Genomic DNA, 72089 nt, shown 5'->3' with positions numbered 1-72089 from the left:
GATTTTGGAGTGGAAAGACGAAGGTACAACCACTAAACCAAGACGGGGCAGACATCTTGTACTGACAGAAAGGACCGTCGAGCAGTGCGGAGCATGGTTGTACAAAATCGCACGAAATCAGCAGGAGGAGTCGCTCGTGCATTCGAAAGTGCTACCAACAGTCCAGCTAGCATAATGCGTGTTTGTAGGATGTTAAAAGGAATGTTGTTCAGTGGTCGAGCAGCTCCTCGTAAGCCACAGATTTCTGTTGTCATTGCCAGGCGAAGATTGAGGTGGCGTAAAGAGCGACGACACTGGATAGTGGGTGACTGGTAACGAGTGATTTTGGGTGATGAATCACGTTATACCCTGTGGCAATCCGATGGAAAGGCTTGTGTTTGGTGAATAGCTGGAGGATGTCACCTCTCATCATGCGTCGTGCCAACAGCGAAGTTTTGAGGAGGTGGTGTTACGATGTGGGGGAGTTTACATGGTTAGGTGTGGTCCCTTTACTGAACGCTGAATATGGAAGAGTATGAACACATATTCCAGCATTGTGTACTGTGTACAGAAGAGAAGCAGTTCAGAGACCAACATAACAATGCATCCTGTCATAAAGCAGCATCTGTAAGGGAATGGTTTGTTGACAATCACATTCCCGAAAAGGACTGGCCTGCCCAGAGTCTTCAACCCAATGGAACACGTTTGGGATGAATTAGAACGTCGACTTCGCTTTAGTCCACTGCATCCAGTACCACTGTTTTCTCTGGTTTAGTCTCTTGAGGAAGACTAGGTTGCCATTCTTCCACAGATATTCAAATACATCACTGAAAGTACCTCCAGCAGGGTTCAGATCGTCACAAAGACGAGGGGTGGAACGCCCCATATTTATGTCCCCTAACAGGTGTCCGCTCGCAGCTCGTGGTCTCGAGGTAGCGTTCTCGCTTTCCGAGCATGGGGTCCCGGGGCTCCCCATGATTGCAACCCATTTCCACGAGCCATGCGACTGGCGACTCTCTGGATCCTCGCCATGACGACACACGCCATCGTAGCAAGGAGGCAGACCGACCAGCCTTCCTGATGGACCTCTGGGAGGAGAACAAGACGGCGCAGCAACACAGGCGCTACCACACGAAACTTCAGAAACTTCCTGCAGATTCCACTGCAGACAGCGATCGCCAGAGTCCTCCCCAGCCTGTGACCCTCAGCACCACCACCAGCCACCTCACCACACTCACCACAAGAAGAAAGTGTGCAGTGATAGTGAATAAGTGCAACAAAAAAGATAAAGTGTATTCTTCTCCCTAGTGAAGTATAGTATTTTAAAGTGTTTCTTCTTAGTGAAATCACTGATACAAAGTGCTTCTCACCAAACCTCTGTCATTCTCGCAGCCAAATCAGTGTCAAAAGTATGCCCAGTAGTACTAACAGTGTTTTCTTTTTCATTATTTGTGCTATATTGCCTAGAATACAAGCATCACTTAGTGAAAAATGCCAACTTCTCATAAATTTGTTTTTTTTTTCTGAATGATTTCTATAAAATTTATATTGTTTACTCACACTTTCCTCTCTGCTTCTCTCATTATATGAGAGAAGCAGAGATTTTTTCTTTCTTCTTCAACTTATGTATAAACCGTAGTATATATAAAAAAAGTTTTCTTCCGCTTCTGCTCCATCTATTATGCTGATATTTTTCCTCATACTGTCCCACCTAACAGTGCAAACTAGAGGAAGAGGTCAAACCAGAATGCACAACGTGCCTGTGGCATCACAAGTGCTTGACATACACAAGTTTGAACTCAAAATCAACGTGTCGATGCTACAGATAAATTATTATGCCCGTCCTGCAATGTTTTACCCAATAAAATGGACGAGAAATCGCCATGTAAAAGGGTTCAAGGAACAACAATAAGAGAAAAATGAAAAACAAAAGAATATACAAACGAAATACTATAAACCGACAGTATTGTTAACCAACTCTAGGAATATAATCGGTTAATAGAATGAAAAGATTTTCAAACAAATGTATCTTTGTTAATATATTTAAATAAATACAGGGTGTTTCAAAAATGACCAGTATATTTGAAACGGCAATAAAAACTAAACGAGCAGCGATAGAAATACACCGTTTGTTGCAATATGCTTGGGACAACAGTACATTTTCAGGCGGACAAACTTTCGAAATTACAGTACTTACAATTTTCAACAACAGATGGCGCTGCAAGTGATGTGAAAGATATAGAAGACAACGCAGTCTGTGGGTGCGCCATTCTGTACGTCGTCTTTCTGCTGTAAGCGTGTGCTGTTCACAACATGCAAGTGTGCTGTAGACAACATGGTTTATTCCTTAGAACAGAGGATTTTTCTGGTGTTGGAATTCCACCGCCTAGAACACAGTGTTGTTGCAACAAGACGAAGTTTTCAACAGAGGTTTAATGTAACCAAAGGACCGAAAAGCGATACAATAAAGGATCTGTTTGAAAAATTTCAACGGACTGGGAACGTGACGGATGAACGTGCTGGAAAGGTAGGGCGACCGCGTACGGCAACCACAGAGGGCAACGCGCAGCTAGTGCAGCAGGTGATCCAACAGCGGCCTCGGGTTTCCGTTCGCCGTGTTGCAGTTGCGGTCCAAATGACGCCAACGTCCACGTATCGTCTCATGCGCCAGAGTTTACACCTCTATCCATACAAAATTCAAACGCGGCAACCCCTCAGCGCCGCTACCATTGCTGCACGAGAGACATTCGCTAACGATATAGTGCACAGGATTGATGATGGCGATATGCATGTGGGCAGCATTTGGTTTACTGACGAAGCTTATTTTTACCTGGACGGCTTCGTCAATAAACAGAACTGGCGCATATGGGGAACCGAAAAGCCCCATGTTGCAGTCCCATCGTCCCTGCATCCTCAAAAAGTACTGGTCTGGGCCGCCATTTCTTCCAAAGGAATCATTGGCCCATTTTTCAGATCCGAAACGATTACTGCATCACGCTATCTGGACATTCTTCGTGAATTTGTGGCGGTACAAACTGCCTTAGACGACACTGCGAACACCTCGTGGTTTATTCAAGATGGTGCCCGGCCACATCGCACGGCCGACGTCTTTAATTTCCTGAATGAATATTTCGATGATCGTGTGATTGCTTTGGGCTATCCGAAACATACAGGAGGCGGCGTGGATTGGCCTTCCTATTCGCCAGACATGAACCCCTGTGACGTCTTTCTGTGGGGACACTTGAAAGACCAGGTGTACCGCCAGAATCCAGAAACAATTGAACAGCTGAAGCAGTACATCTCATCTGCATGTGAAGCCATTCCGCCAGACACATTGTCAAAGGTTTCGGATAATTTCATTCAGAGACTACGCCATATTATTGCTACGCATGGTGGATATGTGGAACATATCGTACTATAGAGTTTCCCAGACCGCAGCGCCATCTGTTGTTGAAAATTGTAACTACTGTAATTTCGAAAGTTTGTCTGCTTGAAAATGTACTGTTGTCCCAAGCATATTGCAACAAACGGTGTATTTCTATCGCTGCTCGTTTAGTTTTTATTGCCGTTTCAAATATACCGGTCATTTTTGAAACACCCTGTACATGTGGTTACAAAAAAAAAAAAAAAAAAGGTTCGATTCCCGGCGGGATCAGGAATTTTCACCTGCCTCCAGATGACTGGGTTTTGCTGTGTCGTCTTCTTCACCGTCATCATTCATCCCCATTACGGTCGGAGGAAGGCAATGGCAAACCACCTCCACTTGGACCTTGCCTAATACGGCGGTGCGGGTCTCCCGCATCGTTCCCCTACGCTCTGTCAAGGAGTACGGGACTTCATCATCATCAGTAGGTGTCCGGATAATTTTAATCACACAGTGCTCATTACGAAAATTGGTTTAACATACTATTAAGTAGTGGTCGTAATACTCTAATATTTATTCCCAAAAATATTGATGTACAAAAACAATATCACAAATTTTTCGAAAACTTTGTTCTTTAGCAAATATTTCTTTATCTGCGGATGGCATGCGGAAGTTTTTTACTAGAGTGGAATGTTCCACTCCTGAAACAAAAGAGTATCGCAAGTGCATTCGTTTTAAACTGCGCAACGCGTCGAGAAACATCGAAGAACCTGTTTCCCGAGAAGTACTTGCATTGTTTTTATCAGCTCCGCTAAATCAAGTCAGAGAGTTTCCGTGACCGCGTTAAGAACCGCAAGCATTACGGGGGTGTCGTGTTGAGATTCGTGAGATTGTAGAGTTGCTAGTAGTTCCTGCTGTGGCGCACAGATGGCGCGCGCTACCACGACTGCGGCCGCTCGCTGCCACGACACTGGCCGCCCACGACCTCTGCACGTGACGCTCTGAACACACAGCGCGTACAGAAATCTAGTCTGACACATTCAGGGCCGTACCGAGGGCGTGGCGACGTAGGTCCCTGCCAAGGGCACAGCCAAAGAGGGCTCGCAGAAGTGACCGAAAATATCCAAGCCAGAAAGGTGGCTTACGAATTAACCCAAAGGGATATACGAGTTCAATTGTCTCTCGTGTTCCTGTCTTCTGTCTATGAGAAAAAGCGTTAGCCTAGACTCGTAACTGTAAATGCAGGCCTCTGTTGCATTTTATTCCCATTGTGTCATTTCGTCTGTGTACCGAACAGGCATCTGTACTAACATGTCTTAAGTGGAAACAGTACACATGTTTCATACAACTGCCAACTACACAATTTGCTCATGTTGCTACTATTTCTCTGCAGTGTTTTAGATTTTCGATAGAGTGTAGATGTCGAAGCATATAGACTACTTGTCCGAATACTTCCGATTTTTCTCGATTCCTGTCGAGTGATGTCAGGAGCGAGATGCGAAATGCAGTAAACTAACACAAAAGACGGAGGGTATATATAGTTTTACTAATCCCTCCAGCCAGTACTGCAGCTCTGAAATTTGAGCTTCTTCTGAGTGTAATGTCCAAGGAACTTAAGGGAATGCAGCCAGCTAACGAATTCGACAACTGCCAAAACGTTACCAGGTGAACACGCTGACTTTTCCAAGGCACAACTGAAATATGATATCGTTGTGCTTGACAACTACGGCATTTACAAAAATTGTTCAACTGTGTTGGAAAAGCCATAGACATACGCTAAGTGACCATTTTAAATCTGCTTAATTTAAGTAAGACTTTTGGTGTTGCCGACTTTAATGTCTTATTTTTGACATTAAGACAATCAACTTCTGGTAAGGTTCGACATCTACGAGATAAACAGATTTCACTGAGATGTTTGTAAGACGGAAAATCTGCCACGAAATATGTACTCGGAGAAGTTCTTCAGGATTCAATTCTCGACCCATTCTTTTTCTTCTTGTGTACCAGTGACAGCTCATCTATGTTACATTCTTCTAGCTGTCACTTACTTCAGAGACAACTTGTAGAATATGACAGGTTTCCTGATAACGCTATTGTAAGAAGAAGATTGACAGAGTCATGCAAGTAAAAATGATGCCAGAGAAATGGATTCGTGCGCACTTGTTCTGAGCGTCTAGTCTGAAAATCACTTCCAGCGAGTAGTTACAGAACCGACGCGTTTGAACAGTTGTTTAGGCGTCCTAGTACCTAAGACCCCCGAAATTTTCGAATCAGTCAGCATCGAGGAGGGAATCAGTGATAACAAGGCTGTGATAGCGTCAATCACTACAGTCATTACAACGAATGTTAGAAAAGTTAAATATTTTTAGCTAGCAAAAGTGACAGAACAAATTGAGAACATTTAATAAGTCAGCATCAAATATTCGGCTCTGAGAATGCAGAAGTAGAGCACAAATAATTGACAATCAGAAGCATTGCACAATATAACTTAGACATGTATGTGCTGAGCAAGATTGTGGGAGATGGTTCAACAGCCGTGTTAGGAAGTTGCTACGAAAGCAAAGAAAGCTTCATATGCGATTTAAGCGAAGTCAAAACCTGATAAACAACAACTGATTGAAGCCAAAAAGAGCACGAGGAGAGCGGTGCGAGAAGCATTTAATGAATTTCAAAGTAAAAATTTGGCAACCGATCTGACTAAAAATCCTAAGAACTTTTGATCTTATATGATCTTACATAAAGTCAATAAGGGGATCCAAATGCTTTGTTCTGTCGCTCAGTGACAATACTGGCACCGAAAAAAACAGATGACAAAGAGAAGGCTGAAATAACGAATTCGTTCTTCTGTAATTGTTTCATCGTGGAAGATCATACGTTACCTCATTTCAGTTATCTGACGAATATCAAAATGGCAGATATTGAAATAAGTGATCGCGAAATAGAAGATCATCTAAAACTGCTCAAAAGTGAAAAGGCAGCTGGACCGGATGAGATACCTGTGAGGTTCTACAGAGATAATGCAAAAGAACTTGCTCTCCTTCTAGCAGTATTTTATCGTAGGCTCCTGGGGCAACGAAGGGTACCTGGCGACTGAAAAAAAGCGCAGGTTATTCCCCCTTCGACGAAAGGCAGTCGGACAGACCCGTATAGTTATAAGCCTATATCCCCGACGTCACTCCCTTGTAGAATTATGGTGCACGTTCTACGCTCATGTACACTGAAGAGCCAAAGGAACTGGTACACCTGCCTAATATCGTGTAGGGCTCTCGCAAGCACGCAGAAGTGCCGCAACACGACGGGGCATGGACTTGACTAATGTCTGAAGTAGTGCTGGAGGGACTTGACACCATGAATCCTGCAGAGCTGTCCATATCTCCTTAAGAGTACGAGGGGGTGGAGATCTCTTCTGAACACAAGGTTGCAAGGTATCCCAGGTATGCTCAATGATGTTCATGTCTGGGGAGTTTAGTGTCCAGCGGAAGTGTTGAAATTCAGAAGAATGTTCCTGGAGCTACTCTGTAGCAATTCTGGACGTTTGGGGTGTCGTATTGTCATGCTGGAACTGCCCAAGTTCGTCGGAATGCACAATAGACATGAATGGATGCAGGTAATCAGATTGGATGCTTACGTACGTGTCACCTGTCAGAGTCGTATCTAGAAGTATCAGTGGTCCCGTATTACTCAACTGCGCACGCCCCACACCATTACAGAGCGCAAGGCGCAAGGCTTTGTGTGGTGCGATCATCAAGGGTATACGAGGGGGCCTTCGGCTCCGAAAGCTCATATCAATTATATTTCGTTGAATGATTCGCACGCTGATACTTGTCGATGGCCCAACATTGAAATATGCAGCAATTTGCGGAAGGGTTGCACTTCTGTCACACTGAACGATTCCCTTCAGTCGTCGTTGGTCTCGTTCTTGCAAGATCTCTTACCGACCGCAGCGATGTCGGAAAGTTGGTATTTTACCGGATTCCTGATATTCACGGCGCACTCATGAAATAGTCTTATGGGAAGATCCCCACTTCATCGTTACTTCGAAGATGCCGTTTCCCATCGCTTTTTCGCCGACTATAACACCAAGTTCAAACTCACTTAAATCTTGATAACCTCTTCGTTGTAGCAGCAGGAACCGATCTAACAACTGCGGCGACCGCAGCGCCGTATTCTGCCTATTTAGATATCTCTGTGTTTGAATACGCATGCCTATACCATTTTCTTTGGTGCTTCAATATAGTATGACGTTTATGAAGATCCAATATGTCCTAAATAAAAATGATCATGGATTCCGTAAGCAGAGATCTTGCGAAACTTAGTTCGCTGTGCTCATCGATGAGAACCAGAGTACCGTAGGTAGAAGCGCTGAGGTTGATGCTGTGTTCCTTGGATTTCGGAAAGGCATTAGTTGTAGTTTCGCACTGTTGTTTAGTAAACAAAATACGAACGTATCAATAATCGGACCAGATTTGTGTGAGTCGATACAGGACATCTTTGCAGATAAAACTCAACATGTCATTCTTAACGAAACAAAATCTGGGCTGCTGTTATTTACACTATTTATTAATCCTGGAACACTAATGGCGGATGGAGGGGGGTGGGGGGTAGTGAAATGGTACAGTTCTACTAAACCATGGCAAATTTTATTCAGAGAAAGTCATAATTTATAGACTATGCATTAGTTAAAGTATTAGATCTCCAATGGCGTGTTACATACCAAATTAAGTACAAAATGTCCTGTTTTATACTCTACTGCGATAGAAAATTTTACGACGGCTCAAAATGGTTCAAATGCCTCTGAGCACTATGGGACTTTATTTATTTATTTATTGTTCCTTGGGACCAAATTAAGGAGAAGTCTCCATGGTCATTGAACGAGTCAATACATGAAATTATAACACGATAGTAGAAACAGACAAAATGAAATATAAGAAACATATTCAGGCGACAATTCGTAAGTTTAAATACAGAAAATCAACAATGTAACACTGGAATTTACTTAATTTTTCAGCTCTTCCAGGAGCTCCTCGACAGAATAGAAGGAGTGAGCCATGAGGAAACTCTTCAGATTAGACTTAAAAGTGTATGGGTTTCTGCTAAGATTTTTGAGTTCTAGTGGTAGCTTATTGAAAATGGATGTAGCAGAATACTGCACTCCTTTCTGCACAAGAGTCAAGGAAATGCATTCCACATGCAGATTTGATTTCTGCCTAGGATTAACTGAGTGAAAGCTGCTAACTCTTGGGAATAATCTAATATTGCTAACAACAAACGACATTAAAGAAAATATATACTGTGAGGGCAATGTCAGAATTCCCAGACTATTGAATAGGGGTCAACAAGAGGTTCTCGAACTTTCACCACACATAGCTCGAACAGCCCGTTTTTGAGCCTAAAATACCCTTTTTGAATAAGAAGAAATACCCCAAAAAATAATACCATATGACATAAGCGTATGAAAATATGCGAAATAGACTACTCTTCGTGTTGAACTGTCACTTATTTCAGATACTGTTCTAATGGTAAATAAAGCAGCATTTAGTTTCTGAACAAGATCTTGAACATGGGCTTTCCACAACAGCTTATTATCTATCCGAACGCCTAGGAACTTGAACTGTTCCGTCTCGCTTATAATATGCCCATTCTGTCTGATCAAAATATCGGTTATTGTTGAATTGTCGATTAGAAACTGTAAAACCTGAGTCTTATTGTGATTTAGCATCAAATTATTTTCCCCAAGCCACGAACTTATTTCATGAACTACATTATTTGATACTGTTTCAGTATTACACACAAGATCCTTCACTACCAATTGGTGTCATCAGCAAACAGAAATATTTTTGAATCACCTGTAATACTAGAAGGCATATCATATATATAAATAAGAAACAGTAGTGGCCCCAGCACCGAACCTTGGGGAATGCCCCACTTAACAGTGCCCCATTGGGACTGAACATCACTACCACTCTCAGTATTGCAGAGAATTACCTTCTGCTTTCTGTTCTTAAAGTAAGAGGCGAACCAATTGTAAGCTACTCCCCTTACTCCATAATGGTCCAAATTCTGCAGTAATATTTTGTGGTCAACACAGTCAAAAGCCTTCGTTAAATCAAAGAAAACACCTAGCGTTCGCAACCTTTTATTTAATCCGTCCAAAACCTCACAGAGAAAAGAGAATATAGCATTTTCAGTTGTTAAACCATTTCTAAAACCAAACTGTACATTTGACAGCAAATTATGTGAATTTAAATGCTCCAGTAACCTTGTATATACAACCCTCTCGATAACTTTAGCAAACACCGATGGCATAGAAATAGATCTATAATTGTCAACATCATGCCTGTCTCCCTTCTTATAAAGTGGCTTCACTACCGAGACTTTCATCGGTCAGGAAACCGACCACTCCTAAAGGAAAAGTTACAGATATGGCTAAGTACTGGGCTAACATACATAGAACAATACTTCAGTATTCTGCTAGATACCCCGTCATATCCATGAGAGTTTTTGATCTTTAGTGATTTAATTATTAACTCAATCTCCCTCTTGTCAGTATCATGGAGGAGCATTTCAGGTAGCAGTCTCGGAACACTTTTTTCTACGAGCGCTATATGATTCCCTGTTGGGACTAGGTTTCTACTTAGTTCACCTGCTATATTCAGAAAGTGATTATTAAATACTGTACATATGTGCGACTTATCAGTAACACAGACATTCCCACTATGCACTGATTCTATATCCTCGACCTGTCTCTGCAGACCAGCCACTTCCTTTGCGACTGACCATATGGTTTTAATTTTATTCTGAGACTTAGCTATTCTTAACTTCTGAGGTCATCAGTCCCCTAGAACTTAGAAGTACTTAAACCTATCCAACCTAAAGACATCACACACATCCATGCCCGAGGCAGGATTCGAACCTGCGACCGTAGCGGTCGCACGGTTCCAGACTGTAGCGCCTAGAACCGCTCGGCTACCCCGGCCGGCTTTTACGACGGTTTAGTAATCTAGTGTTAATGATCTAGTGGATAAAGGAGGCTCTGTAGGGCTATACGTGAACGATGTCGTTGCATCTAGGAAGGTTACATCACCAGAAGACTGAAGCAAAATGCAGGCAGACCTGTAGAGGATCGTCGGTTGGTGGAGGGACTGGGAGTTGACACTCAAAGTAAGTAAATGCAACGTACTGCGCTTAAACAAGCGAAGAAATCAGTTTCTATTCGATTACACTATTGCTGACAAATCAGTGGAAATAATAACTATCGTAAAATACCTGTGCTTAACGATGCAGTGCGATCTACGTGTGGAATGACCACACAAAACAAATAGAAGCAGAGGCCAGACTAAGGTCATAGGAAGAATCTTGAGGAAATCATGTGGCTTAAAAACACTTTTTCAGCCGATTGTGAATATTATGTATCAGTCTGCGAACCTTACTGAGCAGGAATAACATAAGAGAGGGAGAAGTTGCAACGAAGAGCGCTGCTTTTCATCACGGGATCGTTTATTTGGCAAAAAAAAAAAAAAAAAAAAAAAAAAAAAAAAAAAAAAAAAAAAAAAAAAAAAAAAAAAAACGTTACGCGTGTGCTCAACATACTTCTGTTGCAAACGCTATAAGAGAGATCTTCATCAAGAAGACGTTTACTGTTGAAATTTCGAGAGCATACGTCCAAGGACGAGTGATGAAACATATTACTTCCTCTGACAATACGTCTCGCTACATTATGACGACGGGAAAATCAGAGAAGTTCGTTGTCATACGGAGCTATACCCGAAAAAGGCCGGGATATGCGGGAAGATTTTACTTATATTACATTGTGGTGAGGCAGAGACTACTAAATCAGATGCTGGATTGCAAGGCGTACTCAGGGGCAGATACAGACTCAGGTTACAATTTAGTAGTGATGAAGAGTAGGCTGAAATTTAAGAGACTAGTCAAGAAGAATCAACGTGCAAACAAGTAGAATACAGTAGCACTAAGGAATGAAGAGACTCGCTTTAAGTTCTCTGAGGCTATAGATACTACGATAAGGAATAGCCCTTATAGGCAGCAAAGTTGAAGAGGAATGGATATTTCCAAAATTGGTAATCATAGAAGTTAGGGAGAAAAACGTAGGTACAAAGAAGGCAGCTGCGCAAAAACCGTGGGTAACAGAAGAAGTACTTCAGTTGCTCGATGAAAAGAAAGAAGTACAAAAATATTCATGGAAATTCAGGTCTTCTGAAATATAAGTCACTTAGGAATGAAATAAATGGGAAGTGTAGGGAAGCTAAGCCGACATGGCTGCTTGAGAAATGTGAAGAAATCGAAAAAGAAAAGAAAAAAATGATGGTCGGAAGAACTGACTCAGCATATAGAAAAGTCAAAACAGCCTTCGGCGAAATTAAAAGCAAGGGCGGTAATATGAAGAATACAGTGGGAATTGCACTGTTACATACAGAGGGCAGAGCGAATAGGTGGAAAGAGAACACTGAAGGCCTCTATGACGGGAAGACTTGTCTGATGGCTTGATAGAAGAAGCAAAAGAAGTCAATAGGAAAGAAATCCAGTATTACAATCACAATTTAAAAGAGCTTCGAAAGACCTAAGAGCGAATACGGCAGACGGGATACATGACATTTCATCAGAATTATTAAACTGATTAGGGGAAGTGAAGAAAAAACGACTATTCTCGTTAGAGTAAGAATATATGACGCTGACGTTGTACCATCTGACCTTCGGAAAAATATCATCCGCACAATTCCGAACATTGCAAGAGCCATCGCACAATCAGCACGATCTACTTAACAGCTCATTCTTCCAAGTTGCCGACAAGAATAATATACAGAAGAATGGAAAAGAAAATCGAGGATGTGTTAGATGACGATCAGACAAAGGCACCACAGAGTCAACTCTGACGTTGCGGTTGATACGGTAAGGGTACTGAAGAAAACTCAAAATACGTTCATAGGATTTGTCGACCTGAGAACAGCGATCGACAAAGTAAAATGATGCAAGATGTTCGAAATTCTGTGAAACATAAGGGTAAACTATAGGGTAAGACGGGTAATACACATTACGTACAAGAACCAAGAGAAAACAGAAAGAGAGGAAGACCAAGAACGATGTGTTCGGATTAAAAAGGGTGTAGTCTTTTGCCTTAATGTTCAATCCATGCATCGATGAAACAATGTCGGGAATAAAAGGAAGTTTCAAGAGCGGAATTAAAAGTCTAGGCGAAAGGCTATACATATAATGATAATATTCACTAATGACATTGCTATCCTGAGTGAAAATTAAGAAGAGTTGCAGGTTCTGTTGAATGCAAAGGACAGTCCAGTCAGTACATAATATGGATTAAAAGTAATTCGAAGAAAGACGAAGGTAATGAGAAGCAGTATAAATAAGAACAGCGAGAAACTTGACGTAAGGACTGATCATGAAGTAGTTGAAGTTAAGGAATTCTGCTGCCTAGGCAGCAAAATAACCCATGACGGACGGAGAAAGGGGTACGTAAAAAGCAGGTTAGCAACAGCAAAAAGGGCATTCCTGGCCAAGAGAAGTATGCTAATACCGAGCATAGGCCTTAATTTGAGGAATAAATTTCTGAGAATGTACGTTTGTAGCACAGTACTGTATGGTAGTGAAACATGTACTGTGGGAAAACTGGAAACAAAGAGAATCGAAGCATGTGAGATGTGATGCAACAGAATAATGTTGAAGATTAGGTGGACTGACAAGGTAAGGAATGAAGAGGCTTTCCAGAAAATCGGCAAGGAAAGGAATATGTGAAAAACACTGACAAGAAGAAGGAACGGGATGGTGGGACATCTGTTAAGACATCATTGAATAACTTACGTGGTACTAGAGGGAGCTGTAAAGGGTATAAACTGTAGAGGAAAACAGAGGTTTGAATACACAAAGAAAATAGCTGAATATGTAAGTTGTTAATGCTACTCTGAGATGAAGAGGTTTGCGCAGGAGAGAAAATCGTGGCTGGCCGCATTAGACCAGTCAGAAGGCTGATGGCACACACACACACACACACACACACACAAGCAAAAAAATGGAGCCTTACAGACAATCGTTTTTCCCACCCAACATTCGCTAATGGAACAGGAAAGGGGGCAAAAGATACCAGAAGTATCCTCCATCACACGCCTTAAGGTGGCTCATGGGGTATAGATGTAGATGTACATGTCCTTGATATCTACCTGTATTTATGTATTATAGAATTAGTTTATGGGTACTGAGTTAGAGAAGTATAAACACAAAACTCAGTTGAAGCCAACTGCTAAAATAAGTGGCTAATGTCAACAAAAACCCAAAAATGCGTGAGGTAATGTGTACGTAACTAACTCTGTCAATTACTGGAATTAGAGTAGTATAGCGGCAGTTCAGTGATATGGTCCATTTTGGATTGTAGGTGGCGAGCTTCATTGTAATGAAAAATTCCCGTTCCTAACGATATCGGTTCTGCCATTGCAGGTATGATAGTTGACCTTTATTCAGTATCGAAGCATTAGAAAATTCTAGAACTAAAACTGAACCCTACGAAGCCGCAAGAGATCCTCATATCGCACCCTAAGTTGGTCGGTGTAGAAGGGGATTATGACGAAATTACATGCATTTTTGAAGACAAATGTTGGTGTTGGGACGGCAACCAGCCACAAATTTACTTTCAGTTCCTTTATTCAAAGGTTGCCGGTACCGGTTTCGAATCGTTATGATTCATCTTCAGACGGTTTACGCGATTTCCTTATAATATGTGGTCCGTTTTTTACAGATTAATTGTCCTAAAATATAAATAATACATAATTATAAGCACGCCACACACAGATGGTTGCGTTACAGATTTTTGTTGGATGTGACTTACGTGAAATGTCGGTTTGGAGTGTTTGTTTTCATTGTGGATAGGTTCTCACTGCATTCTTATTATTGCACACGCAAATTTTTCTCACTGAACACTTTAGATTTGTCACTGCTCCTGGTAAGCTAGTAAACTGGGCTCTCAAAGTTAATCTTCTGCTCTGCCTAAAAACGAAATTTTAATTATGTCTGTTGGATATGGATTTTAAATGCAAAGTCCATTCTAACGTCGGTGGTCTCTCAGTGAGCATTCGGGAGATGCAAGATGGAAGTTATTAGGAGATGCAGGAAACGAAACGAGCAGATGAGAAAACAGATTCAAGTCTGTAATAAAATGTAAGCGGATCGGACATGTAGCCGGGCGACTGTATAGAAGGTGGAACAAGAAATTTTTTTGCTAGATTTCACGAGAGACGAAACAACTGAGATGATAAACTACTGGAAGTGGGCAATGTAAGAAAACATACAGGATAAATAGAGATACATACAGTTGAAGTTGATAATGCAAGAAGAAAGCATTTATCCAGCACTGAAAAAAATGGATGATGATGATGATGATAATGATGATGATGATGATGATGATGCCAAATTTACTAGTAAATTTTGTGTTTCGTGGCCCCTCAAGAAGCCTCCCTCAAATCTGTAAGATGATATCTAGGTAACTCCAGAAAACTGACGTATCAGCCTTTGAGCTAGTCACCACTGACTGATAGAATTCTGACTCAGTCCGAAGCATTTTCCGCCATGTGGACACCTTTGACCACTTAACAACTTTCTGCAAGTTCTAAAGGAATACTATGTGAACAGTCGAAACCTCCAGAGCCAAGTTCACCCCTTCGCTAATGGATGAATCGCTATCGGCACAACGCTGGTGCATCTTTTGTGGAAAAGCCACCGTATTTAGTGCCTGCTCCTACCACTGACAGGAAGAATCACGCCACTAGTACGGCGATCTCACTGTACATAGTGAAAGCAGAATCATCACCTACATTAAATACCTGACAAGTTCATTTGCTGCCCTAAATCCAGTCCGTCAGGCTTCGGGATGAACGTTAGAATCTACAGTAAATTAGGCAACCTAATATTTTGTATTAGCCTTTGAAAATTTCATGAACTGTCCTGAGATACATAGCAGGTACGACGTGCGGAAAACTGACCTCAACTTGTCCTGCAAAATATTATCTGTTCTGCGTGAACATGCACTTCAAGAGCACAACGCAGTTAAAGTGCACGATAGCACGCAACTTGCAGTTCGCAAGTACCTTATGAGGCAATTACGTACTTTCATCGGCGAACGACACACGCCGTAATGGAAGGTTGCTCAGAGCTATTATTCCTTGTCGGGAGGTGTAACACGTTCTCTCTCACACGTTTTGTAAAAACATCGCTAAATTATAGTGACTTATAGTGGATAAACTTGGACTGAATCACAGGGAATAAATACAAGTCAGTATGACAACAGTTACATACAATTCGCATATGCTTCAACACTTTTTTCCCTGACGCCCAAGAACCTCGAGAAGTGAACATTTTATCAACCAGTAGAAACAAAGTTTATAACAAATTGGTATGATAAACTGAGAGGCAGTGATGAGTGTTTCTCATTTGGAAAACATTAACATGTGTACATCAGTTTGTCTGATACAAAAGAGTTACTATAGCTAAAACTGTACGTAAACTGCTTGACAATGGCTAGGGAACGAACTTCGTTGCTTGTGATATTGTAGGGATGTGAATGCAAGATGTTGCCTGTCGCAGATAGTGTACCAAAGATCCCCACATTCCTACTGACGTGTATTTACCCTTTTATTTACCGACGAAGGAAAGTAGGATAATTTGCAGAGCATGGTCTCTGCTGAGGAATCCGTGAATTGAAGTTTTCCGAAACCAAAATTTTATCTACGACGACTCTCCAAAGCTGATAGAGAAACTGTTGAAATGTGCAAACACGGGGACAACTTTAACAGAAAAGAAGAAGCCATGAAAGTTAGTGTTATGTGGACAGTAACTCTACAGAGTCGATAGACAAGTTTTATCTCTGACAGACGGCAATTCAGTGGTTAAATTTTAACTTTGACTGAAGTGCGCGTCATTTATGACGGCGGCCGAGTTTAGGTTCGTTCTGCGCATCTGACGTCATAAAACACAGCCAGCCAATGAACAGAGAATGACGTTGCCAGAGCTCGACTGCAGTGCAGAGCATGGACGAGTGTCTTCAGTTTTAGAAACGTTCAGTCATAAATAAAGTAATTGAACAAAAGCAATGTCTTGATAGCAGACTTTCTTTTATAAAAACTCTGGAAAAAGCATTCTTTATACCAATTGCTTCATATTCTATTAATTAATTGAACCAAACAAGCAATAAGCCTCCTAATTCAGGCAATAGCAAGGAAAGGTGTTTGTATCATTCTCACTAACCGCTTTTTCGCAATAAAGAACAGCGGTAATTGTTATTTCCTATTGTACTTCGACGAAACGTGAGTAATTCATAGCCACACCAAGTGTTTGTCGGTATTTTGCGTCATCTTTTAAAGTCCTCCGGGAGGTGCATTGAATGACGAGCTGCGTTAGCATAATGGGTAAAGTGTATGGCTGCTAAGCGAAAGGTTCTGAGTTCAAACCTTGTTTGGTGCTTAATATTTTCTTTATTTAAAAACAATATCGAAGTGTTTTACTTCATGAATTTTATTCGTTTGAATGCAATTTTTTGAAATTTCTAGTGGCAACTAAAATCCACCATATGGAAAGTATACGCTATGGACTTTTACCTCTGCAAACTCTTCAAAATTTCGTCCAATGGTTTACTTCATCTAATGTTGCACAATAACTGCGTTGAACATCGAAACAACATTAAGTCATTTATGGGGGGAAGGTATCATTCAAGAAGATGTGTAAAAATCAAATTTTTGGGCCAAATAGTTTTTATGAAATCGAATGATAAAGTGTGTCAAAGCAGTCGAAACACCCATGTGTCTGCACAGGCGAGCAATGCAATGATGACAAAATCGCGCACATCGCGGAATGCGGGGAACACGTCTCCGTAGCATCGAAAGGGTTAATACGGCCGTGGTGTCTTTACTTCATAATTTGCGCTCCCCTTAAAGGTAAGGTTGCGAACTATACTATGGCGCTGCTTCTCTTGGCGCGTACAACTGGCAACGCAGCAATCTCCCGCGTCTGGGCGGGCATGCGCGAATCGCCAAGATAAAAGAATTTAACTATAGTGTTATCACTGTCAATCAGACTAAACACCTACTACGCACCTTTTCACGGTATTTATGTCGATTTCCGACATCCGGCCTGTCGATCGCTAGGCTCAGCAGAACCAGGATCACAGTTTCAAGGACCATAACCGTATAACCCGAAAGATTCCTCAGCAACTAAGACAACAGGTTATGAAAGCTTTCAATATACAATACCACAAGGTAACGTCACAAAGTTACACAACCCTGTAGAGGACTCGAAGCTGATGGGTTAGGTAAAGGTTAACATTTCTTCCTCTTCTTCAATGTTAACAGAATTTCGGTATCACCTATATGTGAGAACTTGGAAAAATGACAGCACAAAAAGTGTTTTTGGGAAGGGGGGTGGGGTGAGGCCAGTCATCTCACGCCCATATACATTCCCTGACACAGAGACTGTTTGGAAGAGTGTCATAAAGTCGTAGTAACCTCTCCCGCGTCAAGCTAGCCCACAGCTGTGTGACAGGTCGCAGATAACGTGGAGATTAGCTCTAGGACAAAGTTGACATCCGATATGGTCCCACATGCGTTCTATGAGGGACTTGTCTGAGTATCATGCTGGTCACGGGAGTACACGCAGTTCATACAAACACATCCCATGAATTGAACGGCATTGTCCTGTTGAAAAATGCCTATTGAAAGCAGAATTCTCACAAATCGAGTTTAATGGATTGCAATATCGGATGGTCTGACTTAGCTCAGACGATTTATATTCTCAGTTCTCATTCTGAATACTGGATACAGTCTTTCCTGGGCACCTAGGCACAGATGCAAATTACAGCAGTGAGATTGAAATGCTTACGGAAACAATTCTTACGGTGTCTTAGTGCTACACATAGGAGTGCTGAAAAGTAATGCCTCCGAATATTTTATGAGACAACTCTTGACCCTACTTAAACAAAACAAATTTAATCAATATTCTACATCTCTATTCTTCATTTCTACATATTTACGCCTCAACATATTCGCCTTGGCGACGAACATATTTCTCCCATTGAGAGGCAAGTTTGTTGATACCGTCGCAGTAGAATGTTTGACTTTGATTACGGAGCCTTGCACGCTTCATCACTATCAAAATCAAGTCCACGAAGGTATTCTTTAAGTTTTGGTAACATATGAAAATCGGATGGGTCTGTATGGAGGATGATCGATGTCGGTGAACCCAAAGCACCGGACTGTTGCAGACGTCACAACGTTCGTGTGTGGTAAGACATTGTCATACTGAAAGAGAGGGTGCTCCATGTGCGGACGAACTACTCGAATTCGTGCTTTCAGTTGAGTGAACTGTTTCTCGGGCATCGATATAGTGACGTTACACACCAGCATGTAACACGCCACAATTCGGAGTCCTCTAGTGGCAGAGAGTTGCAACTTGTGTCAACGAAGCGGTAAAGTCGACCGAATAATATGCATGACATGTAATACCTCAACGGATACTGATAATAGAATAAACATTCGGAATCATTACTTTTCAGCACGCTCTCGTGCATTCCATCTCCCTGTCACTCACACTAAGTGGGTTTCGAGGAACTCTGAATACATATATTCATCTGTACTGTACCACTGCTTACATACAACTAACACTGCCGAAAAGAGAACGCTAGACGGACTGAACAGTACACAAATGAAGTTGGAGCATGAAGAGAAAAGCAGAAATTTTACTGGATTGTTAATAGCGAGAACTGTAAGCCAATGCAAACGTGTTCTCTTCATACTGTTTACACATTCCGCAGTAGGATACAAGTATCTTCAGTAACGTTTGGATATTTTCATTACGAAAGAGCCACAACATTAATTGGAGTGACAAATAGAACAAATTACCCTGAACAAAGTCAAAGATATAACTAACGCTGTTATTTCTTTATTTCTATTTTTTGTAATGTTTCCTTCCAATTCCCAAAACTCTAAGCCATTGATGCTGATACTGCCGTCAGCATACAGGTTCCTTGTTCTCAACATGCTCTGACATCCATTGCCGACTCATGGGTACTCCAACCATTTTGTCCAACCATCTCGATTATAATACTAACACAGTTGTATACATCAATGACCTCTTATGTAGGTTGTATCGTAGTTAATAGCGAAAACCGACAAGGGAGATGTATACGACAATAGAAGAGGAAACGTCCCACATGGGTTTCCAAACGAACTGTTTTCGAAATAATTGGAAGTGCACGGTTGCGAGCCTTCGCTAACCTCAGTATGAAATATTGTACCAGTCGTTAGTGTAAACACATCTGAAATGTAAACACGAATTTTTATCTCAAATTACACAGATGGTCCATAATTTGGTTTGAATTTCATCCATGCCCCTTATGCAACATTGTGTAATTACATTTTACTGCTGATGTAACACCTAATGCGCCAGTACGGTCCAAGAAGCTGGAGCAGGGGCCTCTGCCTCGGTGTCCAAGATCATCTGACCTCAATCCTCTGGATTTTTCTATCAGAGCTAATCTCGGAAGTAAAGTGTACAGCATTCATGCTGATCCAAGTGAAAAACTGGAGTACAGAATTAGACAGTCTTTTTAATCCTTACGAGACGACCCATGGTGAATTCGTAACTCACTGCTGAGACGAAAAATATCACTCCGAATCAAAGCCCTCATCTTGTTGGTAGACACTTCAAACAAATTCTCGCTAGTCCAATGGCAGAACAATGGATCGCTGAACGAGCGGCGGCCAGTGGTTACAGGGAGTTATAATCTCAGCGGCGGCTCCGGAAGTAGGACATACCGAATGACTCTCCTGTCGTCTCAGCTTGTCATGCCAAGTCGCCCACATAAATACCCGGAGGGAAGAATGATATCGGGCAGCGCTCAGTTTTCCGCACGTGACGGGCGATACGAACTCGACAGGCCGCACCGGAAGTAGAGGCATAGCCGTACGTCACCCTGCCGCTTATCGCCTAAAGTATATGCAACACAAACGACACTACTGTAACGCGTGGAGTAACTGTACCCCTTGAATTACAGCAACAGACGATTGAAATATTACATCCAATGCGAGGATAAAGTGCAGTCCATCTCCTTCAACAGCTACTAGTATACAACAAATTGTGTCATAAAACGTGCTGAAATCTAATTCTATTTCTTTTAAATACTGGCCGTGTCTGAAATTTTAGTCAAATGAAATGGAGCGTTATCCAAACGTTTACATTTCAAATACATTTGAACTAATTGGGATAATGTATCATACTGAAGTCAGTGGCGGCTCCTCACCATAAATTCGTAATTGTCTCGCAAAGTGCTTGTTTGCAGATCCATGTTTACTGGGACAATTGCCTTCCATTATACAGGATGAGGCATAACGGATGAACGGTTTTCAAATGAACAATACATCTCTGGGAGAGCTTAAAAGTTTTTAATTACAGAATAAAACTCAAATAATGTTCCCATTTAACAAAATTAATGCTTGAAAACAATATCTCCCAGGTGACGGCCGTTTTCAGCGATGCACTTCTCAAGGCGGTCTCGGGAGTTGGCTTCAAAAATGGTTCAAATGGCTCTGAGCACTATGGGACTGCTGAGGTCACGAGTCCCCTAGAACTTAGAACTACTTAAACCTAACTAACCTAAGGACATCACAGACATCGACGCCCGAGGCAGGATTCGAACCTGCGAGCGTAGCGGTCGCGTGGTTCCGGACTGTAGCGCCTAGAACCGCTTGGCCACCCCGGCCGGCAAGTTGGCTTCAACTCTCTGCAACATGCCTCTGTGTATTTGGACGATTAGCACGCGAACAGCTTCCTTCAATTCTTCAAGTGTACGTGGTTTATGCACGGATAGGCCAGAGGAACGTGGCAGCCAATGAATGTCCCTGATCTGGGAAATAACTCTACCACGAAAAACAGTCTTGATTGCTTCCATAGTCAATCTTTCTGTGTGAGCTGTAGCTCCATCGTGCTGAAACCACACTCGCCGGATAGTAATGCGTTTTCATCTTCATTCAGGTAGGAATAATTCAGTGATCAGCTCTCTATATCGTTCAGAGGTTACCGTTACAGTGTTCCCGTTCTCGTCTTGGAAAAAGGAAGGACCAATAACATGTGTACCTGTCACAACACACCAAACAGCCACCTTGGGACAATGTAATGGTTTCTGATGTAGTAGCTATTGTATTCACTGGCCCAATAACGACAGTTCTGCTGATTTACCTTTCCGTTCAAATGGAAATGACCTTCACCACTCATAAGCAAAATAATGTTGTCATTTTACTCAAATATGGCCTCCATTTCTCAGGCAAAATTTAGCGGCCCTTCATAATCTCTTGGGTTAATTTTTGCACAATGGCCATTTTGTACGGATGAAATTTTAGGTTAGTATGCAAAATACGCCTTACCGAGCGATTACTGAGGCGCAGCTGAGCCGAGTGTCTTCTAGCAGATCGACCAGAACTACAGCGTATGTGATAGTGAAGTGGAAACGTGAGAGAACACGTACAGCACAAAAGCGTACAGGTCGACCTCTTCTGTTGACTGACAGACACCGCCGACATTTGAAGAGGGTCGTAATGTGTAATAGGCAAACATCTATCCAGACCATCGCACACAAATTCCAAACTGCATCAGGATCCAATACAAGTACTACGACAGTAAGGCGGGAGGTGATAAAACTTGGATTTCATGGTCGAGCGGCTGCTAATAAGCCACACATCATGCCGGTAAATGCCAAACGATGGCTCACTTGGTGTAAGGAGCCTAAACATTGGACGATTGAACAGTGGAAAAATGTTATGTGGAGTGACGATTCACGGTACACAATGTGGCGATCCGATGGGCAGGGCGTGGGTGTGGTAAATGCCCGGTGGACGTCATCTGCCAGCGTGTGTAGTGCCAACAGTAAAATTCGGAAGCGGTTGTGTTATGGTGTGGTCGTGTTTCTCATGGAGGTGTCTTTCACCCCTCGTTCTTTTGGGTGGTACTATCACAGCAAAGGCCTACGTTGATGTTTTAAGCACCTTTTTGCTTCCCACTGTTGAAGAGCAATTCGGTGATGGCTATTGCATCTTTCAACACGACCGGGCACCTGTTCATAATGCACGGCCTGTGCCGGAGTGGTCACACGACAATAATATCCCGGTAATGGACTGGCCTGCACAGAGTCCACACCCGAATTCTATAGAACACCTTTGGGATATTTTGGGACTCCAAGTTTTTGCCAGGCCTCACCCACCGACATCGATATCTCTCCTCAGTGCGGCACTCCGTGAGGAATGAGCTGCCATTTCCCATCTAGGCTAAGGGTGGGTCATCACCATACTGAATTCCTGAATTACCAATGGAGGGCGCCACGAACTTGTAAGTCATTTCCAACCAGGCGTCTGCATACTTTAGATCACATAGTGTATACGTATTTCTATTCATCCTGTGCCCCCCCCCCCCCCCCCCTGAACCATAGACCATGCCGTTGGTGGGGAGGCTTGCGCGCCTCAGCGATACAGACAGCCGTACCGTTGGTACCACCACAACGGAGGGGTATCTGTTGAGAGCCCAGACAAACGTATGGTTCCTGAAGAGGGGCAGCAGCCTTTTCAGTAGTTGCAGGGGCAACAGTCTGGATGATTAACTGATCTGGCCTTGTAACACTAAACGGCCTTGCTGTGCTGGTACTGCGAACGGCTGAAAGCAAGGGCAAACTACGGCCATAATTTATCCCGAGGGCATGCAGCTTCACTGTATGGATAAATGATGATGGCGTCCTCTTGGGTAAAATATCCCGGAGGTAAAATAGTCCCCCATTCGGATCTCTGGGTGGGGACTACTCAAGAGGACGTCGTTATCAGCAGAAAGAAAACTAGCGTTCTACGGATCGGAGCGTGGAATGTCAGATCCCTTAATCGGGCAGGTAGGTTAGAAAATTTAAAAAGGGAAATAGATAGGTTAAAGTTAGATATAGTGGGAATTAGTGAAGTTCGGTGGCAGGAGGAACAAGACTTTTGGTCAGGTGAATACAGGGTTATAAATACAAAATCAAATAGGGGTAATGGAGGAGCAGCTTCAATAATGAATAAAAAAATAGGAGTTCGTGTAAGCTACTACAAACAACATAGTGAACGCATTATTGTGGCCAAGATAGACACGAAGCCCACGCCTACGACAGTAGGACAAGTCAATATGCTAACTAGCTCTGCAGATGACGAAGAAATTGAAGAGCTGTATGATGAGATAAAAGAAATTATTCAGATAGTGAAGGTAGACGAAAATTTAGTAGTCGTGGGTGACTGGAATTCGATAGTATGAAAAGGAAGAGAAGGAAACGTAGTAGATGGATATGGATTGGGGGTAAGAAATGAAAGAGGAAGCCACCTGGTAGAATTTAGCACAGAGCACAACTTGATGATAGCTAACACTTGGTTCAAGAATCATAAAAGAAGATTGTATACATGGAAGAAGCCTGGAGATACTGACAGGTTTCAGATAGATTATATAATGGTATGACAGAGATTCAGGAACCAGGTTCTAAATTGTAAGACATTTCCAGGGGCAGATGTGGACTCTGATCACAATCTATTGGTTATGAACTGTAGATTAAAACTGAAGAAACTGCAAAAAGGTGGGAATTTAAGGAGATGGGACCTGGATAATCTGACTAAACCAGAGGTTGCACAGAGTTTCAGGGAGAGCATAAGGGAACAACTGACAAGAATGAGGGAAAGAAATACAGTAGAAGAAGAATGGGGAGCTTTGAATGATGAAGTAGTGAAGGCAGCAGAGGATCAAGTAGGTAAAAAGACGGGGGCTAGTAGAAATCCTTGCGTAACAGAAGAAATATTGAATTTAATTGATGAAAGGAGAGAATATAAAAATGCAGTAAATGAAGCACACAAAAAGGAACACAAACGTCTCAAAAATGAGATCGATAGGAAGTGCAAAATGGCTAAACAGGCATGGCTAGAGGACGAATGTAAGGATGTAGAGGCATATCTCACTAGGGGTAAGATAGATACTGCCTACAGGAAAATTAAAGAGACCTTTGGAGAAAAGAGAACCACTTGTATGAATATCAAGAGCTGAGATGGAAACCCAGTTCTAAGCAAAGAAGGGAAAGCAGAAAGGTGGAAGGAGTATATATAGGGTCTATACAAGGCGATGTTCTTGAGGACAATATTATAGAAATGGAAGAGATTGTAAATGAAGATGAAATGGGAGATATGATACTGCGTGAAGAGCGCTGAAAGACCTAAGTCGAAACAAGGCCCCGGGAGTAGACAACATTCCATTAGAAATACTGACAGCCTTTGGGGAGCCAGTCCTGACAAAACTCTACCATCTGGTGAGTAAAATGTATGAGACAGGCGAAATACTCACAGACTTCAAGAAGAAAATAATAATTCCAATCCGAAAGAAAGCAGTCGTTGACAGATGTGAAAATTACTGAACTATCAGTTTAATAAGTCACGGCGCCGGCCGTTGGTGGCCGAGCGGTTCTAGGCGCTTCAGTCTGGAACCGCGCGACCGCTTCGGTCCCAGGATCGAATCCTGCCTCGGGCATGGATGTGTGTGATGTCCTTAGGTTAGTTAGGTTTAAGTAGTTCTAAGTTCTAGGGGACTGATGACCTGAGATGTTAAGTCCCATAGTGCTCAGAGCCATTTGAACCATTTTAATAAGTCACGCCTGCAAAATATTAATGTGAATTCTTTACAGACGAATGGAAAAACTGGTAGAAACCGACCTCGGGGAATATCAGTTTGTACTCCGTAGAAATTGGGGAACACGTGAAGCAATACAGACCCTACGACTTATCTTAGAAGCTAGGTTAAGAAAAGGCAAACCTACGTTTCTAGCATTTGTAGACTTGGAGAAAGCTTTTGACAATGTTGACTGGAATACTTTGTTTCAAATTCTGAAGGTGGCAGGGGTAAAATACAGGGAGCGAAAGACTATTTACAATTTGTACAGAAACCAAATGGCAGTTATAAGAGTCGAGGGACATGAAAGGGACGCAGCGGTTGGGAAGGGAGTGAGACAGGGTTGTATCTCCTCCCCGATGTTATTCAATCTGTATATTGAGCAAGCAGTAAAGAAACAAAAGAAAAATTCGGAGTAGGTATTAAAATCCATGGAGAAGAAATAAAAACTTTAAGGTTCGCCGATGACATTGTAATTCTGTCAGAGACAGCAAAGGACTTGGAAGAGCAGTTGAACAGAATGGACAGTGTCTTGAAGGGAGGATATAAGATGAACATCAACAAAAGCAAAACGAGGATAATGGAATGTAGTGGAATTAAATCTGGTGATGCTGCGGGAATTAGATTAGGAAATGAGACGCTCAAAGTAGTAAATGAGTTTCGCTATTTGGGGAGCAGAATAACTGATGATGGTCGAAGTAGAGGGGATATAAAATGTAGACTGGCAATGGCAAGGAAAGCGTTTCTGAAGAAGAGAAATTTGTTAACATCGAGTATAGATTTAAGTGTCAGGAAGTCATTTCTGAAAGTATTTGTCTGGAGTGTAGCCATGTATGGAAGTGAATCATGGACGATAAATAGTTTGGACAAGAAGAGAATAGAAGCTTTCGAAATGTGGTGTTACAGAAGAATGCTGAAGATTAGATGGGTAGATCACATAACTAATGAGGAGGTATTGAATAGGATTGGGGAGAAGAGATATTTGTGGCACAACCTGACTAGAAGAAGGGATCGCTTGGTAGGACATGTTCTGAGGCATCAAGGGCTTCACCAGTTTAGTATTGGAGGGCAGCGTGGAGGGTAAAAATCGTAGAGGGAGACCAAGATATGAACACACTAACCAGATTCAGAAGGATGTAAGCTGCAGTACGTACTGGGAGATGAAGAGGCTTGCACAGGATAGAGTAGCATGGAGAGCTGCAGCAAACCAGTCTCAGGACTGAAGACCACAACAACAACAAACTGTATGTCTTCTTACATTACCTACACAGCTTCCAGTACTTTTTGATCTCAGTTATTTCGTATCTCTTGAAACCTAGCGAAGAACTTTCTTGTTTCATCTCCTATTCAGTCGCTTGGTTACATGTCCCACCAAAATCCATTTCGTTTCAGACTTCAGTCTGTTTTCCCATCTGTTCGTTTGTTTTCCTATATCTCCTAATACCTCCCAACTTGCGTCTAGCGAATGCTCACTGATAGACCATCAACGTTAGAATGGACTTCGCATTTAAAATCCATGTCCAACAGTGATGCAAATTTACCACCTTACCAATAGCAATTCAGCTCATTGTCATATGCTGCTCATACAGCCATTATAAAAAAAATAAAAAATAAATGGCTCAAATGGCTCTGAGCACTATGGGTCTTAACATCGGAGATCATCAGTCCCCTAGAACTTAGAACTACTTAAACCTAACTAACCTAAGGACATACAAACAAATGATTACAATTTCAGAAAAATTGGAAGATGTATTAAAGAGAAAGAGATTCACAAATTGAACAAATCAATAACGCATTGTTCCACCTGTGGCCCTTATGCAGGCACTTAAACGACTTGGCATTGATTGAAAAACTTGTTGGCTGTCCTCCTGAGGGATATCGTGCCATAATCTTTCCATTTGGTGCGTTAAGTCGTCAAAATTCCAAGCTGCTTGGAGCACCCTGCCCACAATGCTCCAAACGTTGTCTATTTAAGAGAGATGCGGCGACCTTTCTGGCCAAGGTAGGGTTTGGAAATCACTAAAGCAAGCACTAGAAACTCTCGTCGTGTGCAGGTGTGTATTATCTTGCTGAAATGTAAGCCCAGCCAGGTCGCAGGATCTCTCCCCAATTGAGAACGTTTGGAGCATTATGGGCAGGATCCTCCAACCACCTCGGAATTCGACACTCTAACTCGCCAGATGGACAGAATATGGCACGATGTTGCTCAGGAGGACATGCAACACGTCTGTCAATCATTTTCAAATCAAATAACTACTTACACAAGGGCCAGAGGTGGACCAATGCGTTATTGCTATGCTCAATTTGTGAGGCTCTTTCTCTTGAATAAATTATCCAATTTTTCTGAAATTGTAATAATTTGTTTGCTTGTACATGTAAATCATATCTACCGATTTTCGTCTCATTCGGATATTTCCTTCGTGGTGCATTTTTTTTTTTTTTTTTTTTTTGTCTTAGAGAGTATATATTGAGAGCAGTAGACGTTCTTGGGCACACTCGATGCTACTTTCGCTCCCCTGTAACATTCACCGACCAGTATAACGTACTGGGTTGTATTCGTAAAAAATTCCTCGAGCCAATAACATATTCATTTCTCCTGCGTATACTGTTTGCAGTATGTAGTATGTCAGTCAAGCAAGCTGTATTTCACAGGGCTGGTTTTTCCCGAACCCGTGCTGATTATTTTAGAAACTTGTTTTCCTCCAAGAATGTTACAATGTTTGAGCTTAGAATATGCTCCAGGATTCTATAATTGACCTTCGTCAGCTATTTTTATTTGTAATGCAGAGCAGCCGACCTTTTGCCGTTGTTGTAAACGGAACTTACCCGCGTTCTTTTTAAGTCACACGGAACTACTGCCCATGCAAGAGATTCTCGGTAAATATGAACTAGAAACGGAGCGAACTGCACTCTGCGTTTAGTGTAAATCTAAGTGGATCTGCGTGCAGGTCGTGGTGCCTGGTTCCCAGTTAGTATTTTTAATACTAGAGCTGCTAAATCGGTATCTCTTACTTGTGAGTCTCTACGGCGATCAAACACTGGTGCTGTAGTATCCTCATTAGTGAATACATTATTAAATGCAGAATTTGAAATTTCTGCGTTCCGTCTGTTGTCTTCAGCTTCAGTTCCAGACGCTTCCATGAGATCCTTAATGGAAGATTTTGACCCGTTTATTGGCTTTGCGTACGATTCTGCGCTAATCTTTCGCCACCATATGGTCTTCATGCATGGCGCTTACTAAGGATGCACGAGTTCCAACTAACTTTTCTGTATCAATTTCCCTACAATGCCTTCTGTAACGAGAGTGTGGTAGTCTCACCTATAGCCTTATTTTACGGATGGTATCACTAACTAAGGTGGATCCTTTCCGTCTTTTGTTACATTTTGTAGGAACGTTCCTATCCAGATTGCGGTTTACATCGTCTTTCAGTCGTAATCAGTATTTTTCTGCATTTTCCAGATCTGACTGTTCTTAATTTGTACTTTGAATAAGATGATATTGACTCTGTCAGTTCCACCAAATACAGATACTCTCCTAGCTTTGTTGACGAACCTTTCGCCTTTAGCGACCTGTGTTCTTGTAAGAGCATAATGTAACTTGAAAGTCTGAAATATTTATTTCGCTAATGGGTTATCGCACCAGTTATTTGAGGCATTTTTCAGACATAGTTTCCAATATTATTTCGCAGGTGTGTTTGTCCTTACAGCCGATAACACATGCGTATTTTTCTAGGTAGATACTGAGCTGGTTAATATAACTATCTATTAGTATCGTGTGGTCGGGGTATTTCCTGTTACCGAGTTCAGGCCATCTACAAATGTCTCTACGACCAGTGTGTGTGTGTATCTGGTGGTCGGTAGACACATTTGACTATTAATTTAAGTCCAGCGACCCCGGTTACTCTCGTTTGTATTAGTTCTTAGGCGGACATCGCTAGACGCAAAGCTTTTGCTTGTCGCTGTAAACACTCCTTATCCTCCTGGAGCGTCTAACGTATCTTTCCGATATGCGTTACACCTGTTGTCGAACATTTCTCTTTTCTGCTTCGGGCTTCAACTAACTCTTGGTTCCTAGTATGATATTTGGGGATAACTGCATTATACTAGACACGTAAGCTCTTGGTCTTCACTGTGAATACAACTTATATGTGCGCAAAGATCTCAGGGCTGAGGCTTGTTGCCTTCATCATTCCGTCACTCTTCGGAAAAGAAATGAGAATGTCCTCAGAGCGAAAGCGACGGAAGTCGGTGATGCCACGCGAGTGTCGGTCTACATCTGGCTGCAGCCAGTTCTCTCATCTGCTTCCGGTAGAGCGTCTTCCGCATGGTGGATAGTTCCTTCCTGGATATACACCGAGGGCACATTTAGTTCGTTTCCCTCTTGTGTCCCTATTTCCTTAACAGGGGCCATGACAGATATAACTGGAATTTCCTATCACTAGAAACCCCATTTTTTCACTCTGTAGGTCTCCTGACCGCGATACAGAAAGATTGCTGCACGCGTGTAAGAGGCAAGGCTCGCTGGCACACTCTCACTATGAGCGGAAGGCAATGTTGAAACCTACGTATTAGAGGTATTTATGTAGATTTGCGGCTGTCATCGACGGAAAAACTTCAGCAAGATTACAGTCGATAAAAAAAGAGTCCGACCGATGTTGCGCGGAGATTTGTTACTGAGTATAAGACACGGGTCCACCAATTCACACTAGAAACGAGTTACAACAGTGGATCCCCTCAGAAAAGCGATCTCTTTAATTTCCCCAAATAGTGATGCTAAGTGCTTTTGAGATGCAAAAGGTATTTCTCTTATTGACTACTTTATAAAGGGTAAAACAGTACTGGCATTCGAAAAGACGACGATTCGAATCCCCGTCCGACTATCAACGTTAGATTACCCATAATTTCTATAAGACAGATGTCGGGAAAGGTGCGGCCGATTTCCTTCCCCATATTTCCCCAGGCAGAGTTTATGGTCTATCTCTAATAATCCCATCGTCGATTGAAAGTTTAACCCTTATATTCCTTAAATGCAACATATAAAACTTCTGGATGAACTGGACTATGTAATAAAAAAATCTAATTACCGAAATAAAATAAAACATTTTTTCTTAAGACTTACCATACGCAAACACACATTTAGCAACAAGAAGATTTAACCAAGGACAACCAAACACCATAATTTACTATAATGCACTCCAAATGATTTAAAGAAGTGTTGCATGTCCTGCTGAGCAATATCATGCCATATTCTGTCCAACTGGTGAGTTAGGTAGTCGAATTCCCGAGGAGGTTGGACGGCCCTGCCCATAATGCTCCAAACGTTCTCAATCCTGCGACCTTGCTGGGCTTACATTTCAGCAAGATATTACACACCTGCAGACGGCGAGAGTTTCTAATGTTTGTTTTCGTGATTTCAGACCCTACCATGGCCAGAAAACACCATGGATCTCTTTTCAATTGAGAACTTTTGGAGCATTGTGGGGAGGGTCCTCCGAGCAGCTTGGAATTTTGACAACCTAAGGCGCCAAATGGAAAGATTACGGCACGGTCTACCTCAGGAGGACAGCCAACAAGTCTGTCAATCAATGCCAAGTCGTTTAAGTGCTTGAATAAGGGCCAAAGGTGGAACAACGCGTTATTGATTTGTTCAATTTGTGAATCTCTTTCTCTTGAATAAATGTTCCAATTTTTGTGAAATTGTAATAATTTGTTTGTCTGTACATGTACTGCACATCACATCTACTGATTTTCGTCCCATTCGGATAATTCCTTCGAGAGGCATTGTTTTCTTGTTTTAGAGTGTATAAACGGTTTATTAAATATTATCGGCACCACTATACGATTATTCATCGATTGTGCTACATTTCGCGATGCATCCTACCGACTGATTCCTTCTTTTGGTCAAGTTGAACTACAAAACTATTTCCTTCCCAATTTGATTCAGTACCTTCCCATTACTTATCCGACCTACCGATCTCGATTTTTATTTTTCCTGATGACAATATCCTGAGTAACTCCCGCACGAAGACCCGAATATGGGATGTCATCCTCATTAAACCACGAAGTAGATCTAAATGTTCACGGGAATACTGTAAATGTCTGTAGTTCCCCCTTGCTTTCAACCTTTCCGCTGTACCACATAGCATGGCCATGATGACTCATTTTACAAGGTCAGATAAGCCAGCCATCCAGATGCACCTAAAAATGCTGACAATGCTACCACTATTTCGGAGTCAACACATTGGTATCGCTTCTCCACAGATACCTCTCTGATGTGGTTGTAGCAACGATATGGCTATCGACGAGGCATGCAAGCCATCACATCATGGCAATATGTATGGTTCGTCGGGGAATCGAAAAGATAATAGTGCAAATTCACAATAAAGCTGTAGAGCAACTTGAGGAATTTTTCTGTTTACATCAGTTGATGATAATGGCTGTATGAGCAGCAAATCACAATTAACTGTATTGCTATTGGTAAGGTAGTAAATTTGCTTCTCCAAATTAAGCATCCGATCTGTCTAAATAGGAAATTTTTTAGTCAGTGTGTGTTGTTAGTTTCTAGTTATGGCTTTTGGACATGGCTTTTGAATGCGAAGTTCATTTTAAAGTTGGTGGTCTCTCAATGAGCATTCGCGAGACGCAAGTTGGGAGGTATTAGGAGATATAGGAAAACAAACAAACAGATGGGAAAACAGACTGAAGTCTGTAACGAAATAGATTTTGGAGGGACATGTATCCAGGCGACTGAATAGCAGATGGAACAAGAAAGTTCTTCGCTCGATTTCTAGAGATACGAAACAACTGAGATGATAAACTTCTGGAAGCTGGGTAGGTAATGTAAGAATAGAAATAGATATACACTATGTGATCAAAAGTATCCGGACATTTACCTGAAAATGTATTGCAAGTTCGTTGCGCCCTCCATCGGTAATGCTGGAATTCAGTATGGTGATGACCCACCCTTAGCCTTGATGATAGCTTCCACTCGCGCAACATACGTTCCCTCAGTTGCTGGAAGGTTTCTACTGAAATGGCAGCCCATTCTTCATGGAGTGCTGCTCTGAGGAGAGATATCGATGTCGGTGGGTGGGGTCTGGCACGAAGTCGGCGTTCCAAAATATCCCCAAGGTGTTCTGTAGAATTCAGGTCAGTCCGTTACAGAGATATTACTGTCGTGTAACCACTCCAGCACAGGACATACATTATGAACAGGTGCTCGACCGTGTTGAAAGATGCAATCGCCATCACTGAATTGCTCTGCAACAGTGGGAAGCAAAAAGGTGCTTAAAACATCAACGTGGCCCTTTGCTGTGATAGTGCCACGCAAAACAACAAGTGGTGAAAGCCCCCCCTCCATGACAAACACGACCACAACATAATACCACTGCCTCAGAATTTTACTGTTTGCACTAAACACGCCGGCAGATGACGTCCACTGGGCATTTACCGCACCCACACCCTGCCATCGGATAGCCACATTGTGTACCGTGATTCGTCACTCCATATAACGTTTTTCCACTGTTCAATCGTCCAATGTTTAGGCTCCTTACGCCAAGGGAGGCATCGTTTGGCATTTACCGGCGTGATGTGTGGCTTATGAGCAGGCGCTCAACCATGAAATCTAAGTTTTCTTACCTCCCGCCTAGCTGTCATAGTACTTGCAGTGGATCCTGATGCAGTTCGGAATTCGTATGTGATGGTCTAGTTAGATGTCTGCCTACTACATATTACGACCCTCTTCAACTGTCGGCGGTCTCTGTCAGCCAACAGAAGAGGTCGACCTGTACACTTTTGTGCTGTACATGTCCCTTCACGTTTCCACTTCACTATCTTATCGGAAACAGTGGACCTAGGGATGTTTAGGAGTGTGGAAATCTAACGTACAGACGTATCGCACAAGTGACACCCATATCAGCTAACCACGTTCGAGGCCCTTGAGTTCCGCGGGGCGCTCCATTCTGCTCTCTCAGGATGTGTAATCACTATTGAGGTCCCTGACATGGAGTACCTGGCAGTAGGTGGCAACACAATGCATCTGATATGAGAAACGTATGTTTTTGGGGGTGTCCGGATACTTTTGATCACAGAGTGTAGATAAAGTTGATAGTGGAGTATTAAATCGCAAATGATAATGATCCACAGAATGATGACGATGCCAAATTTACTAGAAAATTGTGTGTTTCGTGGGGCATAACGAAGTGTCCCTCCAACTGCAAAGAGGTTTACTATCTATTGTACAGTTCCATGATATCTAGGCAACTACAGGAAATTAACTTACCAGCCTCTGAACTGAGTACGGAGAAACCACATATAAGACTACTAATACTCTGGGGAAGCTCAGCTTTCAAACAGGGCGAGATAGGTGCTGCGTCTTCCTTAAGCCGTTTCGATGATGGCGCTGCTCGCTTGTACAGCAGGAGGTGTGGCTTTATGCTGGCCACAAATTGGCGGGGCCGTCACATGGTTTACCGCGAGCCTCGGGATACGTACAGTTTGGTGTGGTATGGATAACATACGACAAAACAGAAGTACTTTTTTTTCCTTGGAAGCTATGGAATATTGAAACATAAGCCTTAAATTGGACACAAATTTATTGTCTGATTTTATTAATCCTTTTATGGTTTGATAATCCTCTACAGTCATTTGGTATATCTTTTATTATCCTGTTTACGAAAGTTCAATTTCGATTGTTTCCCAGAATAAATTACTTTCTACTATTTACTTTTGTTGTCCTAATATATGGGCGAGTGGACAATGATGATCGCATATTTTATATCTAAATTGTGCTGCCAAAAATGATGACTATCACTTTTCTGATTTAGCTTGCTATGCAGCTGCAAGGAATACAGTATGCTAACAAAGGTAAAATTACAGGGTGAGGCACAAAGGACAGACGTTTTTAGAGCCGCTAGTATTCAGGCTCTGGCGGTCGGAGGGAGGGGGAGTGTAGTGGTAACGTGATCGGTAACTCCTGCCATTTTCTTTAGTCAAGGTCATGGAGCCGTGGACTGTGAAACATTTTGTGTTTAGCTACGATAGTATTATGCGCAATAGTGAGTCTATTGTTGCAGTGCAGCGTGAGTTTCGTCGCCATTTCAATCTCGCTAGGCATGATAGTGTTCCCACTCGTAACACCATTTTACGTTGGGTAGAATCATTTCGAACACGAGGAACAGTTATGAACAAAAAAACTCCCAGGAGCTCCATGCTCACTTCGGACACAAGAAAATGTGGAAAGAGTTTGGCAAGCCATGCACTGTAGTCATGGGAGACACTCGGCTGAGCTGTGCCTCAGTAATCGCTCGAAAAGGCGTATTTTGCATACTAACCTAAAATTTCATCCCTACAAAATGGTCATTGTGCAAAAATTAAACCCAAGAGATTATGAACAGCAGCTTAATTTTGACTGAGAAATGGAAGACATATTTGAGCAAAATGGCAACATTATTTTGCTTATGAGTGGTGAAGCTCATTTCCATTTGAACGGAAAGGTAAATCAGCAGAACTTTCCTTATTGGTAGAGTGAAAACCCAAAACTACTGCATGAGAAACCATTACATTGTCCCAAGGTGAATGTTTGGTGTGCTGTGACAGGTATAGATGTTATTGGACCATACTTTTTCCAAGACGAGAACTGGAACACTGTAACAGTAACCTCTGAACGATATAGAGAGCTGATCACTGAATTCTTGCTACCTGAATTAAGAAGAAAATGCGAGTGTGGTTTCAGCAGGATGGAGCTACAGCTCACACAGAAAGATTGACTATGGAAGCAATCAAGACTGTTTTTCGTGGTAGAGTTATTTCCCAGATCAGGGACTTTCATTGGCTGCCGCGTTCCTCTGGCCTATCCGTGCATAAACCACGTACACTTGAAGAATTGAAGGAAGCTGTTCGCGTGCTAATCGTCCAAATACACAGAGGCATGATGCAGAGAGTTGAAACCAACTTCCGAGACCGCCTTGAGAAGTGCATCGCTGAATCCAGCCGTCATTTGGGAGATATTGTTTTCAAGCTTTAATTTTGTTAAATGGCAGAATTATTTGAGCTTTATTCTGTAATTAAAAGCTTTTTTGAAGCACTGCTAACGATGTATTGTTCATTTGAAAACCGTTCATTCTTCATGTCTCACCCTGAATAACGGAAGGCAATTGTCCCAGTGAACATGGATCTACAAATAAGCACTTTGCGAGACAATTACGAAACTGTGGTGAGGAGCCGCCACTGACTTCAGTATGATATATTATCCCAACTAGTGCAAACGTACTTGAAATGTAAACATTTGGATAACGCTCCATTTCATTTGGCTCAAATTTCAGACATGGCCTATATTCAAAAGAACCATAATTTGATTTCAGCCCGTTTCATGACACAGTTTACGGTATACTACTAGCTGTTGAAGAAGATGAAGTGCGCGTTGTCCTCGCATTTGGATATAATATTTCACTCGTGTGTTGCTGTAACTCAAGAGGTACAGCTACTCCATGTGTTACAGTAGTGTCATTTGTGTTGCATATACAGCAGACGTTAAGCGGCAGGGTGACGTACGGCAATGCCTCTACTTCCGGTGCGGCCTGTCGAGTTCGTATCACCCGTCACGTGCGGAAAACTGAGCGCTGCCCGATATCATTCTTCCCTCCGGGTATTTATGTGGGCGACTTGGCATGACAAGCTGAGACGACAGGAGAGTCATTCGGTATGTCCTACTTCCGGAGCCGCCGCTGAGATTACAACTCTCTGTAACCACTGGCCGCCGATCGTTCAGCGGTCCATTGTTCTGCCATTGGACTTGCGAGAATTTCTTTGAAGTGTCTACCAACAAGATGAGAACTGATTTGGAGCGATATTTTTCGTCTCAGCAGTGAGTTACGAATTCACCATGGGTCGTTCGTAAAGATTAAGAAGACTGTCTAATTCTCTGCTCCAGTTCTTCACCTGTATCAGCATGAATGCTGTACATTTTACTACCGAGATTATCTCTGATAGAAAAATCCAGAGAATTGAGGTCAGATGATCTTGGACACCGAGGAAGAGGTCCCGCTCGAGCGTCTGGGACCGTACTGGCGCGTTAGGTGTTACGTCAGCAGGAAACTGTACCAAAAATGTTCAAACGTGTGTGAAATCTTATGGGAATTAACTGCGAAGGTCATCAGTCCCTAAGCTTACACACGACTTAACGTAAATTATCCTAAGGACAAACACAGACACCCATCCCGCGGGAGGACTCGAACCTCCGCCGGGATCAGCCGCACAGTACATGACAGCAGCGCCTCAGACCGCTCGGCTAATTCCGCGCGGCGAAACTGTACCATTTTACACAATGTTGCATGAGTTTCATGGATGAAATTTGAACCCAACTATGGACTATCTGTGTAATTTGAGATGAAAATCGTGTTTACAATTCAAATGCGTTTACACTAGCGACTGGTACTATATTTCATAGTAAGGTTAGCGGAGGCTCGCAACCGTACACTTCTTATTATTTCGAAAAGAGTTCGTTTGGAAACCCATGTGGGACGTTTCAGCTTCTATTGTCTTATACATCTCCCTTGTCGGTTTTCGCTATTAACTACGATACAACCTACATGAGAGGTCATTTATGTATACCATTGTGTTAGTATTATAATCTCGATGGTTGAACAAAATGGTTGGAGTACCCCGCGAGACAGCAATGGATGTCAGAGCATGTTGAGAATAAGGAACTGGCATTCTGACGGCAATATCAGCATTAATGGCTTAGAGTTTTGGGAATTGGAAGGAAACATTACAAAAAATAGAAATAAAGAAATAACAGCGTTAGTTATATCTTTGACTTTGTTCAGGGTAATTTGTTCTATTTGTCACTCCAATTAATGTTGTGGCTCTTTCGTAATGAAAATACCCAGCCGGCCGAAGTGGCCGTGCGGTTAAAGGCGCTGCAGTCTGGAACCGCAAGACCGCTACGGTCGCAGGTTCGAATCCTGCCTCGGGCATGGATGTTTGTGATGTCCTTAGGTTAGTTAGGTTTAACTAGTTCTAAGTTCTAGGGGACTAATGACCTCAGCAGTTGAGTCCCATAGTGCTCAGAGCCATTTGAACCATTTTTGAAAATACCCAAACGTTACTGAAGATACTTGTATCCTACTACGGAATGCGTAACCAGTATGAAGGGAACACGTTTTCATTGGCTCATAGTTCTCGCTATTAACAATCCAATTAAATTTCTGCTTGTCTCTGCATGCTCCGACTTCAGTTGTGTACTGTTCAGTCCGTCTAGCGTTCTCTTTCCGGCAGTGTTAGTTGTATGTAAGCAGTGGTACAGTACAGATGAATATATGTATTCAGAGTTCCTCGAAACCCACTTAGTGTGAGTGACAGGGAGATGGAATGCACGAGGGCGTGCTGAAAAGTAATGATTCCGAATGTTTATTCTATTATCAGTATCCGTTGAGGTATTACATGTCATGCATATTATTCGGTCGACTTTACCGCTTCGTTGACACAAGTTGCAACTCTCTGCCACTAGAGGACTCCGAATTGTAGCGTGTTACATGCTGGTGTGTAACGTCACTATATCGATGCCCGAGAAACAGTTCACTCAACTGAAAGCACGAATTCGAGTAGTTCGTCCGCACATGGAGCACCCTCTCTTTCAGTATGACAATGTCTTACCACACACGAACGTTGTGACGTCTGCAACAGTCCGGTGCTTTGGGTTCACCGTCATCGATCATCCTCCATACAGACCCATCCGATTTTCATCTGTTTCCAAAACTTAAAGAATACCTTCGCGGACTTGATTTTGATAGTGATGAAGCGTGCAAGGCTCCGTAATCAAAGTCAAACATTCTACTGCGACGGTATCAACAAACTAGCCTCTCGTTGGGAGAAATGTATTCGTCGCCAGGATGAATATGTTGAGTAAATATGTAGATGTGAAGAATAGAGATGTAGAATATTGATTAAGTCTTTTTTATTTAAATATTCGGAGGCATTACTTTACAGCACACACTCCTATATGTGGCACTACGACGCCATAAGAATTGTTTCCGTAAGCATCCCAATCTCACTGCTACAATTTGCATCTGTGCCTAGGTGCACAGGAGAAACTGTATCCAGTAACCAGTATTAGAATTGAGAATACAAATCGTATGAGATAAGTCAGACCATCCGATATTGGAATCCATTAAACTCGATTTGTGAGAATTCTGCCTCCAATAGGCATTTTTCAACATAACAATGCTCGTCCATCCATGGGACGTGTTTCTACGAAATGCGTTTAATCCCGTGGCCAGCATGACCCTCAGACAAGCCATGGGACCATGTCGGATGTCAACTTTGTCATAGTGCTAATCCGACGTTATCTGCGACCAGTCACACAGCTGTGGGCTAGCTTGACGCGGGAGAGGTTACTACGACTTTATGACACTCTTACAAACAGTCTCTGTGTCAGGGAATGTATATGGGCATGAGTTGACTGACCTCACCCCACCCCTCCACAAAAACACTTTTTGTGCTGTCATTTTTCGAAATTCTCACATATAGGTGATAACGACATTCTGTTAACATTGAAGAAGAAGAAGAAGAAATGTTGGCCTTTACCTAAACCATCAACTTCGGGATCTCTACAGTGTTGTGCAACATTCTGACGTTACTCAGAGGGTAAGAAGGGCGCACAGTTGGGTGTAGGGAGCGGTAATTTCCACCATTCTCGTACAGTGCTGTCACCAAACGTGTTCGTTTTGCACTTCGTACCCATCATTTGCAGTGGTAGAAAGAAGTAAGAAACTTTCATGAATATGCAGTACAGGTACATTAATATTCCAATCTGATGCTCATTTGTAGTACAGAATATGAAATTAAATTAAGCCCTTTAAAAGACATTTACTGTAAGATTACAAAGATTGGTAGTAGCTGGAATAGGCAAGAAATATACCGATGAGAACTATAGTGCCTATGAGTAAAGAAAAGAAGGACAATGAAAAATATGACTTTCGATACTCGTAACATCGTATAATCGATATCAATGATTTGGGTATAGGAGCAGTACATTGATGTTAACATGAAAAGGTATCGACATCGTGGTACATCGAAATATCTTTCCCATCTCTAGGTAAAACAGATATAATACCAACAACATAGAAGACAAACCTATCCACAATCAATAATAAGTTATGTTCTCACCTATTACGATGCCTAGCGCTGTCGTATTTGAGGCAGGCTAACATGTTGATTTTAGTTCCCTCCTGGGTCCTGACGTCTTTTACACTGAAGCAGAACGCCACCGAAGAGCTCCCAAAACCAGTACCAGGTTTCGGAAGCTCTTGGGTAGCCGCCTCCTTCAGGACAGGGACGTCAAGACCCAGGAAGGAACTAAACTTAACATGTTGGCCTGCATCAAATATGACAACGCTAGGCATGTTAGTATGTGAGAACATAACTTATTGTTATCGGTAGATAGATTTGTCTAACATTTTGTTGGCACTATAAGAAGCTATATCAGTTTTGCCATCAAACAAGTAAAACTTCATTAGTCTTAGAGGCTCAGTGTAAGGCAATGTGTTGTATCGTTCTTAGCAAGTAGCGCACTAGACTTCACGTAAGAAACTTACGTCAATAGGGGGCGTTAGTATGTTTTTATTAACTGTAAATGGTTAAAATAGCCTTTTCATATTGATATTCAGTATTTTATATGGTGTTAACAGATCTTTAAAAAGTAAAATAAAAATAAAATAAATATTTGTATTAACTTTTATATTTCTTTTTATTAGTTATTTAGTGTATCACTTTAATAACTAAGGTAATAGCGATTACGCTAGATGTTAGCTTTTTATGAATTGGAATTAGTATGTAACTATTTTTTTATCAAGACGATCTTAAAAAAAATTTCTTATTTTTATTTTGCATCTGATGTAACAGTTCTGTAGGGGACAGTTACATGAACTAATTAATGATCTTTTGTGTCAGGTTTCGTGGATTGCTTCACCACTAACATGTGAACAAACATATTGTACATCGGCGTTTCTTGATTTATCTTAAAGGTGATATGCAAATACGCTTACTGATTTTATTTAGTAAAAATGGGTTTTAAACTACTATTTTGGAAAGGAATTAAGTTAGCTAGTTTTTGGAATAGCTAGTTTTTGGAATATAGAGGGCCTGACGCAGACTGAGACTGCTGTACTTGTTGTAAACAATAACTGCAGTTTCCTTCTGCCTGTACAGCAATAAAGTCGTGTGGTGACAGATACTAATGGGAGTTTGTTGGATTATAACTCACAAAAATGGTATGTTCACTGAAATGGATCGTGTCTATTGGATGACGTGGTATTTTACTTATTGTTTTATGTAAATGAATTCTGATTCCGTAATTTGTATTTTAGCACTGAAGATCGCTATTTACAGCTGAATTCAGGATATAAAAGAATAATAAAAACCAATGGAATTGCGATTGATTGCTGCTTTCCTGCCCTCCCTTATGATAATACACAGTCACTGTGCACAACGGTTTCATATGGAGTGAAAGTTTGTGCACATTATCCTTGGGAGTGATACGACCTTGCAGAGTAACCATGGGGCCCATGGAATACCATGATATGGCTGCCCAAATTATGACCGTTTATCCGTCGTATTTAACTCTTCCGACGTAAACTCAGGTAGAAGTAGGAAACAGTGTGGAACAAGACTCATCCGACGAAATCACTTTCTTCCATTGCTCCGTACTCTTAATTTTATGAGTTCGGCATCACCTTTTCGTGTTAACGACATCTCTGATAAGAGATTTTGTTGTAAACAATAACTGCAGTTTCCTTCTGCCTGTACAGCAATAAAGTCGTGTGGTGACAGATACTAATGGCAGTTTGTTGGATTATAACTCACAAAAATGGTATGTTGACTAAAATGGATCGTGTCTATTGGATGACGTGGTATTTTACTTATTGTTTTATGTAAATGAATTCTGAGTCCGTAATTTATATTTTAGCACTGAAGATCGCTATTTACAGCTGAATTCAGGATATAAAAGAATAATAAAAACCAATGGAATTGCGATTGATTGCTGCTTTCCTGCCCTCCCTTATGATAATACACAGTCACTGTGCACAACGGTTTCATATGGAGTGAAAGTTTGTGCACATTATCCTTGGGAGTGATACGACCTTGCAGAGTAACCATGGGGCCCATGGAATACCATGATATGGCTGCCCAAATTATGACCGTTTATCCGTCGTATTTAACTCTTCCGACGTAAACTCAGGTAGAAATAGGAAACAGTGTGGAACAAGACTCATCCGACGAAATCACTTTCTTCCATTGCTCCGTACTCTTAATTTTATGAGTTCGGCATCACCTTTTCGTGTTAACGACATCTCTGATAAGAGATTTTGTTGTAAACAATAACTGCAGTTTCCTTCTGCCTGTACAGCAATAAAGTCGTGTGGTGACAGATACTAATGGGAGTTTGTGGATTTTAACTCACAAAAATGGTATGTTGACTGTGATTCCCTCCTTATGCAGCTGACTGCGCGTTGTTTTGGTGCTGACACAGTTCACGGTTGTGACATTCCGTTCTTCGGTGAATTTTGCAGCTTTCGTGCTCCTGCTTTTCAGCACAATCCTCTTCAATGATCGTTCTTCACGGTAACACAACACAGTTTCGTCCGCGTTGTGTCTTAGCGGATGATGTTAATCCGCTTTTCCCGTATGCTGAGTAAATCTTCGATACGGCTTCCCTTAAAACACCAAACGCACCCATCATACGAGCACCAACAGTTTGTCCACGTTCGAATGCTGTGACATAATGCTCTCACGACTAGATGGATTTCCGTTTCGACGGCGAGTGACACTTGCAACGTGTTGAGGTCATTGCACAGGTGCAGTTCGCGAGCAGGTACAAGAGCTCAAGCTGCAGGCTTCGCTAACATCTGCATTTACACTACTGGCCAATAAAATTGCTACATCACAAAGATGCCGTGCTACACACCCGAAATTTAACCGACAGGAAGAAGATGCTGTGATATGCAAATGATTAGCTTTTCAGAGCATTCACGCAAGGTTGGCGCCGGTGGCGACACCTACAGCGTGCTGACAGGAGGAAAGTTTCCAACCGATTTCTCATACACAAACAGCTGTTGACCGGCGTTGCCTGGTGAAACGTTGTTTTGATGTCTCGTGTAAGGAGGAGAAATGCGTACCATCACGTTTCCGACTTTGATAAAGGTCGGATTGTAGCCTATCGCGATTGCGGTTTATCGTATCGCGACATTGCTACTCGTGTTGGTCGAGATCCAATGACCGTTAGCAGAATATGGAATCGGTGGTTTCAGAAGGGTAATACGGAACGCCGTGCTGGATCCCAACGGCCTCGTATCACTAGCAGTCGAGATGACAGGCATCTTATCCGCATGGCTGTAACGGATCATGCAGCCACGTCTCGATCCCTGAGTCAACAGATGGCGACGTTTGCAAGACAACAACCATGTGCACGAACAGTTCGACGACGTTTGCAGCAGCAGTGACTATCAGCTCGAAGACCATGGCTGCGGTTACCCTTGACGCTGCATCACAGACAGGAGCGCCTGCGATGGTGTACTCAACGACGTACCTGGGTGCACGAATGGCAAAACGTCATTTTTTCGGATAAATCCGGGTTCTGTTTACAGCATCATGATGGTCTCATCCGTGTTTGGCGACATCGCTGTGAACGCACATTGGACGCGTGTATTTGTCATCGCCATACTGGCGTATCACCCGGCGTGATGGTATGGGGTGCCATTGGTTACACGTCTCGGTCACCTCTTGTTCGCATTGACGGCACTTTGAACAGTGGACGTTACATTTCAGATGTGTTACGATCCATGGCTCTACCCTTCATTCGATCCTTGCGAAAACCTACATTTCAGCAGGATAATGCACGACTGCATGTTGCAGGTCCTGTACGGGCCATTCTGGATACATAAAATATTCGTCTGCTGCCCTGGCCTGCATATTCTCTCACGTCTGGTCAATGGTGGCCGAGCAACTGGCTCGTCAAAATACGCCAGTCACTACTCTTGATGAACTGTGGTATCGTGTTGAAGCTGCATGGGCAGCTGTACCTGTACACGCCATCCAAGCTCTGTTTGACTCAATGCCTAGGTGTATCAAGACTGTTATTACAGCCAGAGTTAGTTGTTCTGGGTACTGATTTCTCAGGATCTATGCACCCAAATTGCGTGAAAATGTAATCACATGTCAGTTCTAGTATAATATATTTGTCCAATGAGTACCCGTTTATCATCTGCATTTCTTCTTTGTGTAGCAATTTTAATGGCCAGTAGCGTATGTTCCAGCATGCATATCTCTCGGCGTTTCTACATTTGTGTCCAACCCCTGTATTTTCAAACAAATGCTAATGAGTCAGAACCTGAACAAATACTGACTTCGGGAAAGCAAATCAATTGACGACGCATTAACCAAGCCTTCCACATAGTAATAAACATCCCACGTACATCTGTAATACCCATAATGATAGACATCGCAGGCGTCTTTGATAACCTCAGATGGACTGCGATGCTCGCACATCTCATGGAGCTGCGAGTGCCGGTACCTGTACCACAGCATCGAAGTTGGAGGATCCCGTCTGAAATGTAGGCGTAGGTGCTTTAATCGAATGAAAATATATGGTTTCAGAGACCTTTTCAAGACTGAAGTAACGAATCAAAATTTGTATCAAGACTGGGATTCGAAGCCAAGTATCTTCATCACTAACCACTACGCTATCTCGGCACACTGGCTTTGCACAACGACACGGACTATCCTTAATCCAAATTCCCATTCACGTTCCAGCATACTTGCTGTTCCCCATAAACTCGAACAGTATTGCAGAGGCTCTGCAACTGAACTGGAATAGCACCTCAGCATCGACCGAAACGAGGGATCCGGCCTGAAACCCAGGGATAGACGCTCTAATCAAATGGAACTACATAGTTCCAGGGACCTTTTGTTCCCTTATAGGAGAGAGAGGCGTACTAGGGTAGTCCTTGCAGTTGTGCAAAGTCATTGTGCCTGGTTGGCGTAGCAGTTCGCGCATTTGCCAAGTGACCTGGGTTCGAATGCACGTCTTGGTACGAATTTTAATTCGTCATTTCAGTCTGCATACATACACCATAGGTTTTGCTTCATTATTTGCTGCCGCCTTTGTACAGCTAATAAAAATAACACTGAAATACTCTGAGAAAACCTAAGCATTCGGCCAACAGTACGTGCACTGAGGTGACAAACGTCATGGGGTAGTGACATTCACATATACAGATGGCGGTAGTATCGCGTAGAAAAGGTGTAAAAGGCAATGCATTTGAACTCAGGTAATTCATGTGAAAAGGTTTCCAGCATTTTTTTGGCCTCATGACGGTAACTAACTGACTTTGAACACGAAATGGTAGTTGGCGCTAGACGCATGGGGCTTTCCATTTCGGAAATAGGGAATGCAGTATTATCTGATCCACAGTATTAAAAGTGTGTCGACAACACCAAATTCCAGGCATTTTCATCACCGCGGACAAGGAAGTGGCTGACCGCTTTCACTTAACGACCAAGGTCAGCGGCGTTTGCGTAGAGTTGTCAGTGCTAACAGGCAAGCAACACTGCATGAAATAACTGCAGAAATCAATATGAGACGTACGACGAATGTATCCGTTAGGACAGAGCGGCGAAATCTGACGTTAAAGGGCTATAGCAGTACACGACCGACACGACTGCCTTTGCGAACAGCACAACATCGCCTACAACGCCTCCCGTGGGGGCGTTACAATATCGGTTTGATCCTAGACGACTGTAAAACAGTGGATTGGTCAGGTGAGTCCCGATTTCCGTTGGTAAGAGGTGAGGATAGGGTTCTAGTGTGGTGCAGACCCCAAGAATCTATGGACCCAATTTCTCAGCAAGGCACCGTGCAAGCTGTTGGTGGCTCCATGATAATGTGGATTGGGTTCTCTGGTCCAACTGAACCCATTATTGGCTGGAAATGGTTATATTCGGCTACCTGAGATCATTTGCGGCCGTTCACGGACTTCATGTTTCCAAACAACGATGGAATTTTTATGGATTACAATGCGCCATGTCACCGGGCCACAATTGTTAGCGGCTGGTTTGAAGAACATTCTGGACAGTTCGAGCAAATGATTTGGCCACCCAGATCGCCCGACGCGGGACGTAATAGAGAGGTCAGTTCTTCCACAAAATCCTGCACCGACAACACTTCACCTCGAGTTGCTGCACCACACCGAGCAAAAGGATGTCCGACACGATTTTAGGAGGTGTCCAATGATTTTTGTCACCTCAGTGTATATTGCTATGAAGGTGACTGCGTGGTAAGTCAGAAAGAATGAGACGGGACATACGGCATTAGCTTGCAAAGAGAACAATTTCTTTTTAAATTAACATATGAGAAATAGGGCGGAACAGCCTAACTCAAAAGCTGGCTTGTGGATGAGCATGAAACATCTCACCGGTGACAGCAAAATAACAAACCTTTGTACATATCAATTAATAGTGTGAGAGGTGAAAGAAGAGGAAAAGTAACGTATAGCTTTATACTCTCAGACTGGATTCACACAAAGATGAAGTTTCGAGAGAAATTAGCTATTACCATAAGAATGCAATTACGCCAAAGAGATTTATACCGACTGAAACAATTTTACTGATATAGGGATAAGATACGGGAATTCGTGCCCACGATATGTATAACAAAGGAGAAAGAAGACTTTCGTAAATAGATCACCCATCGGGTGAGACCTTAGTCAGACTTATAAAAATTACGAAATTAGTAAAAAAAAGAGTATACGATTACAAAGTCAGACTAAATCATAAAGAACGCGAAAATATCAACGAAACCAAGAAAACTGAAGGTCCCACTGATTCATGCTCCACGTGATCCCCACCAACAAAAGGTTATTAGAATCCCTCAAAACTAAAAGAATACAGTACTCAGACAAAACGTTAGGTGCTGATTATTCAATCTAACTAGGATAACTTGTTGAAATGGGGCTTATTGAATGAGGAACTCGTGGAAATAGATATAACTAAGCACACGTGGGAATCGGTAAATCTAAGCACACATCAATCTGAGACATGAAAAGATCCACAAATTGGAACAGAAAGAAACAAAGGAAGACACATTTATTCTCACACTCAGACAAGGTAAAGACCACTCTAACTAGGCCTAACCATTACGAGGTGGAGAAACGTTCCACACCATTCCGAAGGAACAGAGCAAATCCAGAATAGTGAATAAATCGAATTCGATAACGTTCCCTAACATTACTGAAGCCATATGCTTTTAATGGGACACATCCTGGGAAGAAGACATTTCGTTTCAAGTAGTCTGAAGAATTTACACATTCAGAATGACTTTCAAGTAGGAAGACCGCAGTTAAGACCTACGAACCGAACTCACCAACAGCCAGTAGCACAGTGCCTCCCGAGTAGTAGCAGCCAGAGGACCAGCCAGGTGAGGCGGAAAAGGCCAGAGGGGTCGTTTCCGCCATCGAAATGTAGGTTGTGTTCCAAAAATGAACAACATAGAGACAGAAGGGATGACACTTTCTGCAGGACCTGACCATCATTTCTCGGGACAATGCTCAAGCACGTATAGTGCAAGCTGTTACTGATTTGCTTGACTGATGGGGCTGTTAAGTGGTATACCACCTACTGCACTCCCCTAACTTAAGCCCTCGTGAGTTCAACTCGATTTCTAAACTGAAAGAAACGCTTCACGGCATTCGCTTCAGAACTGCTACAAATTCGTCGGGCAATAGACGGCGTCGCTCGAACTGTCAACACAACTGGCACTGCTAAGAGTATCCTACGACTTCCACATTGCTGGCAACGTGTTATACACAATGCTCGTGACTACTCTGAAGGCCAGTAAAACTTTGAAATACGTATCTATTTCGTACGAGCTGTAAATAAATACACTCCTGGAAATTGAAATAAGAACACCGTGATTTCATTGTCCCAGGAAGGGGAAACTTTATTGACACATTCCTGTGGTCAGATACATCACATGATCACACTGACAGAACCACAGGCACATAGACACAGGCAACAGAGCATGCACAACGTCGGCACTAGTACAGTGTATATCCACCTTTCGCAGCAATGCAGGCTGCTATTCTCCCATGGAGACGATCGTAGAGATGCTGGATGTAGTCCTGTGGAACGGCTTGCCATGCCATTTCCACCTGGCGCCTCAGTTGGACCAGCGTTCGTGCTGGACGTGCAGACCGCGTGAGACGACGCTTCATCCAGTCCCAAACATGCTCAATGGGGGACAGATCCGGAGATCTTGCTGGCCAGGGTAGTTGACTTACACCTTCTAGAGCATGTTGGGTGGCACGGGATACATGCGGACGTGCATTGTCCTGTTGGAACAGCAAGTTCCCTTGCCGGTCTAGGAATGGTAGAACGATGGGTTCGATGACGGTTTGGATGTACCGTGCACTATTCAGTGTCCCCTCGACGATCACCAGTGGTGTACGGCCAGTGTAGGAGATCGCTCCCCACACCATGATGCCGGGTGTTGGCCCTGTGTGCCTCGGTCGTATGCAGTCCTGATTGTGGCGCTCACCTGCACGGCGCCAAACACGCATACGACCATCATTGGCACCAAGGCAGAAGCGACTCTCATCGCTGAAGACGACACGTCTCCATTCGTCCCTCCATTCACACCTGTCGCGACACCACTGGAGGCGGGCTGCACCTTGTTGGGGCGTGAGCGGAAGACGGCCTAACGGTGTGCGGGACCGTAGCCCAGCTTCATGGAGACGGTTGCAAATGGTCCTCGCCGATACCCCAGGAGCAACAGTGTCCCTAATTTGCTGGGAAGTGGCGGTGCGGTCCCCTACGGCACTGCGTAGGATCCTACGGTCTTGGCGTGCATCCGTGCGTCGCTACGGTCCGGTCCCAGGTCGACGGGCACGTGCACCTTCCGCCGACCACTGGCGACAACATCGATGTACTGTGGAGACCTCACGCCCCACGTGTTGAGCAATTCGGCGGTACGTCCACCCGGCCTCCCGCATGCCCACTATACGCCCTCGCTCAAAGTCCGTCAACTGCACATACGGTTCACGTCCACGCTGTCGCGGCATGCTACCAGTGTTAGAGACTGCGATGGAGCTCCGTATGCCACGGCAAACTGGCTGACACTGACGGCGGCGGTGCACAAATGCTGCGCAGCTAGCGCCATTCGACGGCCAACACCGCGGTTCCTGGTGTGTCCGCTGTGCCGTGCGTGTGATCATTGCTTGTACAGCCCTCTCTCAGTGTCCGGAGCAAGTATGGTGGGTCTGACACACCGGTGTCAATGTGTTCTTTTTTCCATTTCCAGGAGTGTAGTTGCCGCCATTAAAGTTCCAACCCTCGTAGGTAGTGCTTTTCGCGTAAGGTCCACGAAGATAAGAGAAATTAAGACTCGTATGGAGGCATATAAACAGCTGTTTTTCTCTCGCTCCATTTGTGAGAGGAATATGAAGAGGAATGACTAGTAGCGGGTGCAAGGTATCCTCCGCCATGTACCGTATGGTGGAATGCTAAGTATGTAAATGTAGATGCAGATGTAAAATAGTCCCCCAGTCATAGCTTCGGACGGGAACTATCCAGGAAGTTGTCGTCATCAGGAAAAACAAAAGTGGTATTCTGCTGGTCGTGGCATTGAACATTAGATCGCCTAATCTGGTAGGTAGGTCAGAGAGTTTAACAAGGTAAATGGCTAGGTTGAACAAATAGTGGAAATTAGTGACGTACGGTGGCAGGAAGAAGAGGACTTCTCATCAGGAGAGTACAGAGCTATAAACACAAAATTAAATAGCGGTATTGCAGGAGAAGGTCAATTAATGATTAAGACCATAGGAATGCGGTTAAGCTATTATGAACAGCATAGTGAACGTATTATTGTAACCAAGATAGACATGACGCCAACACTCACCACAGTAGTACAAGTTGTATGCCAGCTAACTCTGCAGAAGATGAAGAGACTGAAAAAATTATGATGAGGTAAAAGAACTTATTCGGATAGTTAAGGTAGGCGAAAATTTAATTGCGGTGGGGACGGGCTTTCGATAACAAGAGAACGAAGAGAAGGAAAACAATAGCAGAACATGGTCTCGGGTAAAGTATCAAGGAGGAAGGCGCTTGCTAGAAGCTAGCACGGAGCATTTTTTAACTATCTTTAATAGTTTAAGAATCATGTAAGAAGGTTAAATACATGGAAATGACCTGGAGACACTAGGTCTTTCAAGCAGTTAAGATAGAGATTTCGAGATTAGATTTTAAACTGTAACACATTTCCAGGGGCAGATGTAGAATCTGACCATAGGTTGTTGATTATAACATGAAGATTTAAGTCGGAGAAATTGCAGGAAAGTAGAAAATTAGGGAGATGGTGCCTGGATGAAGATCGTTGAGATTTTCAAAGCGAGGGGAGGCAACGATTTCGAGATTAGATTTTAAACTGTAACACATTTCCAGGGGCAGATGTAGAATCTGACCATAGGTTGTTGATTATAACATGAAGATTTAAGTCGGAGAAATTGCAGGAAAGTAGAAAATTAGGGAGATGGTGCCTGGATGAAGATCGTTGAGATTTTCAAAGCGAGGGGAGGCAACGTTTGACTGAAAGTAAGGAACACAACAGAAGATGAATGAGTAGCCTCGAGAGATGAAATTTTGAAGGCAATAGAGTATCAAATACGTAAAAAGTCAAGGGCGTAAGATGCAGTAAATCAAGCAGTCAAACAGAATATTGATATCTATATAAGATTGACAGAAAATGCAAAACGGCTAGGCAGGAAAAGTTAGTGGAAAAATGCAAGGCTGTAGAAGCACGTTTGATTAGAGAAAAGATACTAGTAGATGCCGTCTACAAAAAAAAAAAAAAAAAAAAAAAAAAAAAAAAAAAAAAAAAAAAAAAACTTTGGAGAAAGGAGAAGCAGTTGCATGAATATCAAGAGCTCAGGCGGCAAGCTGATACTAAAGAAAGAATGGAAAGTTGAAAGATGGAAAGAATATCCTATCGCACAGCTATTCAAGGAAAATGAATTTGGAGGGCAATATTACAGGAAGCGATGTGATGGCAGATGCGTACAGCCAGTTGAAGTTCAATGCGACACAATGCGCTGTTGGGATCGAAAAGCTGAGGTTTATATACCGTGCATATCACATTAGTAACGAAACTGACACAGGTGACAGTGTACGAGGGAAAAGGGGGGAATTGGGGGGAAGGAAGAGTGAGGCGCCATACGGTGAATGGGAAAATGTTCTTGAACTGGGCCTGGGGATATAATACTACGAGAAGAACTTGACCGGACACTGGGAGACCTGAGTGAAAATAAGGCTCCTGACGTAGACGACATACCCTCAGAATTACTGAGATCCTTGGCCTATTCCACCTGGTGTGCAAGGCGAAATGCGCTCAGACTTCGGAAAGAATGAAACAACACCAATTGTTGCATGTGCTGGAAGATGTGAATATTACCAGATCAACAGATTAATGAGTTAGGGCTGAAAAATACTGACACGAGTTATTTACAGAGGAATGGAAAAGCTTGTAGAAGGCGACCTCTGGGAAGATCAGTTTGGTTGCCGAAGAAATGTAGGAACACGCAAGGATTGCCCGGCACTACAGCTTATCATAGAAGACATGTTGAAAGGCAAACCTACACTCCCAGTATTTGTAGATTTAGGGAAAGATTTTGACAAAGCATGAAATGTAATCGCAGTTGCGAATATGATCAACCTTCAGCTGTGTGATGGAATGACAGCAATGAAAATTTGTGCCGGAGCGGGACTATGAACTCAGATTTCCCGCTTATCACGAGCGGTCCCCCTACCATTTGGCTACCCGAGTATGACTCACGGCTAGATCCAAACTTCCATTTGTTGTAAACCATGTGTCTCCAATCTGCACTCGTACATCCATTACGTGTATTCCCACACAGCGACATTTTACTTGAAAGTCACTTGCCCGGTGTCGGCGGATAAATACGATATTGCAGTGCATGTGTTATTCCGAATTACGATGCAAATAAGCAGGCATGTGCGTAGGAACTTTGAATCATAACTCGGAATAACAAAGGCACTGCAGTATCATATAGAGCTTTTGAAAAATGGTGATTGGGAATATGACATTGATTTCATCAAGATTCCTTATTGCAATTCAATTAAACGCCTTAATTGTAGAGATACTCTGAACGTACCACAATGATTATTCTTATCATAATTATTATTCCTCTTCTAATAAATAGGATTAATTATAGCGAGACATGTATTCGTTGAAAGATAAGGGGAGGAAAGAAATGACGTTGCTGGGAATTGATATCGACAAAGACAGTTACTTGAATTTCATCAGTAATGTATGCAATTGAACTCTGTGACGGTTCTTTTATATGTTGTAGAATAATAGCCACTACATGTCAAAATATTGCGACAGTCACAATATTCTACATTCTAGTCATGGAGGTAAAAACAAAAAAAAGAAGAGAGACGCACTATAGATTTAACGCTGTACGTTGTTTTCAAGCCAGAATGGGCGGAGCTTGTCGCCATTTTAACTAACCCAAAACATTAGCAGTCTGCTGTTTGCGATTACTTCTTGCTCATTATTTCTGTCTATTTTAAATACTAAAAATTACAGTGCTTTCATGAATAATGTAGTGTCAAGAAGGCAATTTCGAACGTTTTTCTGTTCTTAAATCCGTATTTTTCTAGTAATACGACACATTTGACCTCGTTAATGTAACTTGTTTTTTGTAGATATATTTCGTATAACCAAGAAGAGAAGGAAGTGATGTGAAAAACATGCTTTCGTAATCAATTTTATTTCACTTTGAAACGTCCCCTTTGAACAATTTCTACACGACTGTCCTTAACCTTACACACAATATTTTTAGCGCAACGCAATCTGACTTTCAGAAATCCCTACAAAAGAATGGCCCTGACTAACATTAACCTATACGTGTCAGAAATCACTTACCTCACAAAAATCTTGGTTACTCGAACTACTGCAATACAGCGAGCACCACTACTGCCAGAAAATAAAAGATTCAAACTACGGAAGGCACTAACTACTGATAGGGATAGTTGGCAAATGAAAGATATTAATAGAGAACAAACAATGTATTTACCTTAATAGTCATAATATATATAGCAGTTCATGACAAATTACAAAACTCCGCCATCTCTCTCCCCACATCCACCACTGCTGGCGGCTCACCTCCAACTGCGCAACGCTACGCGCTGTTCACATCCAGCTGCCGCTGCCCAACACTACAATGGCAGACAACAATGCAAAGCAGCCACAGACTGCTACGTAACGTTGCCAATAAGAAAACATAAACAGCCTACTTACAACTTTACTGTATTTGGGTCGATAGCAAGTGAAGCTGTAACTACGAAACCAATGCTTGTTTCCTTACTGGTACTGGTTCTTGATCGTTACATTTTCAGCTTTCAGCTCGTATGCACAACATTTTTAACTATGTCTCCATGCTGATCATTTATTACTTTTTACGTAGACCTCACCATTTATACTTTACAGTAATAGAATAGGTGGAGTTTTCAAAGAGAAACGTTTTCAGTTTGGTTTCAAATGCTACTTTACCGTGTGTCAGGCATTTTATACCAATGGGTAAGTGATCAAAATTTTTGGTTGGAGCATTGTGGACCCCTGGCTATGCTACAGACAACTTTAATGTGGCGTAATGAAAGTCATTTTTTCTCTTCTGATATTGCAATTATGTACATCATTGTTCCTATTGAAATGCAGAAGATTATTTACAACAAACTTCATAAAGGTGTAACTATACTGTGAACGAATTGATTGCTACTCAAACGCCGAGTACAAGGCAGGCACGACGAAAAGACTGTTCACGTAAATTTCAGCCAAAGCCTTCTTCAGAAAGGAAGCAAAGTACACATACACATTCATAAAATCATACACGCGTGACCGCTGTCTCCGGCTGTTCTAGCCAGAATATTTTTTTACGGGCGAGGAAATGTAAACTATGAATAATAATCATCGTCAAGAGGAATTTAGGGCATGAGATGTTGCCCCAACAATCAGCGCGGTTACGTAGCCGAGTGTTGTGCGGGGACGACACCGCTGGCTCAGATGTCGGAGCGTTTGCGATTTGAAAGACAATGACAAACACAGGAAAAAAGAGAAAGAATGGACAGTGAGTAAAATAAGGCAAATTTAAAGTCAAGTGACAGAAATAAAACCACTGCAATAAAAGTAAACAGTACAAACAATAATTCCCCAACCGGGGAAGTTCGGCCGCCGAGTGCAAGTCTTATTTTAGTCGGCGTCACATTGGGTGACTTGCGCGCGGGTGAAGTGGATGAAGTGTTGATGAGAAGGACAACACAAAACACAGCCCACGAGAGGAGGTAATCTGCAGTCCGGCCGGGAATCGAACCCGGGCCCGCTGCACGATAGGCAAGCACGTTACTTTTTTTTCTTTCATTTTGTTTGGTATTGTTCGTTGCGTTTGGTCTGGGCGGACGTCACAGGACATTCGTTCAAATTGATCGTTGATTCCTTTACTCAGTTTTTTTTTTTTATTACAGAGAGCAACCACCCCTCCGAGTGAACACGCTGAGACACCGTGCCAGCACCCTCTTAGTTAAGCAGGCGGACAGGTATACAAACGAAAATATTGCTCGAACAGCTCCAATTACGAATGAAATGCAATTCCTTTAAAACTTAGGTAACGCTCGGAGCGATTAGGACACCCGTAAAAAACGCAAGCTGACATTTCTGATGAAACAGCTGCGTCTCCAGACGATCAAAGTACCCAGCACGTTCTAAACTGGGCACAGGCACGTCCGTGGGCCTCGGGCACGTCAGAGTGACGTCAAGGCGAAGTATCACCGCAATGAACTACTGATGTGTGAATGCGGTGTACCTGACGTTTTGGGCTATTTAAGGTGGTGGACATCGGCTTCAAGTTTGTGACGTAGTGATACTTCCCTTCTTTTATTTACCTCCACCATTCTTTTAAGGGGGGACGTTGATGAAATTGACCAAAAATGTCAATTTTCGATTTATTTTTTATTTGTTAGTACAACTCATGGACAATAAGTTCCCAAAGTTTCAATGTTGAAATCGCATCCGAAGTACCTGAAAATTACTTACAAGTGTGACGCGACCTCCGTATAACGCCCACGTTTTTAAGGCCGTGATACATACTCTCTGTTTTTATAGATATCATTGACTCTGTTCCGTATCTTATAAACTCATATGGAAACGATGCCCTAAAAACACTTTGCATCTGCTACAGTTGCCAGAATTGCAACATATGATGCAGTTATTGTATATAATCATGGGAACGCCGGAAGGATGAATGTATTAGAAAGAATGGGCTTCAAGATAGGAAATTTTACTCAAGACATCCTGAGAAAAATATGTTTAGAGCGCGTCTCTGCAGCTGAAAAGTCAGTAAAAGACCTGGTAAAGGAAAGAAGACAGACAACAAGAAACCAGAAGAGAAGCCTTAAAGGGAAAGACAATCCAGAGTACAAATGTGGTGCCTTCTGAAGAAGTGACATAAGGAAAAAAGTTAGGTTGAACTTTAAACTGCGTTTCCTGAAAGGTTTGTTTTTTGAAGTTTATGTACCTTTTCCTCAGATTCTATGAACGCTAGAATTATGAAAATTTGTGCACATATTTCTGTAAACCTAATAAACGTTGTCTCAAGAGCAAATTTTGAAATTCTGATTGAAAGCTGAGATATGGGGCAAAGTGTTTGGAATTTTGCATGAATTTAAAATTGTACTTGTGGAATTATAATTAAAAAATTATGAAAATTCTCCTATTTCACCTATTCCAAAAACCTCATGAGAGAAGCTTACAACATATAAAGAGATGAAACAGAGATATTTTGAAGAAATCTCTTTAATACTTTCTGAGAAAAAGGAACACATATTATTTTTTGAAAATAAAACTTCAAACTTCATTCAAAAAATGTTGAATATATATAATCAAAGGATTTTATATTGCAAATGTGTTACTTTCATGTAAAGTGTGGTACAAAATGTCATTGCCATATTGGTGCATTTTTGAAATAGTGTGTGTTTTTCATCAACGTCCCCCCTTAAAGGCACTTATGTCTTTGATTTAATGTGTGTTGATATTTGTGATCTGATTCATTGAAAACTCTTTGTGATGTAAGTTTTATGACCGTAAATAAAAAATTGTGTTGATATGGAGTCACTGCTTACTACTCACATCACTACATAGAAATCGGAGTAGAAACACGGGAGATTTTAGCGATTGCTGCTGTGACATCACGACTTTTGACTGCACCTCACATGGCAATGATTGTTACGCCAGGCAACAAGCTGCTCCGTCGAGGACTGACTATAAAGACAGGTAAGTTTATTGCAAATTCACGCCAAAAATATTACGTAGTTCATGTAGCAAGCGCAGTTGAATTCGTTAGTCGTATATTGCCATTGTGACTGTTCTGTTGAGAGTGTAACGGATTATAATAAACTTTACACTACACCTGTTGCTTTGTTTACCACTGCTGTTGCCCTCTGTCAGCTGTTTATCAAACTACGTAATGCCATGGCCCACCCAAACAAATGCAAGTCGGTTCACTAAATCTGACCCCAGATCTTACGTGATCTAGGGTCTGACACAGAATACGGCGATTGCAACAATTATTTACAGTACCTGACAAGGTTATAGGCAAGAGTGAGAGTTAAAATACAGTATAACACGCTTTTTGAACGACTGCACCGACTTTAATGACACAACTTCCACTCAAGATCACGAACATTATAAATGTCGACTACAGGACTTACGGTGCACACTCAGAGAGTGATGAAGAAATCCAAAATTTTCTCGATGATGCTGATTATGCTGCTGACGCGTCCAAATGTTAAGAATATATAGACACAGCAAAACGCACTATTTTACACACGTCACGGGGAATAGAAGGGAAACTGATGAACTCCGGGATCACACTACAATTAATGATAAACATCCTGCAAGGATCATCAGTTGTTTTGCAAACTATGAGAATGCTCATTATAAAACAACACGTTTTCTGGTGATAATGAGATCTGGGCTCGTTTCTGGGAACAGTTTTCAGCAATCGATTGATCAGGAACCCACGATACCACAAACTAGTCTGAGAAGTAAAGCTGAGGTCAGATTTGCCAATTATGTTTAGTAGCAATACAAGGCAAACGCTCCGATTCTGCAGTGATAAGCATTTTGAAGTTTGCGCTGCAGAAGTACAACTGATGGGAAGTTGATATTAATAGTTACGATACACTATACTCCATCTCATCATTCATAGTTATTTATTTATTTGTAGTGGCCTTTTTGCAAGTACTCATACCGACACGGAGAACAATGGCCACTGCTACTAAGCATCGGTTCATTCCTCATAGCAGAAGTTTTTGACACAGGGGCGTTCGTAATACTGGGTGGCATTGCTTGTCAAATCGCCCGTGTGTGGTAGTGTCGAAGCGAGCGGCTGACTGCTGCGATATCACAAGCGACAAATCGTGTGTGGAGCCCTTAAGAAGGAAAGTAGAGCCAAACGCTATGGCCTCTGACTCATATGAAAGAACCAAGAAAATTCTCACAGCAAGCTATGGCGCTTATAATAGATTTAAGAGCTCACCTGGATTATTTGAAATCTATTAAATCCATACACTTTGTAAGTTCTATATTTATCGACTAGAACCGCCACATCAAAGCTTCGCGAGCTTTCGTTGCAGCTGTAAATGTTTATGGTTGTGCTCTAGCACCAAGAATTGTCAGAACTTTTCCTGATGATGGTTGCCGGCGCTGGCTTATTGATGTCAAGCAAGTCTGTCTTTCAGAATTGGATATATTTCAGTTGATGTGGTTTATAGGAGCTGTAATAGACGTAGTGCTCTCTTCTTAGAAGAACCGCTGTGAGAATAAAAGTCGACTTAGACTCATAAGGCAGCAGCCCTTATTGTCTACTCAGAAACAAATATTACCCATAGCCAATAACAGTTACGATCTATTTTGCGTCTTTTGGTCCTAATCATCATTTGGTTATGTTTTCTGCGTTGTGACAGATTTAGAAACCGTAGCCCTCCACGCTTCTCTGTCTGCGCTTCCCTCTTCTTTCTTTGGCACCCTCCTAGCGGTCTACTCATATGGTTCAAATGGCTCTGAGCACTATGGGACTTAACTTCTGAGGTCATCAGTCCCCTGGAACTTAGAACTACTTAAACCTAACTAACCCAAGGACATCACACACATCCATACCCGAGGCAGGGTTCGAACCTGCGACCGTAGCGGTCATGTGGTTCCACACTGTAGCACCTAGAACCGCTCGGCCGCTCCGGACGGCCTAGCGGTCTACTGATGTTATCCAGCATCTGGTATCATCTTCTGTCATTTCCTCTCTTCCCTGGGACAAAACACCCTATTGCCTCTGCCGGCCGGAGTGGCCGAGCGGTTCTAGGCACTACGGTCTGGAACCGCGCGACCGCTACGGTCGCAGGTTCGAATCCTGCCTCGGGCATGGATGTGTGTGATGTCCTTAGGTTAGTTAAGTTTAAGTAGTTCTAAGTTCTAGGGGACTGATGACCTCAGCAGTTAAGTCCCATAGTTCTCAGAGCCATTTGAACCATTTTTTAATTACCTCTGCTAGAAGGCAACCGTCTCAAATTTTGTCTTATCCAGTTTAGTTTCCTATTCTTCACTGCCAGCAAAATCCTATCATCTTCTCCATTACTTCTCAATACCTCCTCATTCCTGGCTTCATCAGTCCAGTTGATCTTCTCCGTTCTGAGCTATATCCACATTTCACAAGCTTCAATTTTCCTCGCGTCCTGATTTGATAATGTCTATGTTTCCGGTCCGTACAAGGCCACGCTCCATATCAGGCGTTTCACTACTCGCTTTATTAATTGTTTGTTCAGATCACTAGCTAAGAGTCCTTTCTGCTTTTTAAAAGCCTTCCAGCGTCCCAAATGCTTGAGTGCTGTGTCCTTTGCTCTTCGTTTGGTCTAAGAGTGTAGTAAAATTACTGACGTCAATGAACGAAAACAGAAATTGAAAGTACTAACCAGTGTTTCCTGTACCTAAATACAGGGACTAAAGGACCAAATTGCGGGAGGAAGGGTAGGGCTTTTTTGATAACTATAAAAAAGCTCATCACAAGTCGATATGTGTCGAAGGCACGACGTGTAAAATCTCAGCAGCACAGAGCAAGGTCACTTCTGTTAGTAAAACTGACGCAACTACACAAAGTTTCACAATCTTGCAAATAGCTCAGGTGCGCGTCGTAGGACCGACATGACTAAATGAACTTATTCGATGTGTGATAGACAATGGAAGTCAAGCATCCTTCATAGCAAAGTCATTAACAGAAGATGTGAAGCTGCTTACATCCGACCAACGACAATTTAATGTTTACGCCCTCGAATCTCATACTAGCTGCTTTCGAAGGCGTAGGCTTGTTAGTTTCGAAATTATAGGAGCGTTGACTAATTCTACTTCCTGCAATCCGTACGAAAGTTTCACAAGATATTAAGGATATGACACATTTGTCTTGGTAACACGTGATTAACACTGATAATTACCGGTTAACGTAAGCGCGAGGTAAGCCATTACAAATGCAAAATTCTCGCACGTTAATATCCGGGGTAACCGCTAGAACGTTCAGTGGAAGCATGAAAACGTGCATACGTCGTGTTTTACAGTTCCAGGATGTCAGTTTGTGGGATAGAGTTCCATGCCTGTTGCTCTTCGTCGACCAATACAGGGATAGTTAATGCTGGTTGTGGATGGAGCTGGAGTTGTCGTCTGATCATGCCCCACGTGCTCGATTGGAGGCACATCTGGTGATCTGGTCAATACTTTGTATACCATGTTGGATCACAACAGCGGTTTGTGAGCGAGTATTATCCTGTTGGAAAACGCCCCCTGGAATGCTGTCCATGGACGGCAGCACAGCGTCTCGAATCATCGGAGTGACTCCGGTGTTTAGCACACTGGACTGACATTTGGGAAGACGACGGTTCAAATGCTCGCCCAGCCATTCAGATTTGGGTTTTCTGTGTTTTCCCGAAATCGTTTAAGGCAAATGGTGCGACGGTTCATTTGAAAGGGCATGGCCGATTTCCTTTTCCGTCCTTTCCTAATCTAATGACCTCGTTGTCGATGGAAAGTTAAATACTAATCTCCTTCTCCAAACTGACGCACGTATGTGCAGTGAGGGAGCGCGCGCTAACCACGGGAGTATGCGTGCTATCGGCCGAAATCGCATCTCAGACCATAACTCCAGGTGTGGGTCCAATGTGTTCAGCAAACAGGTAGATTGGTTGCAGGCTTTCAACTGACCTGCTCCTAATCAACACACGGCCATCACTGGCACCGAAACAGAGCCAGCTTTCATCAGAAAACACAAGTGGGGTAAGTGGAATGCATGCCACAGGCCGTCTGGTTCGGAGCTGTCTTTGAAGTACTGTGTGTTACAGTGGTGCCAACTGATGCTCAGATTGCTGCTGCAGATACGTTACAATGCGTCAGAGCCATACGCTGAACACGACAGTCGTCCGTCTCGGTAATGTCAGAGCTCGGTTTTCTTGCGACCGTACATTCTCGCGACCACAGCTGCCAGCAGTCATGTACAGTTGCTACATTCCTGTTACGTCTTTCTGCAGTATTGCAGAAGGAACAGTCAGTTTCTGGTAGCCCTATTACACGACCCCGTTCAAACTCAGTGACGTATTGATAATGGTGAATTTGTCACCTTAAAGGCATTCTTGACTAACATCAACTCATCACGCCCAAACTCAAAGATAAGTATCACTCACGCTCGAAGGCTACACCGTGTATTTAAAGCAAACCTGAACTGCTTACTCCTAATGGCGTTACTAGCGACAATGTTATGCGACTGGCGAAAAATCTGAACTGACCTGATCTTTCAGATGTAGAAAAACGTCTACCAACTTTCGTTTATGTCGTACAACTATTTTTTGGTGTTGCGATTTTTTCCGTTTTTATATATGCAATTTTCTACTAACCGACAGGATGTAGAAAGAGTTTCGTAGTTTACACATTATTTAGGTCAAAGACTTCCGTACTGCATACTTAACAGCAGAATGCTGTGCATCTGTCTGTCTTGATAATCCATATGTGAAAAAGACAGCTGTACGACTTAATGAATCCACGTGTACTTTTGATAGGTCAGTATTATTTACTCCCACATACTGGTTACCTATCTTGGGTCACTTTCCTCATCCTGATATCAGCCGAAAGAGTACGCTACTACGTGAGCACCAGAAAACTGTTAGTAGGCCAACCTTCCAATACTGAACGACGATTTTCCTATGCAGAGAAAAAGGTTAGCATCAAGACGTCCCACTCTTATCTCTGCCAGGATTTTTACCGAAAATGAATTCATTGCCATCGATGAATGCGAATGCTGTACGCAAAACACGTGTCCTCCACAATGCCTCGAACAGACCTGCGTCAAGGAAAGACCATCCCGGATTTCACCCGTGCCGGAGATTTGGATTACCATGAGTTGCATCCGAACGGGCCATGGAAGATGTACAGACACTCTCCACAAGTGGAGCAAACCTTCAGCAGAATCTTTTCAATGTGGTGCGGAACGAGAGACAATTATTGAATTGTATTTGCATGTCCTGCAGTGTCTGCAAGGGTCCTTTCTGGGATTTCCAGACAGCGACGAGTGACGTGATAAACTATATAAAAGTTCTTGATATTCGCCTACAGAAGTTATCATTTGTTTTACATTATTCTGGAAGATATGTATCAAAATGTTGGTACGTAGTTGTTTAGATTCGAAAACTCTTAGTATAGGCCATACGATAAAAGTCACCCGTGCAGATAGACTCGCGTATTAAAAGCCGCGATTCTAGGACGGAGAGGCGCGCCGGCTCCGGACCGAATCAGCCCGGCCGATTAACGGCAAGGAGGACTAAGTGTTGGCCTGCCTGGATATGATTCTGAGGCGGTTTCGACATCCTTCTAGACAAGTACTGAGCTGGTACCCAAGCCTCAGTTACACGGTTCGCCAACATATATAAAACTTCCACTCACTTTCGCGTGACTAACACTACGCGCAGACAGTTGGCGTACACACAATCTTGTCGGGGGTTAACGGGATGGAGACGGGAACGGCATCCGGCCACCCCTTAAATTAACCATGCCACATTCATTAATACCCATGTCGATCCTGCGCTGATGCGGGACAAAAGCGCAAGAAAAATGATCAATAATGATACGATAAATAATAATCAAAGAACTCTTAGCAACGACTCCTTAAAGGGCATTTACCACCGTTTTATGTTGGACTACACTGCAAAGAACTATGTAGCAACAGCTATTCCTGAAGGCCCATGTAACACCATTCTTTACCTTCCGCGTCAGGCAGCTGTTAAGCGCGTTAACACGGGGCTGGAGGGGACGCTGATGGCAGAGGGCATGGGTCACATTTCAGTGGTGCCAGTTGGGTCTATCAGCAGATCGGGTTTCACTAGACATGGCCTGCACCTCAATACGTATGGGAAGGGGAGGTTGGCAAAACTTATAGGTGACATTGTAGTGGTTGGTGGTGGAATCACTCATGGAAAAATTCCTGTAGTAGTTGGTTTTAGAGCTGCATCTTTTTTAGACTGAAGTCAGCTGACAGGTATACCTGCTCAAAGGAAGTCCGTCTAATTCAGGACTCACCTACAGAGGATGTCATGTTTCCAAGTAAAGAAGGAATTAGCAAATTTCATCAGAATAGAAGAGGTATTAGAGATAAAGTTAGTGAACTGCTTACAGGTGTTGACTCTGTAACTATTGGTATGTCGGAGTACCACTTAAATAATTTGACAATTCACAGGCTTCCTTTACCAGGATACCGATTAGTAGGCTGTTTTTCATGGAGTTTCTTGCAGGGTGGGGCAGTGGCTATGTACGTAAAAAACAGTATTCCATTTGAGTCCATAGACGTATCACGGCACTGCAATGAACATATAATTGAATGTTGTGCAGGTGCACTTGAATTTGGAGAAACTAAACTTCTAATTGCTGTTGTTTATAGGTCCCATAACTCTGACTTCAGAGCATTTCTGCTCAACCTAGAGAGGGTTCGCGATGCACTTTGTACGAAGTACCGTAAATTAGTTATATGTGGTGACTTCAATAAAAATTTTGTATATGATGACGCAAGAAAAAGGATGTTGGTAGATTTCCCAAATTCATATGATCTGATGCAGACTGTGTTTTTTACAACTAGGTTGCAGGGGAACAGTAGCACAGCCATATACAATATTTTTATTCATTCTTCATTACTCGGTGGGCATTCTGTTAGTCAAAGGGTGAAAGGCCTTTCAGACCATGATGAACAAATATTAACACTAAAAGGTTTTTGTACTCAAACAGATGTTACATGTAATTACAAACTATGTAGGAAAGTTAATCCAACAGCAATAAACAGTTTTTTAAAACTTGTCAGAGAACAAGAGAGGCAGGACGTTTATAGTCTCGATAACATAGATGATAAATATAATGTTTTCCTTAACATATTTCCCATGCTCTTTGACCGTTGCTTTCCATTATAACGTTCTTAACGGTGTACGAACAGTAATAGGCAGCCTGGGTGGCTGATTAGTGGGATAAGGATATCGTGTAGAACAAAAAGGGAATTATATCAAAATGTTTGAAGTAGTCATAATCAAACTACAGTAGCCTATTACAAACAGTATTGTAAGGTGCTTAAAATGTTATTACGAAGGCAAAGAGTATGTGGTATGCAAATAGAATAGGTAATTCACAGGATAAAATTAAACCATATGGTCAGTTGTGAAGGAAGTGTCTGGTCAGCAGCACAGGATCGACGATATAATGTCAGTTCGTAGTAAAAATATTTCTGTTACTGATAAATCAGATATATGTACAGAATTTAACAATCATTTTCTGAGCATTGCTCGTGAATTAAATAAAAATTTAGTTTTTACAGGGAATCATATAACTTTCTTGGCGAATGCCTTTCTGAAACTGATGTCTGAAATGCTCCTCTGTGATACAGACTAGGGGGAGATTGAGTCAATAATTAAGTCACTGAAGACTAAGGACTCCCATGTTATGATGGAGTGCCTAGTAGATCATTAAAGTACTGTGCTGCACATCTTAGCCCTGTATTTAGCCATATTTGTAATTTTACCTTTAGGAATGGTCAGTTTCCTGGACGATTAAAGTATTCAGTAGTAAAGCTCTTTTATAGAAAGGAAGAAAGGGACAATGTAGACAATTTTAGACTTATTTCTATGCCATTAGTATTTGCTAAAGTTATTGAAAAGGATGTGTATGTAACGATAATACCAAACAATTTGCTGTCAAATGTAAAGTTCGGCTTTAGAAGTCGTTTAACAATTGAAAATGCTATATGCTCTTTTCTCTGTGAGCTACTGGATGGATTAAACAAAAGGTTTCGAACTCTAGGCATACTTCTTGATTTAGCTAAGGCGTTTTATTGCCTTGATCACAAAATATTGCTCCAAAAAAATTCAAATGTGTGTGAAATCTTATGGGATTTAACTGCTAAGGTCATCAGTCCCTAAGCTTACACTACTTAACCTAAATTATCCTAAGGAGAAGCACACACACCCATGCCCGGGGGAGGACTCGAACCTCCACTGGGACCAGCCGCACAGACCATGACTGCAGCATCTTAGACCGCTTGGCTAATCCCACATGGCAATATCGCTCCAGATGTTGGACCATTACGGAATATGGGGCGTAGCTCACAATTGGTTCACTTCTTTACTTTAGCAATGCACAGCAAAAGATCATTATTCACAATGTTGAGAGTGGCTGTGATGTGGGGTCTGAGTGCAGTACAGTCAAGTGGGGGGGGGGGGGGGGGGGGGTGCCCCAGGGATCAGTGTTGGTGCCATTCCTGCTCCTTATTTATATAGATGATATTCCCTCTAGTATTACAGGTAACACTAAAATATTTCTGTTTGCTGATGACTCTAGCTTGGTAGTAAAGGATGTTGTGTGCAACATTGGCTCGGCTTAAAATAGTGCAGTTCATGACATAAGTTCATGGCTTGTAGAAAATAAACTAACGCTAACTCACAGTAAGACTCATTTTTGACAGTTTCTAACACACAATTCAACAAAACCTGACGTTTAATTTCACAGAATGGGCATATGATTAGGGAAACAGAACAGTTCAAATTTCTAGGTGTTCAGATAGATAGCAAAGTGCCGAGAAAAGCCCACGTTCAGGAACTTGTTCAAAAGCTTAATGCTGCTATTTTTATTATTCGAATGGTGTCTGAAGTGAGTGGTCGTTCGAAACGAAAATTAGTCAACTTTGCTTATTTACATTCGCTTATGTCGTATGGTATTATATTTTGGGGTAACTCCATCCATTCTAAAAGCATATTTTTGCTCAGAAACGGGCGGTTCAGGCAATAAGTGGTGTAAGTTCAAGAATCTCTTATCGACCCCTGTTCACGAGTCTGGGTATTCTGACATTGGCCTCTCAATATATATATTCCTTACTGTCATTTCTTGTTAACAATACTATCTTATTCCCAAGAATAAGCAGCTTTCACTAAGTTAATACTCGGCAGGAATCAAACCTGCATTTGTATCGGACTTCCGTAACTCTTGTGCAGAAAGGTGTGCAGTATACTGCTGCATCCATTTTCAATAAGCTACCTCTCAAATTCAAAAACTTAGCAGCGATCCACGCGCTTTCAAATCGAAACTGATGAGTTTCCTCAAGGGTCACTCCTTCTATTTTGTCGAGGAGTTCCTTGCAAAATTTAGCTGATTCTTGTATTGTTGATTGCGTTCACTTAAATTTATGATTGACTTTTTCGGGTTCATAAACATTTTATTTTTATCTGTTATTACTTTTATGTTGTAATTCTTGTACTGACACGTTCCATGACCTTGAAGATTTGCTCCTCAGTTTGGTCCTACGAAACATGACATGTAAATAAAAATAAAGAAGGAGACTCTTGGGAAAATAAAGTGGAGATCATTTTCGATGCCTCCTCTCATGTCATCATAGCATCCTCTCCCAACAAAGTGTTAGAGACGGGACCAAACCTTCTGCCAGAAATACTTGCTGTTCTATTAAGATTACATCTCGTGGCTATTATTTGCGAGTCCGAATCACGGGTCTGTCGGTGCCACATCATTGAAAAAGGAACACAACAGATGAGAATAACTGCGATGTAGGCCACCTGGCGCCGCGTCATAAGCAACAATATAACTGGACTGTTTTCATAGTAAACTATGGCAACCTCCACTGTGACCAGCAGCGTCAGCATAGTCAACAGGCAGCCTTTACATTGCAAATAGGGGAAGCGACGATCACAGCATTACTTGCCTCCGCCAGGTCACGTGCAGGCAAGTAGGCCGGGCCGTATTCCTCCAGTGCTACAGTATTTATGCCAACGCATGGCCACAGGCAAACAGTTTCAGCCAGCAAACCTGTCCGACTCATCAGCCAAACCAATACGTAGTGCAGCCGCCAATCCAGGATCACTTACCCTGCACCGTCCTCCAGATCAACTAACCTATTTACCACGAGACTTCGCGTCATCGACCATTGGCCTCGGGTTTGTTCTTGGTCTTCGCCAGCACTGTCCTCCAGAGCAGTCAGTCGGTCCACCACGAGCCTTCGGCTCATCCACCATGACCTCTGAGAACTTTGGCCTTCGGACTTGGTATTCAACTAATAGACTTTATTATTGTGAACGGAGGACAGCAGTCCAGCTCGTAGCCTATCCGGTCAGAAACATTAGACTACTACTTACAGTGACTGTGCTCCATTATGGATACTTAATTGAGATGTGTCAGCGATTAACAAAACTTTCAGTAACTGGATGACAGCATGTGTGGCTGTTTCAGTGAACTTTCAGTAACTGCATGACAGCCTATGTGGCTGTTTCAGTGTATTTATTTATGGTATTCCTAATAAAATGTGTTACTTGTCTACTTAGGAGCTAGTTCTTTCTGTGTGCACCGTGCCCTGGCCACAACAGAGTCACTGTTTACTACTGACATCATGACGAACGTGACTCGCAGTACCTGGTTCACAAGACTTTAAACCGCAATTTCTTGAAAACGCTTCAAAAGCGCATCGTCCTAGATCATCATTTGTTACGTTTGAGCGGGTACTAGAACTTTGCGAAAGTCGAGTAAAATCGGTATTTTGTTACCTCGTTAGTCTCTCCCTCCACGAGTTATGGTTATAACGAAAGCTTTACAACAAGAGACGGGAGAATCAAACAGCTTTCTGTCTCTAGTATTACGCCAGCTTCACCGTTCTTCAGGAGCGCTTCAAACTCTGGCACTTTGTTTCGAATGCTTCGGCAGTTAACCACTAGGATTTTAATATTATTGCCTGTGGCGGGGGCGTTTCTTTCGATCTTACACTAATATTTCGAGGTCTGTTGTAGCTATAATTTTCTGAACTGGATGGAGAGTCACCTGATCCAAAAAAATCTTTGTGTGTACCCACCTTGGTAGCTGCCTCTGATGCGTAGTGCATACTTGGCCCGTTTAGGGAGACCCTACAGTTCTCAATTCTATGGCGCAAGTTCAGGAAGGTACAGCGTATCTTGTCACAGAACCTTCGCAGTCTCTGGTTCAAGCCTTCCACGGAGCTCAGAGCCAGGGGACCACGATGTGTTCTGGGGACAATTCCGTTAATTATGAGATGCACTGAAACTCCGTGAGCAAGGTTGGTATTCTCAACCTTCTCTGCCACTCGATGGAATGGTCCGAGTGTGACCTCGGGGCCCAGACGACAGGCATCGGTTGTTTCGATTTGTGCCTGTTGTTCCGTTCCGTCAATGACTACAGGAATAGCGTCTTCAACTTGTCGAACGAGGCTCCCAGGCATGCACACTGAGTGCATATGGTGTTCCTTCTTATCCCTTGCTCCTAACGAGTATCATTAGTAGCAGTACGTCTGAAAAGCCGGTGATTGACATGTACCTACTCTTTTATGTTTGCCTCACGTTGATACGGGTCTCGGCGCGTTTTAAAAGAAGTGAAGTAAGTCTTACCGACACAGTTTCCGCTTCAGTGTAAGACAGCACATCGAAACTATTGGTTAGGGGGATGGGCATAACACTCTCAGTTTTCCATGGTCCGTCTCTCCCTTTTACAGGATGTCTAGACCTACCATTGACATGCCACTCAGTCACGGTGGAAGACTAGGGAGAGATCCTCTATTTCCCAAAGAAGAGACATTATACATAAGAGAGGAAACGTAACTCTTGGTAGCCCTCCCAACACATCCATTCGCAGCAGCTTCCAATCGTTTGACAATAGCGAGGGCGATTTTCAGCTGCTTGCAAACAGCTACTAACTCATCCCGTGCCTGTGACTACCATACACAGTGGGACCGCATTGTGCCGGGTGCAGTACTTCACAGAACAGTAAACAACTAACTGCTAAGCATGTCGATTATCTTTTAAATCTCTGGTCATGTACGCTACAAATATTATCAGCAGCCTTTTGGTACCGAAGCGATAAACAGTCAAAACTCTGTAGCTATTACAAGAACAGAAAAACTTGGTAAAAATTTACTATTTCTTTGAAACGATATTCGGATTACGGTCGCAACAAATTCGAACCTACCATTATTTTACATGATTTTAGTCGATATCAACTTCTATTGAAAGTGAAAACTGATGTGACACGATAGGTTAATCATTTAAAGTAACGGAAAGTCAAAACGCCAATTTACTACTAAACAGATTACGCATAATACTTGCAACTTATGAACGTTCTTGAAAATATACGTTTGAAAGCGTCCAAAATTTCTCAAAAATACGTATTGTTTCATGTAATGCATAACAAATTACAGAACTATTGGATCTGAACGATGATACTGTGCTGGAAATTTTAAATAAACCACAGTTTAAGATCGCAATTGACGACAAAGTACAAGTTTAATGTTAAAAAAACATGAACAGCGGAATGTTAGAATCTAGAATTTCGAATCGAACTTATATGACACCGGCGGTCTCACGCAAAGAAAAATTCGTAAGTCGAGTTCTATACGTAAATAAACGTGCAAATTGCATGAATTTTTTAGTTAGCTGATTGTGACACATTCTACATTGGCACGCCAAAAACGTACACTGCAGCTTGAGTTTATCACAGTCGAAATTTCGAAAATCGCGAAGCACCAATAGACTAAATCTTTCGCCTGCGGCGGCTATCTGCATTGTCGATCTATGTATTTAATCCGCAAGAGTCTGTACAGTGTGTGGTGGAGTGTATTTTGTGTCGACATTAACCACTATCTGGAGTTCCAGCCTCGTAAGGAACGACGGAAAAATTACTGTCTGCCTCTACAAATGCGTTAATTTATATGATCTCATTCTCGTGATCCGCTCTCGTGACACAGCACCGATGCATCAGAATTGTTGGAAAGTTCGCTGTTATACAAATTTTCCAAATTGATTCCGAAAAATTCTGGTTTAATTTCTGTGAACATCAGGGCCTAGCAACACATCTCTTATTCGTTTATACCTGTTGTCAGGACTATTTGAGAAGCACTCCAGAGGTCGCACTAGCTTCCTATACGCGTTTTAGCCCCGGCTGATGTCATTTGTTAACTCCATTTTATATCGCTTCGATATTAAAACTGTGTGTCAGGCTCTATAAGCTGGTGAATTACGGTTTTTTTTCGGTTACTGTAGGATATTTTCTCTTGATTTCCGGCACTCTCTCGTACTTACCCCTGGTAGCTGAGTGGTCAGCGCGACGGAATGTCATACCTAACAGCCCGGGTTCGATTCGCGGCTGGGTCGGAGATTTTCTCCGCACAGGGGCAGGGTGTTGTGTCGTCCTTATCATCATCATTTCATTCCCACCGACACGCAAGTCGCCGAAGTGGCGTCAGCTCGAAAGACTTGCACCAGGCGAACGGTCTACCCGACGGGAGACCCTAGCTACACGGCATTTCCATTTAACCACATTTCAGGATAGCTACCACACAACACAGTCCTTATAGATTTCCAACGAAGATAGTTTTCTGCAGATAAAAGCATCATTGGCAGTCCTTATGGCCGCAAATGATAAATCATAGAGCGTTACTGGTCTTCTTATGCTCCTAGAGGTACACCCCACCCTACTTTCGTTTCCGTTAAACCTTCGCTGTCCAAAATAAAATGCATGAGATGAAAGACTATAATACGTCAGGCGAATTTAAGCAGAGATCGGTAGTCGATCACCGTGCACCAAAGCAACAGTGGTTCATTTCATATGGCTGAAGAGTGTGGTTATAGTTTTCTGGTATGAAGTAGAGATTATTCTTACTAATTAGCTCACAGAGGAAAAACAGATTGGATAACAGTGTAAAGGTTCTGAGGACCAACTAGATGTAACACCACGCAGGAAATGAAGATTCATTTTCATGTTACGCGAAGACTGCGGCCCAGAGAAAAAAGTCGATATCCAGCAATACTGTATAATTAAATTACTAGCATCAGAATTACAATATTTTTATGCGGAAACGGAGAAAATACCAAATTTAGCGATAATCCGTAATCAGCAAGGATTTCACTTTATCACTTAAAATCGCTGATTTCGTTTTTTTCGGGTTATCGTTTACTTGGAATTTCGATAACTCTAGACGCGGGTAGTAGTATAACAACACAACTATAACTAAAGCACGATCTATCATATGCCTCTAACCATCTCGATACAAGTTACTCAAAAATCGATGGCCAAATTGAATCCATAGGAGTGGTGAACTACTGCGAAATTTTAATACCTGTTGGTCACTTGCATTCTCCGTGGGTCGCAACTGCGATAACCCACTGTGAGGCAAGACGTGTCTTCAGGTTTATAAAGAAGACATACTTTCTCTGTGAAAACAATAGTGTATGTTGGCCATTTTAATAAACTAGACTCTTAATTTAATCTTAATCTACAATGACTTTTAATGAATACAACGAAAACACATACATATATTATCTAAAGCAAATGTTACTGGACATTAGCCTTTGAGAAAACCTATGAAAGCTGTTTTCAATTCAAGTTCTGATCCGTATACATACCCAGGATTTCAGTTTTGCATATTCCCTTGCCATCAGACACTACTAATACAACTAATATTACTACTAGTACTATTATTATTTATTGTTAAATATTCTGTGTGTACTGAGTTCAAGGAACTGTGGTTTTTTTCTGTGTTATGTAATCGGCTATCTACCGATAACTATTCAAAAATGTTTCTGATTATTTCATTTATTTTTCCTTCTGTTTTTTTTATGTATGTGTGACCTGCTGTGATTCTTGCCTCGCCAACAAAGAATGCTATATCTAATTTTTCAATGAAAATGGGAGGTAATTTGTATAGTCAGTATGTTTCATGTTGAATGGATCATATTGCACGATAAATCGCAATCATGCGGTGCGAGTAATTTTACATTCATGTCGCAAATTAATTTGAACGAATGGTTACACACTGAACATTTCTAAGTTGTTTCTTTCCTTTTCTTTTCTTTTTTGAAGAAAATAGAAAAGATATGGATATGTGAGTTAGTAATTCCTCCTCACCACCTTTTACACATTACGAAAATAGAAATTCTTCTATAAAATAGAACTTTTCAAGTAGAAACTTTCTCAGTTCGTTTTCAAATTTTGCTAGCTATCCGTCAGATATTTTATTTCATGGGTAAGCGATCAAATCTTTTTGTGCAGCATTGTGCACTCCTTTTTGCACTAAAAACAACTTTAATGTGGAGTAATGAATATCATTTTTCCTTCTGGTATCGTAATTATCTGCATCATTGACCCTTTTGAAATGTAGTAGATGATTTGCAGCAAACGTCATGAGTGAATAAATATACTGTGAAGTAGTTGTCAGAATGCCCAACTACTTGAACAGTTGTGTAGAAGATGAACATAGGTGAGCACCAGATACTATTCTTGCAGCACGTTTTTGAGCAACGAAGACTTCCTTTCCTAAAGATGAGATATCCCAGAACATTATTCCAGATGACATTACTGAATGAAAATATGCAGGATATGTTAACTTACTCTGTTACACTTATTATTGGTGTAGTTCCTCTAGATTAACAGAACTGATTATGATATGTCTCTTTAAAATTGAGGGTGAGACCATTCGCAGAAAAACAGTCAATGATAACTTTTAAGAACTTTGTTTACCATTTCTTCTGTTTCTGTATGTATGCTTGGATTGCTTATAATAATACTGTCATCTGCAAAAAGTACTAATTCTCCTTGTTGTGTATTAGACGCAAGGTTGGTTCCATATATGAGAAACAAAAATGCACCTAAGATTCAGCCTTAAGGAACCCCATACGTGATTTCTCCACCATCAGAATTACGTCCCCAAAACATATTGGTTGAATTACTAAGTATAACTTCTGATTTTTGTAAGATATGACATTGTCTATTGGTTAGCTACATTATCAGTTTATCTAGGAGAATACAGTGAATCACATAGTAAATGCCTTAGACAGGCCGCAGAACATACCAGCTGGTACTATTTCATTATTTAATGCATGTAAAATCTGGTAAGTGAACATGTAATTGGCATTCTTGGCAGAGCAACTCCTCTGGAACGCGAACTATGATTTGCTAAGGTGAGATACTATTTTAGAATACATCACATTCTCACAGATTTTCGAAAATGATGTCAGAAATGAAACAGGTCAGTAGTTATTGACATCTTTCTTAAAGAGGGGTTTAACAGCGGTATGTTTCAATCTCCCTGGAAAAAGGTCATGAGTTAGTGATGCATTACATATTTCAGATAAGGGTGGGCTTATTATATGAGAACAACTCTTTAGTACTCTACTGCAAACATCATCACCCAACATGAGCTTTTATTTTTGAGATAATGTACAGTTTTCTTAATTTCTGGAGGAGAAGGTGGTGGTACATTCAAATGATTAAATTTTAAGAGAGTTACTTTTTCAACATACATTTTTCTCTTGAACTGTTTGTCCTTATGCTTTCTACTACATTTAAGAAATA

The sequence above is a fragment of the Schistocerca serialis genome, chromosome 4, assembly GCF_023864345.2.
Source record: "Schistocerca serialis cubense isolate TAMUIC-IGC-003099 chromosome 4, iqSchSeri2.2, whole genome shotgun sequence".
NCBI lineage: Eukaryota > Metazoa > Arthropoda > Insecta > Orthoptera > Acrididae > Schistocerca > Schistocerca serialis.
Note: the sequence above shows the minus strand (reverse complement) of the source record.